The sequence below is a fragment of the Grampus griseus genome (assembly GCF_964374135.1).
Source record: "Grampus griseus genome assembly, chromosome: 12".
In the NCBI taxonomy this organism is placed as follows: domain Eukaryota; kingdom Metazoa; phylum Chordata; class Mammalia; order Artiodactyla; family Delphinidae; genus Grampus; species Grampus griseus.
In genome coordinates this window covers 18293239-18364795 of record NC_139006.1, presented here as the reverse complement: position 1 = coordinate 18364795, position 71557 = coordinate 18293239, and the positions used below count along the sequence as shown (strand labels likewise).

The 71557-nt window shown below is 50.2% G+C and overlaps 1 protein-coding gene across 1 annotated transcript; it reads right to left on the bottom strand.

The window, feature by feature from the left end:
• Positions 1-13811: 13811 nt before the first annotated feature.
• Positions 13812-52931, bottom strand: CMKLR1 (chemerin chemokine-like receptor 1). The gene is made up of 3 exons (XM_082668165.1): positions 52653-52931; positions 16987-17062; positions 13812-16304 (listed from the first exon to the last, which is right to left on the bottom strand). Exon 3 carries the CDS (start codon positions 16299-16301, stop codon positions 15204-15206), a length of 1098 nt encoding a protein of 365 aa, XP_082524291.1. The 5' UTR covers positions 16302-16304; positions 16987-17062; positions 52653-52931; the 3' UTR covers positions 13812-15203.
• Between the last annotated feature and the right edge of the window lie 18626 nt (positions 52932-71557).

The window sequence follows — 71557 nt, the reverse complement described above, 5'->3', positions numbered from 1 at the left end:
TTTCACACCTACGTTCCCTTTTGTCAAAACTATGGTTCGGAGAACAGTCACCCACCACGTGCCCTTTCTCTGTGTGTTGATGGGCTAAGTGGACTAAGGCCACTGGGTCTTGATGGGAGGCTGGCAGGAGCCCGACCTGGGGAAAATCACACCCTCTTCCTCCTCTTGGTTGCTGCCCTGGAAAGCCAGGTATCCACTCTTCTCTTGCCTCTCAGGGCTGTGGAAAGTGTTTAATTAATAAACACACCTTCAAAGCAAGCTAATGTTTAAAAGCAATGTTTCAGTGCTAATTATTGTTATCAGAGGCTGCTTTCCACCTCATTGGTGGCATGGATTCGGTCATAGTTAGCTAATCCCCAAGGAGAAACCAGCGCCCCCTCAGGTGTTAGGACTGCATCTTTCCCTAGCAAATGGCCTGATTCCCAAGCCACAGGATGGCCAGTTCTTTGGTCTTGGAGCCTGGATGAGGTGCCTTCACCTTCCCAGGGTCAAGTCCCAGCTCTGCCACTTCCCAGGTGTGTGGCCTTAGAACTGTTGTTTCATGTTCTTGAGCATCAGTTTTCTGGTCTAGAAAGTGAGACGTGTGTGTGGAGAGCCCGACCCACTGAAGGAATTTAATAATTATTGTTGTCAATATCAGTATGTCTTCCACCGTGGGCTCAATGTTTTCTTTTGCTTTTTGATCAGGTTTATTGAAATATATTTTGCATATAACAAAATTTGCCCATTTCAGCTATACAATTTGATGACTTTTAACCATCACCATATACAATCATGTCACCACCATCACCATCATGCTATGGAACATTACCATTTCCCCCCAGAAAATTCTTTGATGCCCTTTGCAGTCCATTCCTTCCCTCCGCCCCCCCACCCCATAGCCTCTAGCAACCACTCGTCTGCTTTCTATCATTATAATTTTCCAGAATTTCATGTAAATGGAGTCATACAAGTCTTGCTTCTTTTAGCTAACATAAGGCTTTTGAGATGTATACTCAATGTTGCATATGTAAATAGTTCATTCCTTTTCACTCCTGAGTAGTACTCCGAGTACTCTTTTTTTTTAACCCATTCACCAATTTATAGAATTTGACTTCTTTCCAGTTTTTGGTTGTTATCAATAAAGCTACTACAAATGTTCACATGTGGGTCTTTGTGTGAACATAATGTTTTCAGTCTCTTGAGTAGATACCTAGGAATGGAATTGCTGCCAGATCACAAGGTAAATAGATGTTTAACTTTAATAAAAGAGACTCTGCCAAACTTTTCCAAAGAGGCTGCACCATTTTGTATTCCCTCCAGGAGTGTATGAGAATTTAGTTGTCTGCATATTTAAATTTTGTGCAGGGATTCACATGACAAAACAATCCCCTGCCCCATCAGTTGGGGATGTTTTGGACAATAAGTATTAGGATATCTGACTCACAGATATGTGAGCCCCCATGAGAACAGGGACTTTGATCCCTCCCCCTGCTATTAGTGGCTGCCATTTTGCTGGGCCTATTCAGAAGCAGGCAACTTCCCAGCATGTAATTCTCACACTAACCTTACAGTTCAGAGAACACCACTAACCCCTTTCACAGCAAACTGAGGCTTAGAGGATTAAATGAATTGCTCAAGAGAAGCATGGAATAGTCAGGACAAGGGCTTGAACTTTGGTGGGTCTGAGACCAAAGGCAGAGGCTTGAACCACTTGTCAACATGGCGCATAGCAGCAGGTGGGGAAGGATGGTGGGGGAAAGATGCTGCCATCTCATGTAGGAAGTAAGACATGGACACAAATAGACCAGAACGCAGTTTATTAGAAAGAAACCAGAGCCTTGTGCGGAGTGCTTTGGAGGTCCAAGGAAGCAGAAAGTCTGAAATCTCCAAGAGCCCTTTTTTTCTCCAGCTCCTTTGTGGTTTGCAGTCCCCAAGCAAAGCTTTCCCTTAATCCAATTAAAACGCACTTGTTTATGCTTATCAGCTCTTTATTTGGTTTGTTAAAAATGTGCAAATTACCCAGAGGCCTCTTCGTCCTCTGAACCAAAAGGCATCAATAAAACTATTAAGTTAAATCCAATTAAGCGCAACTGCTGGAACTTGAGTGTGGTAGAGCAGAACAGAAGGGAAGGAGGGAGGGGAAAGGATTTTGCTGGGGAGAGGAGAGATTCTTCCTACTCCTTTCAAACATTCCGTGAGTGTGGGCAGGAAAAGGGCAGAAAGATCCACGTCTACCACATGCTGGATGGTGGATTTATATGTAGTGTATCGTTCAATTATGTCAGTAACTCCGACAGGTGGACACGATGGACCCATTTTGCAGATGAAGGAACTGAGACTCAGAGAGGTGAAGCTGGTAGTCCAGAATGTCCCACGACTGGGAAGTGGCAAAGGCAGGATTTGAGTCCTGATCTGTCTAAACCCTCTGCCTAGAATCTTGGAATGTCAGAGCTTAAAGGGTCCTTAGAGGTCGTCTGGCCAAGAGCAAGCCTCTGGAAACACACAAACGTGAGTTTCCACATCCATAAAATGTGTATAGCCATGCTAGCCTCCCCGGGTTTGGGGAGGATTCGATGAAGTGATGTGTGTCTTAAGTACCTGGTACACAGTAGGTACCTGTTATAGGCTAACTTCTGATAACTGCATTCCTGTCAAAACCCATCTCCTTCCCCTTCCCTATTTTTTCAGAAAGAAAGGCTGAGATCCAGAAAGGGAACATGACCACCTCAAAGTTACAGAGACCCCGTGACAGAGGTAGGACTCAAACACAAGTGTCTTGCCTTCTGATTTAGCACCTCATTTAAGAACCTGCACTGCTTCTCCATTTTGCAGATGAAAAAAAAAAGGAAAGAAATTGAGGCACAAAGTGTAGAAGACACTTGGTGACCAGGTCATCAAGTTCAATACTGAGCCCAAGAACTTGGCAGCCGCCATGTCCTAAACTCTAGTCTTGGCACCGCTATTCCTTAGCTGTGTTGCTTGGGCACATGTCTTGACCTCTCTGAGCACCTGGTTCCTCCTCATTAAAATTGGGGCTCATCCCCCTTGTCCCAGTAAACTTTTAGGGTGCAGTGAGGTCAGGCAGGTGAAAGCCTCTTGTAAGCCAGAATGGCTGCCAACAACACTGCACGTGGAACATTTGGGGAATGGCTTGAGCATCTGTTCTTGTAGTCTCCAAAGATCCAGGATGGGTCTCTAATTCCCGGCAACCCTCTGACCCAGGGGATGCAGAGAGCTCAGGAAGGGAGAGAGGATGCCCAGGGTTCCAGGCAACGTTAATCCTATTACAGATGCATTAGGAGACTAACACTGGCTGAGTCCCAGGTCTCGGAAATCTGGGAAGCAGCTCACCTAAGTGGGCAGAAAATCACATGCGGCTGTGCACAGGAGCCTGATTACAGCAACACCATTCCTGAGCTGCAGTGATGCACTCTTCCTAGTGCAAGGATAAACAGCTTGAAGTCAGACAAAGGTGGGTTCAACTCCCATCGCCATACTATCTCCCCAACCCAGTCACCTCGGTCAAGAGACTTCACCTCTCCAAGCCTCCATTCCTCCTCCGAATGTGAAATGTAGAATAATTGTCAATAATTGTTGAAAGTTGTTAATAATGATCTTAATAGTGATCATTATGACTTTTTCATTCCACTTTTTAAGACTCAAACCCTGTTGGGAGCAGCAGAAAGTCAAGAAGTAATGGTAACAGGTGGCTCTTCCGGAAACGATAATAAAAGGAAGCTTTTATTATTAGTGTTCCAAATGCAACATCTTTGTCCAATTGGCCCTGAGAGGCTGTGCGCGTGAGGGGAGAGTTGGACCTGTTGTATAAGAGGAAGAATGATGGGATATTCTGCTCTGACATGCGCAATGGGATTTGCAGCAAAGCTGTGGACTAAAGGCCGGCTGTTGTCTTGAGGAAGGATTTTCCAACTTCCTTTATTCTCTTCTTGTAACACACAAAAGAAAGCCTAGCTCCTGGATTCTGCCAGGGTGCAGAGCAGACCCCCTTCCTGCTACAGCTCCGAGGCTTACCACCAGATGATAGGGGAATACAACATAGGGAGAGGAAAAGAAAAGATGCTTCTTTTTCCAGAGCCAGGAGTCGTAGAAGGAGAAGGGGAGAAGGATTCAGGAGAGAGGACTGCCTAGACATTTGCTTGGCCTTCCTTCTTGCAGCTTTGCCCCAGGTACAGTGAGGACAGGGGGGCTCTCTAGATCACAGCCTCATCTCACTGGCTTTCTCAGCACCCTCAGTTCTCATGTGGTATGGATGTGGGGCAGGACCAGGTGACCTTCACACAAGCTGGGATGCCTCACCTCAGTCCAAACTGGGAGGAGGGCAGAGGAGGGGTGCTGGGGTTCATATTCAGGGGAGCCACGGGGAAGCCAACCAGGCAAGCCCGGGGCAAGATCCTCTTTCCCTGGTCTTATACTCACACACACAGGACCAGGGAGAATGGAGACATTTCTCCACACGCACTGGGTCAGGGAGCCCTCGGGAGCTCTGGACGCCTCCACAATCCCCTGGGACCATCAGACCAAGCCCCGCCCTCCACATGCCCAAAACCACCCCAGGAGAAAAGCAGGAGGACAATTAACCTCAGGAACCTGTATAACTATCACCTGGACTAAAATGTCAAAACGGGGTTAGACTCGTTTGCTAGGGCTGCTGTAACAAATTACCGCAGATTGGGCGGTTTAAACATCAGAAACACACTGTCTCACAACTGGAGGTTGGAAGTCCAGGATCAAAGTGTCAGCAGGGTTGGTTCCTGCTGAGAGCCTGGAAGGGAAGATCTTCTCCACGTCTCTCTCCATGGCTTGTACATGGCTGTTTCCCCCTCTGTCTCTTTATGTCGTCTTTTCTCTGTATGTGTCTGTGTTCAAATTTCCCCTTTTCATAAGGACACCAGTCATATTGGATTAGGACCCACCCTAATGACCGATTTCAACTTTATTACCTCTGTGAAAACTCTATCTCCAAAGCAGGTCACATCTTGAGGAACTGGGGGTTAGGAGTTCAACACATGAACCTGGGGGACACACTTCAACCCACAACATGGGTAAAGCTTAATTGTTTGTTTTTTGTTTTGTTTTTTGCCAATGCAGGGGGGTGGGAGAAGTTGGGACAGATGTCATAAGGAAGACCAGATCAGCTGCAGACAAAGAAATTACATTTTCTTCACACACCAGCATTGCAGCAAGCATTCGAGGTGCAACCCCAATACGTAATTTAAGCAGATTTGCACAGCCTCCTGAAACAATGGTCTGAATTAGGCACGGCCCCCAGAGATAACAAAGCAAGTGCAGTCTGGTAGCTCCAGTAAAAGGGAAAAAATGGAATAAAACATTACAACGGCGAGAGCTAGCAACTTTGGGGGTCATGTAATATTGTCCAGATGCTGTGATAAGCTCTTGACATGGATTATTTTATTGAATCCTCATGCAACCCTGCAGGACATTTTCCCCACACTCTGAATCGTATGGATGGGGAAACTGAGGCTCAGAGAGGAAAAGTTATTTGCCCAATCAACCTGGCCTCATTCCAGAGACTATGCGTGTGATCACTGCCTACTGCACCCGCCTCTCTTTCCTGAGCTGGCTGACCTCCTCTTAAGGCCTCCAAAGAGCGTGTCCCTCTCCTCCAAGGGAGAGGGTGGGGTCCAGACCTGAGGTGGGGCTGGTGTGCAGAAAGCTCAGATTAGTCAGACCTGCAGATTTCCCCGGGCTTGAGGGTCAGGCTTCAGAAGCTCAGCTATACCTAGCTTCTCGGGGGAGAATCCGTCAGGGAGTTACAAAAACAACAAGGGCCAACAATGACACTTCTAAAAAGGAAACAATCTACATGTCCCTCGATAGGGGGTTGCCTAGATAAGTTGCGGTTCTTTTACTAGGTTTGCTAGGAAATCAACTGAGCAATTAATGCTCTATAAAGGAATATGTGGTGGACACAGATTGATGTGTCTGAACCAAAATGTGAGAAAAAGATGGAGCTGTTGAAGGGGATGGACAACCACACTGAAGAGCAGAGAACAGTGGAGCCGGCTGTGGGGACATCTGGGTTCTTGCCCTGGCTCACCTCCGATGAACTGTGGAGTCCCATCAGGGATCCAGTGGAGCGGCTCCACTAGACTGACCATAAGGGTCTTGTCAGTTTTGACGTGTTCAGCTTGAGCAAGCCGTTTCCATAGAACTATCTGCATCCTTGAAGATGCTGTGGCCAGGGGACCAGGATGAGGTTTATAAGCAGGTGACACACTTGTGAAATCCAGGAACAAGAAAGGGGTGACATTTAAGATTCCAACAAGCTGAAAACCCATTGTCCCTATGGTGAGCTTGTTAGGGGAGCAGGGAAGCCCCTGTTCCATTCCCAATTTCTTGTTCCTTCAACCTTCTCGGTTCCTGCAATTCCACCTTTAGCATGCCATTCGCTTGGGCTAAGCAATGCCAGCTCCCTGATGCTCTTTCAAAGGAGGGAAGGAATATTGGATCAAATCACTCTTCTATTTTGAGGAGTCAGAGATGGGGGAGCAGTCGCTGACAGATGCATCCTGGCCCCCAGAATCAATCCCAGTTCAGCAACTCCCAGCCAAGATGGGAGTCTTCTCTCTCTAACTCCTGGGAGGTTCAAGGCTTTATAACAGAAAGCCTTTCTCTCCCTTCTGTACTGATTTCTTCATACCTCATTTATTAACCACAAGCAGCAGCATATCTAGTGAAAGAGTATGAGCCACCGAGCAATACAGGCGTGGGATCAACTCTCACCTCTTCTCCATACTAATATGTTGTAAGATTCAGGAAAGTGAGGATAGTGATTGCTATCATATCCCCAGAGCCCAGCACAGTGTAGGTGCTCAATAAAAATCAATGAAACTTCCCAAGTTTCATCAATATAGAAAAAAAGGTGAAAACAATTTGGAAATGGTGAATTGTAATAGCCATTGTCATAAACTCGATGATGATGATGATGATGATAAAAATAACATCAGCTTGTGCTTATTTCTTCATTCATTCCACAAAAATAGTGTGAGCACTTTTTGTGTACTAAGCACAGCTCTGAGTGCTGGGGATACAGAGGTGGGCAAGATATACACCAATCCCTGCCTTCATGGAGCTCACCGCCCAGTAGGGGAACAGCCTTAAGGCAGTTAAACACAGAAATAAATGAAATGATTCCAGATGGCAATAAGTACCCTAATGGATATCCGTGTGGTTCTAGGAAACTTGAGCTCTTGAGTTTCAGCTTCTTCATCTCCAAAGTTAAGACGCTTTTACGCTTCAGGCTCCTAATGAGGATGAAATGGGATGATGGATGTGGAATTGCCTAAAATCCCGTCATGAGTCAAACCTTCCCAGTAAAGCGCTGGACCCTGAGCATCGTAAACTGCCTGCCGTGAACCAGGGGCTCATAGGCTGTTAGCAGCCACAAGCCAAGGCTGAGAGCCCCCTTTCCCACCTCCCTGTGTGTGTCCCTGCTCTGTGGCACCAGCATCTGGGAGCCAACCAGAAACTCATTCTATTATCCAGATGTTTACTCTATAGGTGTGTCAAACATCTGTATGATGGAAGCCAGGGAGAAGATAATCCAGATCCACCTCTCCCAAAGCTAGACATCTGGGCTCCAGGGACACTTGGGCATCAGGGAGTCATTATCTGGCTGTGCTTCCTGCTGTAGTATCACCCAGTGCCCAACACAGACCTGGGGCCCAGTTGATTGCTCTATCCATGATTTCTAAGTGGAAGCTTGTGGTCATGGTTGTACCAGCCAAATCCTTAACAGAGTCCTGGTCCGGAAAAGAACTACAAAACAGTAGGAGGAGGGGAAAGAGGAGGAGGGAGGCATCTGGTTCCTTTAGTTTCAGGCTGCAATTAATCAGACAAAAGGGAAGGGAAAAAACCAAGGGAGGTAGAAGCACTCCATGGAAGCCTCCTTCATTTGTGACCGCTCCTAATGGTACAAGGGAAAGAACCGTGGCTTCTCCACTTCCAAACTAGGTGACCTGGGGCCTCAGTTTCCATGTCTGTGAAATGGGGGATAGTCCTACCCTTTCCAAGTTCCATCAATATGGGAAAAAATGTGAAAGTACTTTGGAAATGATGTAATCATGATTGTCATGAAATTAGATGATGATGATGATAAAAATAACATCAGCTTATGTTATTTTTTCATCTGTTCAACAAAATCCTGTGAGCACTTTTTCTGTGCTAAGCACCACTCTGGGCACTGGGGATACACAGGTGGGCAAGATGGGCACGGTCCTTGCCCTGATGGAGCTCACTGCCCAGTAGGGGGACAGTCTTAAGGCAGCTAAACAAATAAATCAATCCGGATGGCAGGAGGTACCATGATGAAAATGAAACAAGAGATCTGATAGACAGTGAATGGGGATTTAGGCTACTTTAAGTGGGGGAAGGGGTCAGGAAGGACCTCTCTCAGGAGGTGACACTGGAGCTGAGATCTGGAGGGGGTGGAGGAACCAGTCATGCAAACAGAGGTCCCAGGATAGCAGACACGAAGGCCAGAAGTGGGAACAGCCTCGGATGTGTTAGCATTGTTGCCGTTGTTAACCTGCCTCTTTTGTTTTGGGGACGCAGAGAGGAATGCCTGACTGGGGAGCATCACGAGATAAAGATGGAGGAGGTGATGTCAGTCCTCTAGGGCCTCGTAAGCCACAGTAAAAGGTTTGGATTATTGTACTCCGTGACGGATGGATGCTAACTCTGGCTGCTTTGCGGTGATTGGTTGTCGGGGGGCAAGGCTGGAAGTGGGGAGACCAATGATGGGGTGGATGCATGTCTAGATGAAAGAGGGCAGTGAGTGTGAGCCCAACACCTGCTAAATGCTTACATGCCACATCTCCTTTAATCCCCATAGCAACCCCGTGAGCTGCAAGTTCCTATTATACCCATTGTACAGATGAGAAAACTGAGGCTTTGGAGATGTTGAGTAGCTTGCCCAAGGTCATAGAGCCTTAACCTTAGCCCTAACCCTAGCTGATGTAAATGGTGGAGCTGAGGTTCCAACCCACTCAGTCTGACTCCTGAGCCCATGTGATCCTGGACCTTAACCATCAGAAGCCCTTTGAGTCAGGGGACAGAGCTGGGCAGGGTATGCTCAGTCTTTCCTAAGGTCCTGCCTCTTTGGATAGACCCTGCAGGGATTACCCCCCTCTGAGTTGCTCCCTTGAATCAGAGGGAAGCCCCCAAACCTGGGTCTGTCTATGCTGCCAATGCAAGTGGGAAGTCATTCCTGCAGACGCCATGAATTATTTTATTTTATTTTTAAAAATACTTTTAATTGAGGCATAACTTAATTACTGTGAAGTGCATTAGTCTTATATGTACAGATAAATGGGTTTTTACATATGAAGACAGCCATGGAACCACCATCTACATCAAGATAGAGATCATTTCTCACCCATACCCAGGACAATTTTGAAGGGTAAAGTTTATGCCCCAAACACAGCATGTCTCTGCCCTGTACCAGGTTTTTCCAAGATCTCCTGTTTCCCCTGGAAGGAAGACTCTGCTGGAAACTCCCAGTGACTCCCAGATCTTAGGCAGGGGTCCTGCAGGGCAGACCAGCACCAAAGCCCTTGTCAACAAACTAAGAAGTGAAGAGGGTAGCTTGGTGAATGTCCAGGTCTGTAGAATAATGGTATTTAAAAATGATCCACATGAGCATTTCCACACACATCTCATTTCACAGCAGTCAGTGAGGTAGGAAGGAGGTCCCAATATTATTACAAAAAAGCCTCAGTTTCACCATCTGCAAAATGGGGGGATGGGAAGGGATGAACTTGATGAAGCAGAGTTCCTTCCAAACTCAACAACCCTAAGATTCTCAGGCTCAGGAGGAAGTGACAAAGCCACCCAGACACCACTTCCTCCCTCCAAACGAAAAACCTATCTCTCAGATTCCCCCACTCTCACCGCCTCAAAATCTGACAGTGGAGAGAGAGCACATGCTTGCCATCGTTCTCCAGGGAGGAATCTCTTCAGAGGACAGTTTATGTTTGCAAGTTGCTTTAGGATCCAAAGAGACTGGGGTTTGAATTCTAGCTCTACCACTTACTAGCTGTGTGACACTGGGCAAGTCACTTCACCTCTCTGAACCTCAGTTTCCTCATCTGTACAGGCAGATGGTAATGGTCCTTACCACAAAGATCGCTGTAAGGATTCCATGAGTTAATGACAGGAAAGTGCTTGCAGGGCGTCTGGAGGATCCCCCAGGGCAGAACTCGGTGACCTCCAAGGTTAAACCCCAAGTTCAAGCACTGGGAGTGTTGTCTGCTTAAATTCCCCTCAGCCACCACCCACAATTGCTGCATTAATATGCTTCCATTCCTCTTAGGTTAATATATGTATTATTTATAGGGCTTTATTAACTGCTCAGAGGGCTCCCCTGAGAAATATAAGTGTGCATTGGGAGGTACATTTGAATAATATTTACAATTAATTTCCATCAATAAAGCAATGCACCGAGGTCTCTGTGCAGCTGAAACGAGCCCTGGGTTGGTTTCCCGCTAACCGGTCCCTGGAGAAAGCTTGGGTAGCTTTTAACTAGCTTTGGAATAGTCCATTTCTCTCAAGCTCCACCTTGGCTTCCAAAGTTCAGGCACCAGGGCATTCACCTGGATGCCGCAGCAGTCTCCCGCTTCCCCTCTCGCCCCTCTCTAGCTTGTCCCCCAGAGCAGCCCTGGGCATCGGGCATCCTTTTAATAGGCAGGTCTGAGCACATTACTCCCTTAAACGTGGCTTCCCCTTCACCCCCATCCCACCGTCTGGCCCTGTCTCCTCTCCATCCTATCTGGTCCCTATTCATTCTACTCGCTCTGCTGCAGCCTCCATCCCCTTTCAATCGCTCAGAGCCATTCTGCTCCCTCCCACATCGATGCCATTGCCCATGCTGTTTCCTCCACCTGAAACACTCTCCAGCACCTACCCACTGAATCAGTGCCTACCCACCCTTCACATCTCAGGTGTCGCTTCCCCCAGGAAATTTCCTTGGCCTTTGGACAGGGTCACATCCCTCTATAATATGTGGGTAGCATTTACTATGGTTGTTTTCCATTTGGGGTATATATTTTTTAATTGGCTGTCACCACTGGCCAATGAATGTGCGCAGGAGGACAGAGATGGTGTATGTACTGATCATGCCCCGCATTCCCAGTGCCTGCAGGGCCTCGCAAAGAGGACGTATTACATAGATGCTTGTGGACTGGATGAATGGGTGGATTTATAAACAGGTGGTTATGGAAATGGATGGGTGCGTGAAAGGATGGCTAGATGAATGTGTAAATGGCAGCATCTGTCCTTGGGTGGCCCGATGCATGGACTTAGGAGTAAGGAGTCCTGGGTTTCAGTCCCTTCTCTGCCATGGCTTGCCATTTTGTCTTGGGTAAGTCACTACCTGTCTCATATCCTTGGTTTCTAGGAAAATTACATGAGTTGGAGGGAATATTTTTCGAGATGTGGATTTCTTGAAGTTCAAAATTTGGGGAATGGGAGGTCGGGAATTTCAGGGCTTCTCCTGCTGTCTCACAACATAGCTGTGTGACTTTGGACAGGACATGTCACCTCTCTGAGCCTCAGGTGGTATTCCACGAGTTGCGCGGGGAAGGCAAGGGTCAGAACCCCCCAGCATGGAGCCCCAGGCTTGCTTCAGTTTCTTTATTTAAGAGAAATGTTGTCCTCAGAGAGGGGAAGCAAGCGAGCCCCCTACCTCAAGGTCTGACAAGCAGCTTCCTGGTTCCCCTGGTCTTGGATACCAGCCCCAGTAGCAATTTTCCAAAGCCAGAGCATCACAGCATGTCAGGAAGGAATGGGAGATGGAGGCCAGAGGCAGGAGTTGGGGAATAAATGACCACTCCATCCAAGCCAGCACCACCTAATTTTGCAGATTTCTCGAAGGGCAGCTCTTAGGACCTCAGTTCCCTCATTTGTAAAATGGGAAATACCTGGGTGGTTTGAGTTTGAATGGCCCTGTGGCTCTCATGATTGGATGCTCTCTTCTTCCACCCATCCTGGCCCCTAAGCCCTCCAAGCTTAAGGGCTTGAGGCAAACTCCTCCCTCAGACAGCGCCTGGGTGGGTCCCCCCTTCTGAGCCCCTCCCTCTTGTCTTGCTCCTACTTCTTCTCTCCCTTCCCCTCCCCCCTCCCTCTCCATCCTCCCAAGGGCTGAAGAAGCTGGGAATTCAGGCAGCAGACCCAGTTCCGTTTACTACTGTGTGACCCTGAACAAGTGAGGTCCACAATCTGACCCTCCCTTTCTGCACCCCCCAAGGCGGGTCTGATGGTGCTCTTCTCACAGGACCGTTTTTGAGGGTTTGATGAGATTTTGTGCCTGACACATGGTAGATGCTTGATAAATGCCAGATCTCTTTTCTTCATTGTCCTTCTCTGTTTCCTTTGTGCTTCCCTCCTCCCTCCCTCTCCCTCACCCTCAAACAGCATCTTCTCTGCTTGTCCCTCTGCCCACAGCCCCGTGCCCCCTCCACCCACCCACCAAACCCAGGAAGCAGCACGGAGGCTCCACTGGCAGGTCCTGGCCCTGGAGGGAGGGCTCTCGGGCACAAAGCGTGTTGGCTGCCTGTGGAGTAATTCAGATGCACGTGCTTTGTGAACTGCAGGGCCTTTGTATGTGTGACCTGTGGGGTCGTCAGAAGCTGTAGGGACAAGGTTGAAAAGGGTGTTATGGTTGCACTTAAGCATTTGATGGGGAACTACAATCAGAACAGGAAGACTTGGTGGGGCAGCCAGAAAGAGCGAACCCTGGCTCCGAGGAGGAAAACAGCTGGCTTTCATTTTGTTCCTGTTCATCAGCTTTTCCAATGACAAAATGATTTCCTGGCTTCCCCAGCCTGGCCTGACCTGCACGCAGCCCGGAAGGAACGAGAAACTGAGCCCCAGGGAACAGCACGGTCCTCCCCGAGTGGCTGGTGACTGTCTCTGGGGCCTGGAACACGTCCCACTCCATCCTGCGCCCTGGATGCTTCCCCTGTGAAGTTGGGAAAGGGGGTGACAGGGGGCGCTGGGCAATATTTAAAGCTCCCTTAGCTCAAGCTAAGTTCAGATTGCTCAAAACCATCGGAGGCCCCAGCGGGGTCAGTTCAGAGCTGCCTCACCAACACACTGACCCAACAAGGGAAGGAACAGTTTGTCTCTTAATGAGGTGTGATTCCAAACAGCCCATGGCCTCGGGAACTCGCGGCCCGTGCTGTGTTGACGTTACATCTGTTCACTGTATCTTGTTGAAGTGGCTTCGCACCAAAGAAACTTGGAAGAGAGCAGAATATGGACACTTGGAGGCCAAAGGGCCCTCCCGTCAGGCCTCTCTCCCCACTGCCCTCCCCCGGAGAGCTGGGGGGGGACACAGGAGGTGGGAGCCAGGGTGGGTGGCTGTGAACGGATGCCCAGGGAGCTGGGAGCCAAGTACATTTTCTTTGCCACGTTGGATCGTTTTTGAAAACTATTTGCAAAGCTGCCTTTAAAGCCCTTAAGATGTTTACATTCATCTGCTGAGGGATGCACATATATTTATGGTCAAAACCCCAAGCCTCTGCCGACTTATTTGAGCCAGACAGACCTAGGTTCAAACCTAGCCAGACTCTAACAGAGACCTGCTGGGTGCCCTCGGGCGAGTTACTCAAACTCTGAGCCCCAGACGCCTCATCCGTAAAAGGGAAGGGATGATTGTACTTAACTCAGGGCTGCTGTGAGGGATAAATGAGATACACATGTAAAGTGCTTAACATAGAAGTGCTAAATAAATGTAGGTTACCAGGATAGTCTAGAATATTCTCAGTAGATACATTCTCCATAAAAGAACAGAGTTTCTGGGACCAGACGGAGCTGGGTTCAGACGGGTAACTGGGCCCCTGGCTAGCTGTGTGACGTTGGGTGTGTAACTTCCCTTCTCTGAGCCTCAGCTGTGTCGTTTGTAAATGGGACGATGACACTGCAGCACAGGGAGGTGTGGGCCCCAGAAAAGACAATGTGACTGCACATACGAGGGGCCCTAGGCCTGTGGGCCCCCCTCGGCCCTGCGTGTCAGGAGCACAGTCCAGTGAGCCAGGCTCCAGATTCTGCTTCAAGCTCGGGGACTGAGCCCTCGGACTCAGCTTCAGCCCGTGAGGTGCTCCGAGGTTGCTTCCTGCAGCTGATTTTGGACTAGCCTCCAGCCAGGCTTTGAGGAAGTTGGGAAGGAGTAGATGTCCCCCACCATCCTCCCATCTGCCTCCTGCCCTGGAGTGTTTTCTTCTGAGCATCTCCAGCAAGAACCAGTGGATCAGGGAAGAGGGAGGAATCCCTGTGATGGGGTAGAGGCTGCTGGTGAAGCTGCCCACCTCGAACCAGCCCAGGGTAACAAATGCAAAGTGAGAACAGGGCTTGGGGCAAGGGGCTGGCATCACCCCCACCCCCAAAATAGCTACGGCCCAAAGCACCATCGCCCTGGGAGGTTCGAGGGTGAGTTGATACATGTCACGCACCCTTTGAAAGGTCTTTTCTTTCTTCATTCCTTCCCCCAAACCCCTGAGTCCTCATCACAGCCCTGCTTCTCTTGCCCTCACAAAGAGCCCCATGGCTCCTCAGGACCTGTTGCCTGTCTTTTCAGCCAATCTGAAAGTCAAATGCATGGTCCCGGGAGTTCCTGTGCTCACATGTCACCTTCTCTTCCCAGGGAACCTGGAGAAGGTGTGTGCATTTCCACACACCCTAACCCAGAGGAATGGCTTGAGTGGCAGGATTTCTGGCCAGCTATTGACAGAGGGATATGAGCGAGGCGTGACCTACATCACACTGGGTTTGCTCTGACCTCCTCTGCTCACACCAGGAATGGACCTTGAAAAGCGTTTCTGTCATTCCTGGGAAGCACTCAGGTAGGTAACTGATCCCTCTGTCTTATGCCCATCCCAGTTCATAGCAGTGCTTTTGAGAATGCTCCCTCTTTTGCTTTGCACCAGTCAAGGCTGGTCTCCCAGGATGCACGGGAGGCTCTTCCAAGGCTGAGCACCGTAGCATGCTCTGTCCGCCGTGCCCCTGGAAGAAAGGAGTTCTGAGCCCTGGATTCCCAGTTCAAAACACAGTTCAGCCCCATGCAAAATACAGCGGGCATCTGTGGGTGCCCAAGGTGTTCTTGCCGTGGTCTCGAGAAGGCGTAGCTTTGAGCCTCCAAGGTTGGGAGTAGCCACGGGGGGCGGGGGTGTTCCAGGCGAGGCTCAGAGCATGCTGGTCTCCCTCTCGTTCATGGATGACATCTTGGTGAAACTTCTGTGGCTGGGATAGGAGGAGTGGCCTGTGTCCTCACTCAGAGCATGGACCAGACGGGAGAAGAGGGCCACCTTGAACTTCTTGAAGTCCTGACCCACGAAGACGTAGAGAATGGGATTCATGCAGCTGTTGGCAATGGCGATGGCAGTGGCCAGGGGCACACCCAGGCTGAAGACGGAGCCAGGCATGGTGCTGTGATGGAGCTCCAGAAGGTACAGCGTGTGGTAGGGGCACCAGCAGAGGAAGAAGGTGATAATGATGGTCACGATGACCTTGAAGGGCTTCTTAGTCTTGGCCAGGCGGTTGCGCCGCAGCTTGCAGACGATGGTGACGTAGCAGGCGGTGATGACGAGCATCGGGGTCAGGAAGCCACAGAGGAAGCGGGTGATGGTCACCGCCACGTGCCGGCCAAAGCCCACAGCGTCCACTTGGGGATGAGTGGGCCACGAGGAAGAGCTGGTGGCAGACAGGCTGAAGTTGTTAAAGCAGGATATTTTCCCGTGCATGTGGGCTGTGTCCCGGAAGATGAGGGATGGGGAACTCAAGAAGAAAGCCAGGACCCAGATGACCATGCAGGCCATGTAAGCCAGCCGGACGCTGCGGTGGTTCTGGGACCAGACGGGGAGGAGCACGGAGATGCAGCGGTCGGAGCTGATGACAGTGAGCAGGAAGACGCTGGTGTACATGTTGTGGATGAGCAGGAAGTTGCTGATCTTGCACATGGCTGTGCCGAACACCCAGTGGTAGTCCATGGCGGCGTAGGTGATGTGGATGGGGAGGAAGACGTTGAACAGGAAATCCGCGACGGCCAGATTGAGGAACCAGACGGTGTTCACCGTCTTCTTCATCTTGCAGGTGGCGATGATGATCACCAAGCCGTTGCCCAGGATCCCGAGGAAACAGATGATGCTGTAGACCACCACCAGGAAGATCCTGACCACCCTGCCTTCCAGGGGAGAGAACTCCTCCAAAACCACGATGGGGTCGAAGTCATCAGAGTACACGTACTCATAGGTGAGGGAGGTGATGTTATCCTCATCCTCCATTCTCTGCAAGCGGAGGCAGGGGTCATTAGGGGTCATTAGGCAGGGGTCATTAGGGGTCATTAGGCAGGGGTCATTAGGGGAACTTGATGAGAACTGGCTTTAAGAGGTTGACCTTAAAGCCAGTGCGACTGACCGGGTCCTCCCTGGCTGTGAGCAAGGCCAGTCGGGTGGCTTTGCTATTTTATTTACTGGACTAACACCTCTCAGGCACCTCCTATATATCGGGTACTATTCTAAAGGGTTGAGGTATGTAAACTCTTTTCATCCTCATAATAACTCAATGAAGGTTGTTACAAACCCCATTTTACAGATGAGGAAACTGAGGTACAGAGAGCTTGAGTCATGTGCCCAAAGTCATACAGCTGGGAAGAGGCAGAGCCAGGAGTCGGGCCCCAGCTTCAGAGTCTATGGTCCCTCTGGACCACCATGTTTTTGCTGCCTCTCTGGGACCCTCCCCTTTCCCTTACAGTCTAGTGGGAGACAACTATTCATCAAAAAACTCCTCAAATCATGGAAAAATCACAACAATGCTAAGCGCAATAAAGGAGAGGTGCGTAGTGCTGTGAACTTGGTTCCGACCATATTTCCAAAACCCAGGGACAGCTGCACTGACAGTGCACCCACCTCATCCTCGTCCCACACTGATGCCCTTTGGAGAGATGAGTTCAGATCCCGTGTCCCTTACCGTTCACTGTTATGATGCTCAAAGCTCTCCAATGTGGGTCCTTAGCCAATCAGTTCCCAAACACAGCTGGAAACACCTGCAGGGAAGAATGAGGAACAGCAGTTGGCTCTGGATCTAAGAACCAGAGGTTTGGGTGGACCCAGAGCCAGAGGTTGAATGTATCGCTGTTACTCCCACTTTCCAGAGGAGGAAGCAGAGGCTCAGAGAAGCTAAGTGATGTGCCCGAGGTTACCCAGCTGGGAAGCGGTGGAGCCCCCTGAACCCAGGTCAACAGCTGAACCCTTCATCCCAACCCCCATCTCCACCGACCCCCCCATCCCAGCACATCCAGAGACGAGAGCCTGATTCAGGGATGGGTGCAGGGGAGAGAGTATGGATGGCTCGATACGAATCCACTGCCAGGGCAGGACCCGGAAAACACCATTTCAGGCGGTGTTGGGGACACAGGAGACAAGAAGAGGAGCTGCCCAGAGCACCTACTCTGTGCCAAGAACTATAATTTCCTCATCACATTAAATCCTCCCAGAGGTTCTTCCAGGCAGGTGATACTACTCTTGGTTTGGAGCTGTGGAAACTGAGGCTCAGAGAGAAGCATCCTTCTCACCGGGCATCTTCTGGGCCCTCTGTTACCAAGAATTGGGCCCTGGTGTCACAACGGTCCCATGAGACAGACACAAATACATTCCCTGAGCATCTACTATATGCCAGACAGCTGAACTGGTACTTCATACAATCCCCATAACAACCTTGTTGGGTATTTTCCCAATTTATGGAAGAAGGAACAAAGATTGGAGAGTTCGCAAGCTTGGGAGGTCTTGGAGGAGGCGGTCTCATGCATCGTTCACACCCAGCCTTGGCCACCTGCCAGCTCTGTGGCTTTGGACACACGACTTCTCCTCTCTGAGCCTCGGTTTCCTCATCAGTAAGATGGGAATACTCACTACTTCACAGAAAGGATGTAAGAATTACAGGCGATCAGGAATGTGGAGCACTTGGCCCAGTGCTGGCACACTCAATAAATATTAGCGATTACATTGCAACCCAAGGGTAAACAGCTGAATTCTGAGCTGGAATCCGAACCCAGGGCGCTGACAACCTAGAGCCCATGCACTTTCCACCGCCCATGTTCTCCCCATCTGACAAATGGGCTCTAAACAAGATGTTTCAGCCTGGTGGCACTGGCAATCGACACTTCATTATCAATAAGTCCAACCCTCCTCCATATAAATTCATCATTGCTGCTTGATGGGCTCGAGGTGGTATTTTATTGCATAAAAGTCATCTTTCGCTTTTTATTAAATAAAAGCCACTTGGAAATTTCCATTGAGGACTCTGGGCTCAAAGGAGTGGGCATCATCCCACTCTGCAGCCTGGGAGAAGAATCCAGAAGTGTCCAACCAGGGGTCCCCAAGGACTTCCTGTGGGACGCGGAGAGAAGACGGGGAGGTAGCAGCTACCCCCTCCCCCGACTCCCACAACTGGGGGAAACGTGACAGGTGTTCACGTTAATAATGTATGTGCTGAGCATGTGATTCAGATGGTCTCACTTTGACCCAGGAGGGGCCACAGGGAGGCTGAAGGAGATGAAGACCCTTGCCCAAGACATCTGGGGAGGGGGTGGGAGAGCCCGGATTTGAACCAGGTCTGCAGAATGTGGGATCTTGCCCGCCACTCCACGCTGCGAAATCGTGATCTCATGGCAGCCACCGAGTGTGTCCTTGAGGGAGGAAGGAATGAGCATGTCCGCGTTCCCTGTTCCGGGCTGTGCAGGATCCAGGGACGAGGCCGTGGCTTCCCAGGTTGCTTTTCCACAGGGGCTCACGGTCAGTCACAAGGGACAAGACAGAGGTGGTGCTGTGTCCTGAGCAAGGCCAGGCTGCCCCCAGGGAGCCGCACAGAGGGGCATCCCCTAACCTGGGCATCGGAGGCTTCCTGTGGCAGGTGGGCTATGGGCTGAGGTTTGGGTTTTTTTTTTTTTTTTTTGCAGTACGCGGGCCTCTCACTGTTGTGGCCTCTCCCGTTGCGGCGTACAGGCTTCAGACGCGCAGCCTCAGCGGCCATGGCTCACGCGCCCAGCCACTCCGCAGCACGTGGGATCTTCCCGGACCAGGGCACGAACCCGTGTCCCCTGCATCGGCAGGCGGACTCTCAACCACTGCGCCACCAGGGAAGCCCGTATGGGGCTGAGTTTTAAAGGACAGTTGTGAGTTAAGACGGGAAGGAGGGAGGAGGGAGGGCATGCCAGGCCGTCTCCCCTGCCCCCGCATCCCCCCTCATTAGCGGGCGGGGGGCGGCGGTGTCTGAGCCCCCAGAGGAGGGCGAAGAGTAGCAAGGTCTCAGGACCCAGCAATTGGCACTGAAGCAGCTGCAGAAATGCGACATCACGTCTGGCTCTCCCGCTGGGCTGGAAGCAGCTCGGGGTCGGAGATCACAGGTCTTTTCATCTTTGAGCAGGGTGGAGGCCAGGCTGGGCCTGCACAGCGTGGTGCTGACATCCCCCGGCATGTCTGTCCGACTACTCCTCACCCCTCATCCCCCCAGGAATGTCAGTGTCCCCCATAGGTGTGTGCCCTTCCCCTCCACTCCCCCCTGCCTGAGCCCCTGGGATCTCCCTGCACGGGGGCACCAGTCACAGGTTTGCCCTCAGCCTCGGCCTCTGCTCTATCCCGACGTACATCCCTCCTGTCCTGTACTGCCCCCAGCCTGGGCAGTAGAGCAGAGCAGTCAAGGACACAGACCCTGGGGCCCAGCCTAGCTACCAGCGTCCAAATCCTCCTCCTTCGTGAACTCCCTGTGACCTTGAGCCACTCAGGTATCTTCTCTGTGCCTCAGTTGTCTTATCTATAAAATGAGTATAATCGTAATAGTTCAAATGGTTGAGAGGATTAAATGTCACATGCAAAGTACTGAGAACAGGGTCTCTTATGGGGTAAGTGCTATGTTTTTACTGTCATTATTACTGTTGTTATTATTATCATCATTTTTCACCCTCAGTCTTCTACTCTTAACTCCCTTCTAAAATGGCCTTTGCCATTCTAAAATGGCAGGAGGGGCCAGGAAGGCTAGAGGACCTGTGCATCTTGCCCGCTTGTCTCCCCAGCTCTGGGTTCAAGGGCAGGTCAAGGGCGATACAGGCAAGAATTTGCTTCTCTAAGCTCCAGTCTCCTCACCTCTCCAGAGGGGTAAGAACCCTTCCCTCATTGCTGTTGGAAGGGTCATAAGAAATGACAGTGACTCCTTTGCCAATTGTAAAGAGCTGTAAAATTCTCATTGTTCAGATTCTTTAAACCCTCTATAACCAGGAAGCTTAGGAAAAAAGGGTATAAGTATACATACATAATCTGTGTATACTAACATTGTATACATAATAAGTGTATGGCTAACATTTATTTGAGCACTCCCTATATGCTATTGTGCTCTGCCAGAGCCTTACAAGGATACATTAGCTTGCAGTTAAGAAAACTGAGGTTCAGAGAGGTGAAGCAACTTGCCCGAAGCCACACAGCTGGGAAATCTGACTCCAGAGCCTGACTTCCAAGGATCCCAAGTGAAAAGTCTCTTGGGTCCCCCTGCTTCCCTGAGAGATTAGGAGTCCCAATCCCACCTCTCTGAGCTCTCTAAGCCTTAGCTTTGAACCCTGAGAGCCCAGACCTTCATCACATTCTTGATCCTCCCACGGAGCTGCCTTCCCCGGTTTCCCTTTGCCTTGCCTTCAAGGTCCCTACAAGCAGCTACCACAGGGAAATCACATCTGTGATGCTGTGTTAGTCCTGGACAGTGATGCTACCCACTGCCTCTCTCAAGGTGCCCTTTATGAAGTTCCCTGCCCAGTGAGAAATGCCCTGGAGAATTCAAGGTAAGGAAAAACATTATTTCCTCTGAGGAACTAGCCTGCTTCCTCAATCTTAATAAACAAAGTTCTACAAAGGATCACGTTTCCCTTTTTGATGTGGCCATAAGGAAGCTCAGAGTCACATCTGCAGGTCAGAGGCAGCAAGCCCATTCGTCCTGCTGGTCTGCAATTCCTGCGTTGGTTTGGGTTGGCTCTGATGTCTACATCTAGCTATACTTTATGTTGGTTTTCATTCCTTGTGATAGATAAATCGGGGCACACTCTAGCCCAAACATTGTACCAAGCTTTTTAGTGGCATTCGCTCATACGTCCCCAACAAACCCCAGCAGTAGTACTGCTGTTACTCCCAAGGTAAAGGTAAGGAAGTGAGGCTAAGGCACAGTCAGCTAGCAGCCAGTTCACACCCAGGTTGCTGGGACTCTGTGCCCTGCTCTTAACCATCTTGCTTTCCAGAAAGTGGAGCACATCTTTCCATGTCTGTTCACACCCTTGCTGATGCCCCAGGGTCCCCAGCTCCACCCTCCCGGGAAACCTCCTCTTTGCTCCCCTTTCTTAGCCCCTCAAGGAACCTATGTTCCCCAGTTTTCAGGACAATCTGGCTGAGGTCTGGGGCACAGATGGGAATCGTTTGCCAAAGCTGACACTGTCCATCACAGCCCAGGTGGGCAAGCGAGCCTGTAGCCAGACTGTCCTTCTTTCTGCCCTCGGCTCCCCAGGGAGCCCAGGGGACAGATGAGCTGTCCTGGCGCGGCTCCCAGATTCTTCGTGTGATCCCAAACTCACACCCATTTGGAACCAGGACCTAGAGCTGATCTGCTCTGAGGCTCCTGAGACAGACTCCCCAAGCCCGTCTTGGCAGTCCTTTCTTTGGGACAGTTCCCATAGGTCCCCAGAAGGGGATGCCAGGGAAGAGGTGGTAGGGGAGGCAGGAGACCCGCTATGACACCGGAGCAAGTTTCTTCCCCATCTCTGAGCCTCGGTTGTGCCATCTGCAAAATGGGAATGATAACCCCTGCCCTGCTTACTTCTCAGGGCCGCTGGGAGCACGCATTAAGGCCCTTCAGCTTGTCCCAGGCTTGGTGAGGATGACGGAGAAAGACCCAATGTGAGTCAAGGCCCTGGGAGGTCTGAGAGCTCCACTTTGTGGAGAGACAAAGCTTCCCGAAGCGAAGTAACACATTTGCTACGTGGCATCTGCCAACAATCAAAATCACTCATTTTTTCAGAGTGTTTAAGAGTTTCTATTCCCTTTTAAATTTCCTCTACAAGTTCAAACTCATCTCTGAAAACCAGGCTCCTCTCCAGCCGGTTTTCCCTTGGCATCCCTCCCCCCACCCCCTGCAGTGGGTTAAATGTCTTACCTCAAAAAAAAAAAAAAAAGATACGTTCACCAGAACCTGCAAATGTGACCTTATTTGGAAAAAAGGGTCTTTGCAGATGTAATTAACATAAGGATCTCAAGATGAGATCATCTTGGATTAAGGTGGACTCAAATCCAATGACAAGTGTCCCTATAAGAGGAAATGACAGAAGGAGGTTTGACGCAGAAACAGAGAAGGCCACGTGAAGAGGGAGGTGGGGCCTGGAGGGATGCAGCCACGAGCCAAGAACACCCAGAGCCCCAGAAGCTGGAAGACACAAGGAAGGGTCCTCCCCTAGAGCCTTCGGAGGGAGCACAGCCTGCGATGGCTTGTTTTCAGACTTCTGGCCTCCAGAACCACGAGAGAATATACATTTCTATCGTTTTAAGCCACCCGGTGTGCAGTAATTTGTTACAGCAGCCCTAGGACACTAATACACCCTCCGTTCTGGCTCCGCCGGCACCCTGCTCCCCACTGCGGGGCATGCGGTATTTACATGATTATTACTGGCTTCACACATCTGACTAGATTGCAAGCTACCTGAGGGGGAGGACTGGGTCTTATTCAGGCTCCATATCTCAGGTCAGAGCAGGATGCGGGCACCAAGTGGGTCCTCGGGATATTGCTGTGTCCTCACGTGGTCTTCCCTGTGTGCGTGTGCGTGTCCTAATCACCTCTTCATATAAGGACATCAGGCAGATTGGGTTAGGGCCCACCCTAATGACCTCACTTTTCCCTAATCACCCCTTAAAAACCCTGTTCCAAATACAGTCACATTCCCAAAGTACTGGGATTGAGGACGTCAGCATATGAATTTGGGGGAGGGGACACAATTCAGCCCATAACACCTACATAGTTGTCATTATTGTTAGAACTTAACATTGCTATTTGCTGTTCCTCCAGATCGCTCCCTCTGTGCTGGGATTGCCACCTGGAATGTACAGGGAACGCCTTCCTGCAAATCCGAAAACACAGCAACCCCAGCAGAAAAATGGGCTAATGATATAAACAGGTAATTTACAGGAGGGAAACCTCCAAACCGAGGTATTAGACAAACTGATCATCAAAGACATGCGAATGAGAACTGTGGAAAGGTTCTAGAAAGCTGGGATGGAGACCCCCTGGGGCTGGCACAGGCTTCATGCCTTGCTGCGGGTACCCGTGAACCCCTGCGTGCCCCCCAGCTCATGTGCGGTGTTTGGAGGGGCATGCCTTAGCATTGGTTCTCCAGAAGCAAACCTCATGTAAGCCTTCCTGCAAAGGTGATTATTAAGGAAGTGTTCCAGGAAAACCCAGTAAGGGAGTGGAGAAGTAGGATTAGGAAAGGGAGGAGGTCCGACAAGGGGGCAACGCCAGGCAAAATCCCTGGGGAAGGTGGCTTGGTTCATGCCAGGGTCAGGGAACAATGGAGGTTGAATTCCAGGAGGCTATATATATATATCCCTCCATCCTGTCCTAGGAGGGGCACAGTCCCAGGCCCTCCCAGTGCCTGAGGGCAGTCCTCCGACAAAGAGCCACAGGTGCGGGCTGTCAGTAGCGAGAGCCCACGGGAAGGCTGTGTGCCCCAAAACGGTCAAAGAGCCAGGCGTCTCGGGCAGCACAGGGGTGTCTGCTGACGGCTGGAAGCTGGAAGCTGCTTACGTCCGGTGTGGGAGAGGCAAAGAGCTACGCAGCTGTTAGAGGCAACAGATTAGCAAGTGTACACACAGCGAAAGAGCACAGCTATTTAAAACCACCTACCCAAATAGCACGTAAGTACACTGAAAACAAGCCTCCAAAAGCAGTAACACACGTTCTGCAAGAACAGGGCCAAATAACTGAGATACACGCTGAACAGATTAGAATAGCTCCTTGGGAGCGGGGGTGGGAGGGAGAGGGAGAAGGAAAAGGGGAAAAAGGAAATGAATGCAGAGAAGAATGAAAATAAGACAAGGGCGGGGGCTTCAGAGGCCACCGAGGCAGATGGGGATGGGTGGAGGGGTGTCATTATGTCAGCCTTCCCTCCCCTCCTGAGGTCCAGAAAAACCCAAAGCAAACAAACACACACCCCAAATTCCTGCCCCCGGGGTTCAGGCTTGGGCAGTGACCAGCCCGTGCCTGGGTCACTGAATCCCTCATAAGGCCACATTGATTGGGCAGGGGAAGGACCAAACAAGCAGCCTTGTCCCTGCCCGGGGCCTTGAGAGCCCCGCCCTGCCAGCCTTCTCCATCAGGCTGGGAATGAACGTGGATGAGCCCACAAAGGGAACAGCATCAACCCCGTCAGAGGTGGCTGTGCGGCGGCCAAGGCCCGATTCCTCCTGCCGGAGACCAGAGAGACCAGGCAGAAGACCCTGCACAGATGGTCCTGCCCTGCCCACCTGGCCAGGGCAGACAGACCTTTGCTGGGGAAGAGGTGGGAGAGCTCAAGGCCACATCTGGTTCCTCCCACCACAGACAGCAGAAACCTCAGACAGATGTTCTTTGCTTAGTTTTTATTAAGCAAACGTGTATAGAGCCCTCACCAAATTCCAGGCACGGTTCTAAGCACTATTACAGAAGAGGACATTGTGCCAGAGAGGTTAAGTGCCCAGGGTCACACAGATAGCTCAGGTAAGCAAGATAGGTCAAATTCATCATTCCAGACAGGAGGAAGCTCAGAGCCCGATGAATTGCCGAACCCACTCTCCTTCCTTGTCCACTGCCTCGCCTCCTCGGGACATTCCAGAATCCTCTAGTCATTGCCCCAGTGGAACCTCCCAAGAGTCCCCACGAGGTCAGGGTGTGCATTTTCCAGGTGGGGCAAGACGAGGCTCCCCTGGGTTTCCCCCAAGCCCCCGTGCCTCTAGGTAATGGCCCTAAGGGGAGCATGTCACATCCCAGGTGCTGCAGGAAAAGCCCTTTGGAGGGGGCGCATTCATTCATCCATTCTTCAAGGATGTGTGGAGCCTGCTGCCCCCTGGCCCTGGAGAGGAGGCCAGGGTGCCATGGGCACAGCTCTTCCCACCTGGACCTCCCCCTAACCCTGCAAGGTCACTGTCATCCGTCCTGATTTACCGAGGGGATGTCTGAGGCCAGGCAGCAGTGGGAGAAGGGTCATCTGCCTGCAGTCACACACCTGGTTAGTGGCAGTGCAGGGATTTGAACACAGGTCCTTAGGAATCCAGGGCCCCACCTCCTCCAGCTGCCACCTGCTAGCCTGTGTCCCCTGGGCTCAGGGGGCAGCAGGGCTGAGAGCCATCTGGGTGGCAGATGTGGCCTTCAGCTTCCTCTCCGTGTCGTTGCCACGCCCCTCTGCCAGACTCTGCGAAGGACTTGCTCCCTTTCTTTCCGAGTCTGGTCTCTCCCTGCTTGCTTCTCCGTCGTCAGTCTCTGTCTTGGTCTCTCTCCCTTTGTCTCATCTTGTATTCTCTGTCTGTCCCTGTCTCTGTGTCTCGCCCTGCCTCTCACTTCTCTGTGCAGTCTCCCTGTCTTCTCTTTGTCTCCCTGTTCCCTCCCTCTCTCCTACCCTCCCGCCTGAGAGGCCAAGCCACCCTTCACCTTCCGGCATCACTCACCTACGTGCCTAGCGGGCTACACCGCAGGCTGCCACCCTGTCTCCCAGCCCGCTGCCTTCCGGCTGCTGCGTCTCCAGCCTATGGCTAACCGTCTCCTGGCTGCAGGCCCCAGGCCGAGTGCAGGGGCTTTATCAGGGCCCGTGGGCGTGGGAGCCCATCGGGGAAACTGGAAACTCTTCCTGCCATGTTTGCCCTGGCTCCTGTCCGCGTCTCCCACCTCCCCCATGGCCCACCCTGACAGTCCGGGCCAGGCGGCCCCGGATGCCTCTCCTCCAGCTTTCAGAGCCTCCAACAGGCTCTCAGGAGCCGGGAGGCCCCTCGGAGGGCATTCTGTTTTGTAGCCGGGGAAAGGGAGGTCCAGGAGAGGGACTGACCCTCCCTAAGCCTCAGAGAAGAGGGCCTTAGCCTGTCTTGCCCGTGATGTATCCCAGAGCCTAGAAGCCAGCCTGGTGCTTGACACACCTTATGCCTCACCACTCCGCCCTCAGGCCCTCAGCTTGTGACATAGATTTGCGAATGAAGCCTCACTCAGAGGGGTGAAGTGACTCACCCCAGCTCACACAGCCTTTAAGCATCAGCCCAGGGTTTGAACCAAGGACGCTCTGACCCCCAAACCTTGGCTCTTTCTACTTGCCCAAGATCACAGCCTCAGCCAGCAGGTGAAACATAATGGGGCCTTCCAGGCACCACTCTCCCGGTCACAAATGTCCCTCCTCGGCAGTGTCCCCACCTCCCCCAGGCCCTGCCAGCCAGCTTTGGTCCTGATGCCTTGGCCTCTGCCACAGTCCTCTGTCTGGTCCCATCCACCAGTCCCTCATCCTTCAGGGCTGAGAGGGGGGGCCTCGAGCCCCACAGCCGGCTCCAAGAGAGATTCAGGGGTTACCAGCCCTGGATCCCTAGCCCCGAGAGACTCAGGAATCTCGAAACCACACAGCAGCAGCTGTTCCAGCCACAGCCCTGGCTGCCAGCGCTGGGACAGAATTAGCTCTGTGTTGGGAGAAAATTTCCTCCCTGGTCCCACGCCCACACCCGGGAGCTCTGGCTGAGTCACCGTAGTGGGGATCGAAGGTGCTGGCTGCCTAACAACCTGCCCCATTTTCTTGGGGTTGGGATGGGGCTGCGTTTGGGCTTAGGACTCTGCAGCGGTGGGAAAAAGCAAGGAGCTTATGCCCTTCGACGTGGGCAACCTGCTTGCCCAGAGGCCCCAGTAAACCTCCAGTGCCTGATGGGAGCACTGAAGCAGGAAGACTGCCCCCCCCCCGCCACCGCCAAATGTCCACTCCGCTGCCTGGATCCCCCCCCCATTAGAATGATCCATGCCTTCTCCCCAATGTGCTGTCCTCAAATTCACTGCTCCCTGCTCTGTGCCCTGCAGGCTGAGCTGTAGGAATAATATTATTAACTCCCTGCCCTCTGACCTCCAGTTGACTCCATCCATGAAGGCCCAGCAGGGGCTGCAGGACAGGAAGAAAGCAGGTCGGGTGTTTATTGTCCCAGTGCCCTCCCTGCAGGGTCTCCACGAGTCGGTCACAGCTACACAACCTGGGTCCCAGGAAGCAGTCCCTCCCTGACCCCTCGACCTAAGGGCAGGAAGGGACCTGGGGTCTAAGATACAAGGATACATCATTTAGGCTGTCCACACTTTCTAAGTCCTCCCTTGCCTAAGAACTCATCAAGTCCTCATGTGAGTGGGTCATCTGTTTCCCGCTGAGACCCTGACCCAGAATCCAGACTCTCCGTGTCTCCCCCTCCGACACCCACACGTCTGTTTCCTAAACAGCTCACAAATCTGTCCATCATTTCTGCCCGCCTGGGTGAGTGCTAGAGATCCCTAACCAGCATGTCACTTGCACTATAATTTCATTTTCCACCTAGTAGCTGGAGAGACCATGTCAAAATGCAAACCGCATCACAGCTCTCCCCGCTTAAAAGCCCCTGGCAGCTCCCCTTTGTTCTTAGAACAATGCTAACTCCTTACCGGTGTCCCGGAGGCCCAAGCAGTCTGGCCCCTGCCTACCTTAGGACTGAGCGGAGGCTGGACCCCAGCCCCAGAGAGAATCCTGACTCGGAAGCAGATTCCTGGCCCAGGTAGAGGGCGGACTCTTCCTTGCAAACCCAGCCCCACTATTTTACTGCAGACCCAGCAGCTATTCCAGCCACAAAAGACCCCCAAGATTGTTTGGATGTATGTGTCTCTTTGGACATATGTCCAAGATTGTTTGGACGTATGTTGTTTGGACGTATGTCTCTCTTTGTTTGGACATATGTCTCTCTTTCCAGGCCAAAAGGCTACTCTGGCCCCCACCGTGGGTCCAATGCACAAACACTATGAATTCTCCCGGCCACTCAGCTTACATCTAAAGCGGTCAGGGAAATAGCCTGGGTCTCTCCCCCGTAAACAGTGCCCCAGCCCCTGGAGGTGGCCTGTAAACAGATTTTCTCCCATGCTTATAACCCACTGGACTGGGAGGCCCGGCATCCCGTTCGCTTAATCCCCTGAAGTCAGCCTTGAGTCTACTCACGTCAATAGTCCCCAAGCTGTGTACACAGAGTATCTGGAAGGCAGCAGGCACAGGGGTTTTACGTGAGCCGCTCAGGATGTGGTCGGAGGAGGCTGCCAGTGGTGGTCGCCGTCTCCCCCGTGCTGGCAATGCCCTCAGTGTTCTGCTCATGGCGTGGGCTTGGAGCCCAGACTCTGAGTGGCTCCTGGGTGCCCTGCGAGTTGTCATAGTTCCAGCCCCTGTCCCCCTAAATCCAGGCCAGCGCAGCCCACCTTCAGCCCTGAGGGCCAGGCTGCATCTGATACCGCCCCAGAGCATGGCTTCTCCTCTGGGTACCTTGAGATGCGTGGAAGGGAGCAGCCAAAGGAACTGTCCCCATCTTTAGTGCCCCAACCTGCTGTGGGAGAGAAGGGCGAGGAAGCTGAAGACCGGCCTCATCTGCTTCTGCAGCCCTTCTTTGCAGCCCCTCCCTCTCTCTCTGTTACTCTGAGAACCTTACCAGGCCCCTGAAAGTCACTCCTGGACATTCTGGTAAAGAGCTTTTGACCCTAGAATGCCAGGGTTAAATATTATAATAATCACCCAAATATCAATATTTTATTGAGCACCTACTATATATGCCAGGACATTGAGAAGCACCTTATGTGTATCATCTCACACAAACCCAGGGGGATTATTATGGCCATTTTAGAATTGAGGAAGCCAAGGCCAGAGAGGTTAAGGGTCTTACCCAAAGTCACGTGGCTAGTGAGAGGCAGAGGTAGGATTTGAACCCAGATTAAGAATATAGTGCTCTTTCTTTTATACCTTACAGGATCTACTTGGCAAATGTCTTTAGATTAATCCCTGACCATTTGGGGCCTTGGTTTCCCCAACTATAAAACAAGGAGGTTGGAGTTGATGGCATCAAAGGCTCTCTTCCAGCTTTAAAATATGCCATAATTGAATGGGCCAAGTGTCTGTCTATTCCTAGCCTTGTGCCCATAAAAAGACAGCATGGCTCAGCTCCACGCTGTGTGACCCCAGACAAGTTGCTTTACCTCTCTGAGCTATAGTAGGGTTGCCTATAAAATGGCAATAATAAAACCTTCCTTTCAGAAAATCCAGGGATCTGGATGAAGCGAGCTCTTGGGACCCCTTGCAGGATTAAGATCTCTGGGATGGAAGTTAAAGGTTAATTTACAAGCGTCCCCACCACCAAGACCCCAAGTCTGGGGCCCTTACTGACTGTGACAGTGTTGTCTCAGACTCGCCCCCCTCCCCCTTCCCAGCTGCACAGTGGCTAAAAGCCCATACTTGAAAGTCAGCCAGACCAGGTTTCAAGGCCCTTCCTCATTCAGTGACTGTGGACATATTACCTCTCTTCTCCAAGCCTCAGTGTGCTCATTGGTAAAATGGGGCTGATATTATTACCTCCCTCCTAGGGTTACCGTGAGCATATCACAAAATGACGAGGTGAACGTGGTATCTGGTGCGCAGCAGGTGCTCAGCAAACGTTTGTATAGAAAAATCAGATGGTGACGTGCCTGTGAGATCCGGTAGCATCCCTGTCTCATGGAGGGAGGGGAGAAAGCCAGGCCAAATATCCAGTTTGCAGATTCTGAACCAAAGCAAAGGGCTGTGTTACCAGGAAACTCACAGAGCTCAAAGATGAGCCTGGATGGTGTCTGGAAGTAGAGGAGGGCTGGGAGCCAGCCAGCGGTTGCTCTCAGCCTCCTCCTTCCAGACCAGATGCCGCCCGGGGCCGGATGAGGAAACGGTGGCTACTGCCATTCCCTCCCCGTCTCGGCCCCTTCTCCTTTCCTGGCATCCCCACATCCTCTGCCAGAGCTTCTGCAAAGCATTTTTCAACTTGACTATAGTCCCTCGGTTAAAACAAGCATTGTCCCACTTCCGGCTGCACAGGGCATTAAAGCATAACAAGGAGGTGCCCAGGCTATGTGGCCTCGGGCCCATTCTCCACATCTCCAACCTTCCGTTTCCAACCTGGCACATAGAGATGGCCCAACATACTGTGAAGATGAAGGAAAATGATTATATGAAGCACCTAGCAAAACAGCCAGCCGCTCATAGGGCCTCAGATGATGCCAATTCCCCCTTATGCCCATTTAACAGATAAGAAAACTGAGATTCAAACAAGTTTCATGATCTTTCCCAAAGTTACCCAGAAACTGAGCAATGGGTATAACCAGGAGCTCTAGGCTGGACTTTGGGCTTCTCCTCTCCTGGTTTTCCCTGGAATCATTTTCCATATGACTTAGAACTAGATTTCAATTCCACCTCCAGCACTTAGAGGCTGTGTGACCTTGTATAGGTTGCTTCACCTCTCTGAGCCTCAGGCACCTCATCCATAGCATCTTTCTCTAGGAGTTGTGAGGATACAATAAAACAAGGCTGGTAAAGTGCTTGGCATTGTGCCTGCCATGATCACAGTTACCAATATTATTAATACCAGTGATTAGTAATATTACAGGAAAGGGGGGGATTTATCTCACAGAGGTAAAACTGGAAAATATGTTTCTACCCTCTTGGTGGGGTCCTTTATTTTAGGATCCAAGGAGAACTTGGCAGGACACAGCCTTTTCTAGAATTCCCGGAATGTCAGGGAACATTGGGTAAATTGGAGACACCAGGAGGCTGCAGCGTCAGGTCACAGACCCCTTTCCAGCCTTCTCCCATGTCCCATCTGCTCGTTGCCTGAGCAGCCCTGAGGCCCCAGCACATCTAGACGAGAGCAGCCCCGCCCAGGCCGCTCACTGTCTGCCCAACAGCCCTGTTCACTCCAGGCCACTTTGTTTCGGAGACTTCCTGCCTCTGGCCTGGAACGTTCTCCTCCATGGCCCTGTCACGGGAGGAAATGTGCGCAGCATGGGCCTGGGGTTCCAGGAGTGCGGTTTGGCACCTTTGCCTGGGAGAGGTCAGAAAACAGAAGCCTTCTTGGAGGGTGAGGAAGGGGAAGGGAGGGCGAGGTGGGGTCCCTTCCAGACAGGCTGACTCAAACCCTCCAGGAGGCTGAGAAACTTCCAACAAGATGGCCTTGCCATTGGGCTAACGGAAAGCTCAGAAGGCCAAGGATTCTTCCCTCCAATTCTCTGATCCTCCTCTCTCCCTTCCTCCATCCTTCCAAGAAATATTTATTAAACACCTATTGTGTGCCAAGCCCAGATCCAGATCCAGGGGCTACAGCAGGGAACAAAATGGACACATTGCTTCCCTGGAGGGGCTGGCATTCTCGAGGGTGAGGATTGGGTAACAAACAGATAAACACATTTGTAATAAAGAGGACAAACACCTCTAGAGCCAAACTGCCTGGGTTTGAACCCCTGCCCTGCCATTCACCAGCTGCGTTACTGTGGGCAAGTCACCACACCTCTCTGTGCCTCAGTTTCCTCATCTGAAAAACGGGGGTGATAGCTCTTTCCTCATAGGGTTGTTACGAGGATTAAATGAGTTTACGTTGGTAATGTTTAGAAGCATGCCTGGTTCATTGGAAGCAGTATGTAAGTGCTGGAAAAATGAAACGAATATAACAGATGATGATATATGCTATGAACTAAAATATAAAGAGGAGTGGGGCATAGAGATGGGGGCGGGGTGCTATTTTAGGCAGAGTGTTCCGAGAAGCCCTCTCTGATACGGAGACCTTTGAGCAGACTTGAATACAGGGAGACATATCACTGTCTGATGGAAGAGCACTTCAGGCAGGGGGAAGAGTAAGTGCAAAGGCCCTGAGGCAGGAGCAGGTTTAGCAGGTTCAAGAAACAGCATGAATCCATTCATTCAAACATCCATTCAATAAGCAGCTAGTGAATACCTTCTAAGTGTCACACTCCTTGTTGGAGACTGTGGGAGTCTATGCCCCCAAGTAGGGGAGGTGGGTGCAGGAACATGGCATAGTCAGTGCTCTGAGATGTCACCTAAAATCCAGACTTCCAGCAAACCAGCCCTATTGGGCCTGCATCACAGACAGGATGGGGTTCTTGGCAGCCTCCCTATGTTCAACCCCTTGACTCTGGGGCAATGAGTCTGCTGTGATTCACCATGGAGCCTGCCCTGGCTCTCTACTGTTGTCGAAACAAGAGCAAGATAAGAGAAAGATGAACAGTCACTCTCACTTTCAGCTTTAATGGGAGAGTGTGGATTTCTTTGTGGAAGTGGAGAATGTTCCGACGGTGTCTCCTGCCTGACCTTGTTGCTGGCTGAGTTTGTGGCCCTGGCTCTGTACAAAGCAAAGGGAAGGTAGCCAGGGAAATCAGGAGAGGCTTCTGGGAGGAAGTGACATTTGAGCTGAGGCTTGAGGGGTACGACGCCTTTGCTTAATGGAGCAGTGGAGGGAGAAGGCATCTCCGCAGAGGAAACTGTGTGCAAAGGTACAGAGGCTGGGTAACGTGAGGTTAGATTGTGTGTGGGTGTCTGTGCATGTGTGTCTGTGTGTGTGTGGCGGGAATTTTGGGGGGATGGCAGGAGACGTGGCTGAGAAAAGAAGAGGGGTTCAGATTATGAGACCTCCTGCAAGGTACCAAATTTATCCTGTGGGCAATAGGGAGCCATGGGTGGTTTTTAAGCAGAGGGGTGTCCATTTTTCTAAACAACCCCAGCTCTAGCCCAGGTGGCTCATACGGAGACTGCATTGGAAGAGGGGAGACTGGAGGCAAGAGGCTAGCAAAAGACCTGATGAACTGAGTGAGAATCCCCCACCAGCTCCAGGTCCACTCAGAAGTGGCAGTTTTTGGAGGCTTCAGAAATCAAGGGCCCCATCACAGAGCCGGGGAGTCTGGCAATCTCCCCATTTTCTTGAGGGAATTCTTCCTCAGCCGGCATGGGCACGTTTGCCTCAAGAGCCGTTTCCATGGCAACTGCCAATGCTCCAAGAAAAATCTTGGATGAGCAGAGGAGTAGGGACAGGATACACCAAAATGAGTCTTCATGGAAGAAGCCAGGTCACACTGGCCAGTCCCAGGGGCTGAGACCCAACCCCAGCCCGAGAATCCCTGATGCCACAGACGAAATCTAGTCACCATGGCAACACTGATTCCCCATCCTTGGGTGTCACTGGGGATGGGGAGAGACAGGAGGGAGGAAATGCCAAGGGGCAGCCAGACCAGTAGCTTACAAGGTATGCTAATCCTAGGATGGGTGTGAGAGGCAGGTAAGTGAAGAACACGGGTGCAGATGAAAGAGCAGCCTCTGGGGTCTGATTTTTGGGTTCAGAAAGGCATCCCCTACCCCAAAATTGATGCCTGGTAAACCCTGTTGCTAGGCCTTGAATTCCACCATTAGAGTTCTACTTTTAACTCCCCCACAATTAACTGCAGTAAAAGTAATAATGGCCTGGGGGCCAACACTCCCACCACCACCACCATTCACTGGCTCAGGCTGGTTGGGGGCAAGGCTGGAGCAGCTGTGGGTGTGGAGAGAAGCCAGGGAGAGAATAGTTTATGCTAAATGATGGGGGTGGCGGGACATCTCAAGGATGCAACCTGATCCCCCCCCCTCCCTGTCTTCCACTCCAGCAAAACTGAGGAGGGCATTGAGGGCTGAGCTTAGAGAACAAACTGACAGAACCTCCCATCGTGTCCCTGGTTTGCTGTGTGACTTTAGGCAAGCACTTTCCCTCTCTGATCAGGCCTCAGTTTCCACATCTCTAAAACGGACAGGTTGGACTGAGAGAGGAAGACTTTGGAGTGGAGGAAAGAGAGAGTAGGAAAGCAAAGAAAGGGGTGCAGTGTGGAGGAATTATGGGGGTTGCAGAGCTTTGAAAGACAAAAGGCAGAAATGTTGCTATTATGTAATCATTAGCTATTCCTTGAGATAGGATGTGGGGGAAGGTTAGACATCCAGCTCATCAAGCTCAGGCTCTCACTGAGGCCGAATGGTGGAGGGGCTGAGTGCCCAGCTGGGGAGCCAGGCTGCCTGGGGTTAATCTCAGCAGTGGAGGATCACTTACCTGCCCTCTGCCTCAGTCTTCCTATTTGCAAAGTGGGGAAAATTGTAATACCTCTTGCACTGAACTATTCTGGGATTAAATAACTTGACATACGTAGAGCGCATAGCATAGATCCTGTTTCTTGTTATCTCACTATTGATGAAACAAGGCTAAAAGCATCTACGTGGGGGCATGTGCGCGTGCGCGCCTGCCTGATCCTGACGTTACTAAGTTTCAGGGAAGGGATGTTAAGGGGAAAAGGCAGCCCAGATCAGGAGGCTGGGTGGAGATAAGCTGCAAAAAAGAGGAAGGGAGGGCCCCTGGCTGTGAGCACTGAGCTCTGTTCCCCTTCGCCAGCCCGAGGGAGGTCAGCGACATGCACGCACCCACCCAGGACAGGGCGGCAGGGTTCGTGGGAAACCGCCGGCTGGGTTCAGGGAGGGGCCACAGGGGGAACCTTGGACCCCAAGTCCTTCGAAGACGACCCACTCACTTGTGCCCCCAGGAGCCCAGTGCCCCTTGAATGCGTGGCGGTCAAGGCCTCTGGGCATTTGCTCTTACAGGTTGCTGTGCTGGGGGTCAGAGGAACCTTTTCCTGTCCTGCTCCCCCCAGCCTCGCTACGCACTGGACAAAAAGACAGGCAGAACGGAGAGCAAATGGTAAGAAGACAGAGAATGATCCTGCTGGCATGTGCCAGACGTCTGGCTGGATGCTTTGCCTTCCTTATCTCCCCGTAGCCTGACCAGCTCCCCGCCCAAGACGGGGATGGTTATTATCCCCACTTAACAGGTGTTGAAACTGAGGCTCTGAAAGGAACCTGGTCAGGATCACCAGACAGCCCTGGTGGAGCCAGGACTTGAACTTGGATCTGTGGTCTCCAGAGCCTGTGCTCCAGGGCACCCCAGCTGCAACCCACACAGCTGTTGAAAATGTTCTCCTGCCCTTATCACAGCGCTTCTAAGCGTCTTGGGTGGGCTGCTGGCCTCTTTCACGGCTAGGCCGTGACAAGCCTTCAGGCCGCATTCCTTCCTCTCCCTCCTTCTTCCCCGGGTTCCCAGGTGCAGCCCTGGTAGGGGAGGAATCTAAACCACTGAGAGGCTGGGGGTGGGAGGTGGTGATAACAGTGGCCCTTACTTGTCAGGCGCCAACTGTGTACCCAGTGCCTCTACTCAGAACAAACCTTTAAGGTGGGTATTTTCATTCCCATTTTGCAGATGTGGAAACTGAGGCACAGAAAAGCAAAGCCACTAGCCCAAGATCCCACACCTAGCAAGAGGCAGAGGTAAGATTTGAACCTGGGCTGTTCTGACACGGGGGCCCACACCTTCAGTCACCGTGACTGCCCTTGATGTCCTGCGACTTGCTGGCTGGGGACTCCACTGTGTGCAAGGCCCTCTGTTCTTGCACCCGCTGACTCCCCCATGCACAGGGCAGGCAGGGGAGCCGTGTCTCACATACCCACAACCCCACCTCAGAGAGCCTTCAGTGACCCGACTTACCCACCTCTGGCCAGTGCAGTCGCCACACACCAGGCTCCAGAGCAGGCAGGGGGCTGCAGAGGCACGTCCAGCCGGGAGGACCCCTGGGAGATCCTGCAGGCCTGAGCCGCCCCAGCCGCGCCCCGCCCAGGCTGCCAACACCAGGCACAGGGCCCCCGGGGCACTCAGGCAGGCTCTGGCCCCCTGGAATTGCCTGGCTCCAGCCCAGGCAGCTGACGGAAGGGCTGGCATTGGTGGAGTATGTAGGAGATCCCACCCTGTTCCCAGGCTTGGGGGGAGGAGGGACAGGCTGCCCTCCCCCTTGACCCTATAACCGTGCTGTCACCTTTTCCCAGGGAGAAACTCAGCCTTGCCCGAGAAAGGGTCTCACTGGGAAAACTGCCCCCCACCCTCAGTGGAAAAAACAGACAGTTGAAGCCCAGAGGAAATGTCAGAATCCTTAAAAGCCACTGCTGGAGAGGCTATAGGCTCGAGGGGTCTGCCACCCCCATGCTACAGAAAAAGGAAACTGGCTCAGGGCAGCGGAGGCCTTAAGCCTCACACAGCTGCAGCAAAGCCAGGTGCCGAGGCCAGCCTGACCCCTGAGATCTCAGGCCATGACTCAGTCTCTTCATCTGCAAAGCGGGCCAGTGTAAAGCTTACATGAGATCACAAATGCAGGGTATATAGGTTAACCAGTCATCCCAGTTTGGGGGTGTCCTGAGAAATAGGACTTTTGGTGCTAAAACCAGAACGTTCCAGGCAAATCAGGACAGGCAGGTGGCCCTGCCTATATGAAAATCCCAGCCCCAACAAACACACCCCGTGGCTGTGATGTTTAAAGGAAGCTACTTCTGGAGTCAGATAACATCGACTTTGTTATTCTAGCTCTGTCATCATTTAAAAAAAAAAAAACTTTTATTTTTTTCATTCAGTTAAATTTGACAGATCTCTGCCAGGCACTGTGCTAGGCGTGGGTATGCTATAGAGAGCAGAGTGGGCAAAAACCGGTGCCTGGTAGAGCTTAGAAAGACACAAGACATCATCACACAGGCAGCAGGAAGGGGAGCCCTCCTGGTAAGTTGCTTGGTTTCTGAGGCTTGGTTTCACCTCAAAATGGGGGACCATCCACTTAGAACCTCCTCTTGGGCATCCCCTAGGCCCTCGAGTCATCACTCAGAAATAAAATCATCAGAAAAAAAACTCTCCCTGGGTTCTGCCATTTTCCAGAGAAGGTTGCCCTTCTCTCTCTTCCCCCATCCCCACAGCAGAACTTCTAGAAAAACCCATCAAGTCATTAGAAAGCTCTTCCTTTTTTTTACTAAACTGAACTCCAGCAACTTGCCACATTCCCCTCAGCCTGGGTCAGCCCCCTGGAGTCACACAGGATAAGCCGGCCACCTCCTTCCCCTGGCAGCGGCCACTTCCTCACTTTAACCTTGGCCAGCACTTCCTCTGCATCATTCTTAACCCCTTACCTGCTGGTCCCTACAGCTGGGACTGCTCTTTCCCTGGGCAGGGGGAGGGGTGTTCACAGGCTGCTTTTGCTTGCAGGTTTGTCAAATTTTTTGTTTGCTTAGGTACCGGCTTGGTCCCAAGGGTGGGATAAAGCTCCGAAGAGGCTCAGGTATCCGAGGGAACGTAAATTAAAAGTGAGAGTGAAAGGAGGAAAGGAAACGGGTGGAGACAGAAAACGGAGCCAGGGCTGAGGGGAAAAATGCAGACAATAAGTAATGTCCTAAATACTTAGCCTGGGTGGGCCACACAGTGGACTCACAGACTGCTAGTCTGGAAAAGAAAAACCAGTTACAGGAGTCACGTGCCCCTTGGCTCAAAACAAACCTACTTCGGGGAAGGCAAAACCTTCGGGGACCAGGAACAGAAGGACCTTGTCCAGAGTTCCGTGTAGAGAGGACACAGCATGACGTGCAGGCCAGCATCCTCAGAGATGTGCTGACGGTAGATGCAGGCTTGAGGTTCCAGATGTTTCAGGAGAGGCTTCCAAACACTGGCTGCCTGAATACAATACCCTCTCCTGTAAGCTGGCAGCTCTGCCCCAAAAGGCCATTCAGTAGGAGCTGCTTTCCCCAGACGTGCCAGGGAAGGAGTGACTATTTGCTTTGGTCTAGACATCCAGGGTTATGCATTGCTGGCTTAATGGGAAGAAATTTCTAGAATGTCTGGGAAAGGGCCTGAAGTGTGTGGCCCTCAAGGCATTCTCGCTGATGCCGTTTCTCTGAACTGATGTCTTGATACTATAGGCAGCGGAGAGCAGGACATTATTCTCTGTGACAAATGCTAGAACCCAGCCACGCTCTCCACCAGCTGGAGACGGGCCTGGGGTGTCGTGACGCTCACTGCCCTGGGCTTGCTTGTCTGTTACCCTGTTCCATGGTAAAAGGATGCTGACAAGGACACTCACGACTCCTACAAGCATGAGTTTTCAGTCATTACCTTCTCCAGAGGATCTCTGTGTCCACTGAATATTAGCCCATGAGGACAGATTTCTTTCCTACAGACACTTCATCGAGGGGTCAAGGATTCTCTTGGAATGAGATGGCAAATCCACAGTGAGACATCGGCTGGACCGGCCGTGGCCACAGGGGGCCACTGGGAGCACATGTCAGCCACCAGGATGACACGGATGCCGAAGAAAGAGTGGGTCCTACATAAACCTCAAACAGGACCCTCTCAAGCCAGGTTCAAGGAGACCAGGAGGAACTTTCTCCTTGTGACATTGAGGAAGCTGGAGTCAGGTAGAGTAGACTTAAAATCCCAAATATGTTCCTGTGGTGGCCAAAGAGGTAACGGTGATGAAAGCCACGGACATTAGCGTTTATAATATCTCTTCACAGTGACACTTGCTTTAGCCTAATGGGCATCCATTCACAATTCTAAGTTGGCTTTTTTAATTTAAATTTTTGACTAGGCTACACAACTCCATCGAATTGGTGATGTTCAAAACTATCTAAAATTATAAAAAGGTTAGAATGCAAATCCTCATTCTATCCTGCCACCATACACCCAGTCCCCACTGCACCCAAATCCTTTTGTTTCTTATGTCTCCTTCCAGAGTGTCTTTAAACAAATACAAATATATATTCCAAGTTCTTCCCTGTTTTACATGAAAGTTGGTCTGTTACACACACTATTTTGCAACTTATCTTTCTTACCTAACAATGTACCTTGGAGATGATTTCATATCAGTGTGTAAAAAGCACCCATCCTTTTGATGGCTGCATAGTATTCCATTATTGGATTTGCCTTCATTTACTTATCCAGTCTCCTGGGCATGGGCACTTGGCTTGTTTCCAGTCTCTTACTGTTAGAGTTCATCATCATGTATGTGTTACAGTATTACATGAAATCAGTGTGTGTGTGTGTGTGTGTGTGTGTGTGTGTGTGTGTGTGTGTGTGTGTGATTCCCCACTTACTCTTAATAGTGTCTGGGCCTCTCAAACCCTTTCTTTTATGATGAGAAAACAAGTCTTAAGCCCTTCCTTTTCACTGGCTGTGCTGTGATTTAATCCATCAAAAAAAAAAAAAAAAAGCTTCAGAGCCATGTAGACTGGGATCAGAAATGAATGCTGCAGTGTATGAAACTATCTGCAGAGTGTGGGAGACAGATTTAGGCCCGAGGCGCCCTCAACAACCCCAAAGGGTAGATCTGGAGCTTGTAGGTTCCCAGAGAAGAAGGCACTCAGGCTGGAGGAGGCACAGAACAGGGTAGTGATGGACCAGTCAGCAGATTTCTGGGGTCGACCCCGAGCTCAGAGCCTGGAGCCTGAGCCCATAGGAAGCCATTTTCTGGAGCTGGCTTGGCTGCCTTGAGCAGCCCACAGCAGATGCCGGCTTGAAGCTGTTTTCTGCTTTCATCCTGTTTTAAGATATGGCCGTGATCGCATTCCCGGGGTGTGGAGAAACCTCTCCCCTCCATGCATGGGCCCTGGCCATCCCCGCCCCTCAGGAAAGGATCCAAAATAATTTTCCACCCATTTCTCATGAAGAGCAAATCTTGGCGGGCAACAGAGTGCCCACCCCACGCCCAGGCACTCCTCATCTCTCCCTTATAGGACTCACATCTTCCCAACTTGGGACGGGCCCCAAGTGGCTGACAGAAGAGCCTTTGTCTCCCTCATCCCTCTTCCTCACCCTCCTGCCAAGAATCCTGGCAACGTCTCACTGGTGTAGGTTTCCAAGGGCCCCCGCAGTTTGTAGCCACAGTGGGGACCCTTGAAACCACCGTGTTGCTGAGCCGTGGGAACCATCACCGTGAGCCCTCAGGATCCTTCCAATCCCTCACGTTGCTCTAGCCTCCCAAGAGCCCTGACACTACCCTCCCTTCACAACTGAGGAAACTAAAGCTCAGAGGGGGTCAAGCAACTTGCCCAAGGTCACACAGTTAAAAAACGGAGGAACCAGGACTTGAACCCAAAGCCGTGCTCAGCGTGATAGCGAAGAGGGCAGGCTCTGGAGCTGGGCCATCCAAGTTCAAATCCCAGTTCTGCCACTGACGACTTGTGAGACTTCTTTGTCGCTTAAATTCTCTGTGCCTCAGTTTCCCGATCTGCAAGATTGAACAGTGATAGTACATACCTCACAGAGTTGGTATTAGAATTAAATAAGAGAAGGAATACAGAGCATCCAGAACAATGCCTGGTCCACGTTAAGTTCTCAGTAAAGAATCTATCACTGTTTCTATTATTAGTGTCGTCAGGTATGACTACGATTCGTACGATTGCCTGGCATTGCCCCAGACCTGAATGTGGTACAGCCATAAGGGAGTGTGAGTATAAAAAACCTCCTCTCAGAGCTTCTTTCACACTGAGGTGTAAATACCTGCTCACAGATGACATATTTCTCATTCATACATTCAGGAAACCTCACGGAGCCCATATTATCTGCCAGGTAGCAGGCAAGCAGCTCGGAATACAAAGATGTAATTCCAAGTCCTAAGAAACCCAAAGCCAGGTTCCTCCTCCCTCTGCTCCTCTTTCCATGGCCAGAATCATAGATACTTACTCCACTCTGGCCTTCCTCTCCCCAGCTCCCACCTTCTAAGGAAATGAACGAGCAACTTGAAATGAGTCCACCCCTCAGGTGAGGGCCACAGCCACACTAGCTCCGCCCACCATCCTGCTCCCCTCTCCCCAAGCCCGGACACCCTCCCTGCTGCAAGCATTCATTCATTCATCCATTCTATAACAGGAATAGAAGCTGTGCCCTGGGAGCTCTAGCACAGTCACATTCAAAGAAACAGTCCAGCAGCCATAAGCACTTATAAATAATTCAAATTGTACTGCCATCTCTCAAAGAACCACAAAGAATATTGTAGTAGGTGTTGGTGGCCCAGATCCCCTTTACCAGAGGGGGGCACCCATCCCACAGCTGTAGAGAATGCTCGATAGCACAGCTCACTGCTGCCCCCTTCTCCTGAGAACTGCCCTCAGCCCAGCAGGAGCTGCTTCTCCCCGACTGCCATGGGGTACAATTCAGGCTCCAGAGTCCACCCACCCCCCGGGATAAGGCTGAGGCTAGTCTCCACCTGAGACCATATTCTTGCTGACATCCTCCCTGTGCCCGACCCTTGAATGCACATTTAAGGGTGTGCCCCCCAAAACCCACTAATCAGGATAAATAAGACTTTCATGCAGCATTGAAAAATCGAAGCGAATGCACAAAAGGCACGATGAGCAAAATATCAAAATGTTCAATAAAGATGAGATCCAACCCTGAAATGGCATGACCCTGCCTCCCTTCCCTCACCAAATCCCAGCCCTGCCTGAGACACACCCTCACCACCTCCCATTCACCAAATCCTCACCTCAGGCTCTGCTTCTGGGGAGCCCCTGCCTAAGACAGATATCCAGCTCAGAAGCCACAACAAGCCTCTTGGGACTGTCTTTTACTCATTCCTCTCCTGTGTATCCACCACCTCGACAGAGGCCCTACGACCCCCTCTCAACTCCTCCCCACTCAACCCCCTTCCCACCAAAATCTCGCCCTCTGTCCCAGCCAGAGCAGGCTCCTTGCGCCCCTTCCCAGCCCCCTCCTGTGTCCTTCTGACCCATGATCAGCATCTCCCCCTTTCATTCTCTCTCCCCCAGTCCTCTCCCTCCCCGCCCACTGCCTGGACTCTGAGTCGTGACGGAGGCCTCACATGCAACCATTGCATCCTGTTGCCCCTGTGGGGAAACCATGGTGTGCCAGGTACGTCCTCCTCTCTGGAAGTCCAGCCCTGGCACTGGCAGCCAGAGCCTTCATCTCCACGCCCAATTTCTCAGTTCTTTCTGGGCGCCCCACCTCAGCTGCACCCGTGCCCTCCCTCACCTCAAAGGAGCCCAAGAGACCCTCTGAGCTCAAGCGAACTCCTGAACCAGTTACATTTCCCAAACGCTTCTGAGACTGTCCTAGACTTACCACTTTTCTAGGTTTGCCAAGTAAGGGCACGGCAGAATTAAAACTGTCTTTGACCATCTTCACCATTTCAGAAAACAAACAGTATGTTAATACTGACAAAAATCGATGAGACATGGACTCATCCTTCTCAGCTGAAAATACTTCACTTTATGAATAAAACAATCACTCGATTGTCTGTGTTCTCTCTTTTCATTTCTCTGCAGGCTGGTAAAAACTTGGCCACAGACAGGTTCCAGTGGGCCGGGGTTCTCAACCCCCCTTTTGACATCAGGGGAAACTGAGACCCACAGAGCAGCTCTGTCTTCCCGTCCAAACCCACATCCTTGAATCTTCCCCGGAGGGAAACCACGCTGAGGGAGGAAGCCTGAGTTCCAGGCCCAACTCTGCTCCTAATTTTCAAAGAATCTGCACAAATCTCTTCCCCTCTCTGAGCCTCGAACCTGTAGATATTTCAGATGACCCTGAAGATGCCCTCTGGTCCAGCATTGAGGACATGGGGCTCAGACCCTGCCTGAGCTCAGGAGCCAGCACGGCTGAAGAAATGGCCTGGACACCCAGGCTTCTTTCTCTGACATCACGTTTGGGCCTCAGTTTCCTCTTCTGGGAATGCAAGTGTTGTGGTTAATGCTATCTGGGTTCAAACTCTGGCTCTGCCTTTACCAGCTGTGTGACCTTGGGCAAGTCACTTAACCTCTCTGTGCCTCTGTTTCCTCACCTACACAGTGGAGAAGCAAGGGAAGAGGACTCAATTGTCTGTGAGTGTCCCCCGTCAGACCTGACGATCCATGCATTCTCTACCCCAAGTTTCTCCAAATGAACTGCAGAGATAGGAATCAGGTGAGGGGCTCTCCCTGGAGCTGAGCCAAAGATTTCCAAGGGACACAATTTTGGTCTTTAAATGAACGGGAATATTACGGTGTTGAACACAAAAGTCCCATGCTTTCTTTTTTACAAAGCGTATGCCCTCAAAGGAATTATGTGTGTTTTAAAAATAAGGCACACGACCTCAAAATAACTTTAGTGAGGGTTGGTTTTGCGTAAGGGAAAGAGGGGACTTCAAGTGATGCCCCAGATGCTGTCCCCCAAAATATCAGGGGTTGGCCCTCTGCTGTTGCGGCTCATGTGTTCATTCCCTCACTAAGGGTTAACGAGGGCCCATGATTCAGGGTGCAGGTAAGTGCTTGGTTTTGACCAAAGATGCTCCATCCACTCCAGCTCTGGAAGATGTCGGTTGGCTCAGAGCACTGGCTGCTGAAAAAAGGAGGGGGAAGGGGAGAGGAGTGGAGGGAGAGCCAGAAGGGGTGGAGGGGTCCCGGGAGCAGGAGGTGCATTGAGAAGGCAGGGGCCAGGCAGCTGGCCTTCTACTCAGCTCCCCACGGTGGCCCTGCTCCGCACCCCATGAGCTTCAGAGCCCCCTAAGGAACTTGAGTGTCTGGGGTGCCCCCAGCATTTCCATATGACATCCTAGGGGAGAAACCAGCCGGACACCACTGCCGCCCCCACCCCGGGGGAGCCAGATGACACCCGAAGAGGCCTTTCAGGCGCTTCCAGAACTGATGGCTGCCCCAGGGCCAGGGCCGCCTTTGATGTCAGCCCTGCATCCTTACAACCACCAGAGATGGAGCTGACGCAGCCCCAGTTTTCAAGAACACGGCTCTCAGCGAGGCACAGCAACTTGCCAAAGCGCCACGGCGAGAAAGCAGAAAGGGGCAGAGCTTCTCACTAAATCTGCCCCATCGCCGGGGACACGGACACCTAGAGACAGAGTCGTGAACGCCACACGCTTACCGAGTTCTGGGACCCCAGCTAAGTGCGTCCCCCACATGAACGCCCAATTCCAAGTTCCCCAACCCCAGGTTCTTTCCTTTAAACAAATGGCACGGCAAATACCAAAATAACAAAGATAAAAAATAAAATAGGGCTTCCCTGGTGGCTCAGTGGTTGAGAGTCCGCCTGCCGATGCAGGGGACACGGGTTCGTGCCCCAGTCCGGGAAGATCCCACATGCCACGGAGCGGCTGGGCCCGTGAGCCATGGCCGCTGAGCCTGCGCGTCCGGAGCCTGTGCTCCGCAGCGGGAGAGGCCACAACAGTGAGAGGCCCGTGTACCACAAAAAATAAATAAATAAATAAATAAAATAAAATGTGCCCTCCCCTAGATCCATGTCCCCCCCACCAAAGGCCCTGTGAGGCAGTGTTGTTCTCATTTCACAGATGAGGAAACCAAGGCTGCAGAACTAGGAAGGCGAGGAATTTGAAGCCAAGCAGTCGGATTCCAGAAGCTCTGACCATCGTGCCATCCTGCCTCTCCAAACACACTTTGACGAGCCATGCTTCTCCCCCTGGTCTCCCGGCACCGGCTCCAATGCCCACACAGGGAAGGAAGGATGCCCGAGTGAGGGAACAGTTTTACCAGTTCAGCAGAAGGTGAGAGGGACCCCAGCCTCTTCATCCAGGTCACAGGACACAGCCTTAACCACCCTCAGTCACCGCGGCCTGTGGGCTCTGGCAGAAGACCGCAGGCAGGCAGGCAGGCAGTGTAGACGTGGGTGTGCCAAGATTGCAACACTCACCCTCACGGCCGCCCAGGCCTGTTCGGTTTCTCTGAGCTCCGCTGATATGCAGCTTTGTCCCATTATAAAAAAAAAAAAAAAAAGTCAACGCAATTCTACAAGAAAAGGGAGGAACAGAGAGGTCCCAGTGGAGGTATGAGGAAGTGGTAACACAGACGTCTATGGAACTGACTCAGTCACTGCCTGTCCTCAGGTTCCTGAAGCAGGGGAGGCTGCCGCTTACTGACCTCCAGGAAGATCCCAGGCCAAAGGCTCCCCTCCCCCGTGTCCAAAAGCCTGAGGGTCCACCACTGTGGACACGCTGTGCTGGCTTAAGGCACCAGCCTCACAAACCCCTCTCCTGCGAGCTGTCACCGGCTGCAAACGCCTCAGCGTGAAGGAGTTGATCCCTTTGGTTTTCAGTGGAACGTCTGGAGGAGAAGAGTCTTCTGAGGGATGGGGCATGAGACTCATGTGTTGATCGAGCTATCAAAGATGAATGAGATAACCCTGACTGGTGGAGGGAGAGTCTGTGGCATCAGCGGAAAGGCCTGGAAATCACAGAGGAGGCGGGTAGGTGAGCTCTGGAGAAGGGACCAGGAGAATAGGAACAGCCCTTGTGGTGTCCAGGTAAACGAAGGGCAAGGCTCAGGAGCCTGACTCCTTTCGCTGTGAGCTGTGTGGCCTTAGGGAGACAATTAACCTCTCTGAGCCTCAATCTCTGAGCCTCATCCTTCACAGGAAAAAAATGACTGCCAATAGTCTGGGGGTTGGAGCAGAAGGGGGTGATTAAAGAATTCAATCTCATTTCAGGAAGTATTTACCAAGGACCTGCCACGTACCCCATTTTCAGGGCCCAGAAGTCTTTGCAGGGACCCACTAAGTGCGGGACCCAGTGCTAAGCCCTTTACATGGATTATCTCCTTTAATTCTCACCACACAACTCAGAGCAGAACCTGCCAACACTCTCCTTTACAAGTGGGGAAACTGAGGCTGAGAGAGAGGAACCGACCCGAGATCACCCAGCTGGTCATCAAGCGACTCAGGATTCGAACCCAGGTCTGCCTTACTCCAAACTGAACCATTACTTTGAGGGCCCCATCAAAGCACAAAAAGCCAGGGCCACTGGAGGTGGGACGTGTTCCCAAGGCAGAGAGGGAGGCTGTGAATTAGGGAATGGAGGAGGGGTGAGCACACATGTTTTCTCCAGGCCTCAGTTTCCTCGGCTGTAAAATGGGACAGTTTGCCCCATCTCCCACATTTCTGATGGGTCTGTGTGACACCAGCAGAGGAATGACTGGCCCCCGAAGAGGATCTTGGCGGTGGGAAGCAGGGTTGGGCAGAAGTCCAGCGTGGTCTCGGCGAATGAAAGCTACCTGTCCCTTCAGACAGTGGAAACAATACAAAAAGCTCTTGGAAGGAGGAATTTGGGGGCGCTGCTGGCTTCCCAGCCCCTTGGAAAGTGTGAGCTGCCAGAGCTGGGAGAGGGCCGAGATTATGGAGCAGACAGGATGCGTGGAGCCAGGGCCAGCCCAGTGGGACGGGGCAGATGAGCAGCATCGCCCAGCCAGGCTCAGGGAAGCTGCCCTACCCTTCCCCAGGGCCCGGGTTCTGATTTCCCTCATGTCAGAGGTTTTTCACAGGAGGACAGGGAAACACAGAAAAAGAAAGGCCCATTTAAGCCAGTCAGGCCCCACTGGTCCCAGGAAAAGAAAGACCTGTGATCTGGGGTCTCTACCCGGACCCCGCCGTGTTTTCAGGCCAAGCCGGGAAGCGGAGGGGAAGCTTGGGGTGAAGCTCCGACCCTGGCACCGTCCACACCTGGCATTTCTAGCCTCTCACAGCTCAGGACCCCCGCTGCTCCGCCCACCACCTGAGGCAGCCCTTCATGCTCAGGCCACAGTTGGTCTTCAGCCCCAACTCTGTGCCACTCTGCATCTCACGTAAGCCAGCCAACACCCTCCACCCCGTGAGGAAAAACCTTTAATCACCCCCAATTTACAGTGGAGCAGACTGAGGCTCAGAGAAGTTAAGTGTCCTCTCCGAGGTCTCACAGCCAGCGAGGGCAGAGGTGGGTTTCAAAACAGGTCCGTGAGCTGGCAGAGTCCCGCTTCTACCCCGGGTGGCCGTTTCTTTCTTACTCAAGGGATGTCGTTTTTCTTCCTGACCCAGATCCCTGACCATTGAAGAAGGCCCCCTGTGAGTCGCATCTGTCATAAAAGAGACTGAAAATTGCCCGAACTCCCCGAAGACCTGCTCTTGACATCAGTCAGCTCTACCCCCAGGCGATGGCAGGGGCCAGCAGGCCCTTCAATGCCCAGCCCGGTTCATCTGGCTCCAGCGGGCAGCGGCCAAGTCCTTCTCCCCGCAGTAAACATATCCCGGGCTGGCCACAGGTGCCACCCTAAGTCAACTCTCTTTAACCCTGAAGGAAACACCTCGTTTCTCCCAAGTTCCGTGCCTACAGCTGTCAGCAGGTCCTGGCTGTGCTAGGAGAAGAGACCCAACATTGGGTGGCCGAGAAAGCCACCAATGCAAAGAAATATTCTCTCCTCCGACCTGGTTTCTGGACCAGACAACCCAGGAGATGAAGCCACTAACCAACATGCCCTTCTGCCAAGTTGGAATTTCAAACTCAATTCACTTGAGATTGTCTGGAATCTTCACTCGTCCAAATGTCCAAGTTTAAGCACCAAGTTTGGAGAGGGCAAGGTCTGGGGACAACAAGATGCTGTTCCGGTGAGATGGGGCGTACTGGACCACGCAGCAAGTTGCATGGGACCTTCAAGGCCCTGCAGACCATCCAGGCTCCCTCCGGCCGTTCCCTGCTTCCATTCGCCGCATCAGATATTCCTCGCTCGACAAGCTACTCACGTTGCTCTCCCGGCCAGAAATATCTTTTATTTCTGGCCAAGTTTTCCTCCAGGCGCTCGAGGCCAGTCATCCTTGGAACCAGCCCAGGTGCATGCTCCCTTCTCCAGACACTATTTCCTGACTGCCCCGATCAAAGCTACCCCCTCTTTGCTCCCGTGGTAGTTCGGGCGCTGAATGCACCAGGCAGGCACTGATGGGAGTATCTTCAACAATCGAAAAGGCCTTGGTCAGAAAGGCCCAGGTGAAACTCATTTGAGACTTCTGACCTCCAGAAAGGTATGATCATAAGTGTGTATGGTTTTAAGCCACAAAGTTTGCAGTGGTTGTTATAGCAGCAACAGGCTCATACACTGACCATCTGAGCAATTCGTTCATCCCACGCCCCGGAATTCATACATTCTGGAAACTGTTCAAACAAATTCTGATAACAAGGGATGGGCATATTTTTAATGTCCCCTGGCCCTAATCACCACCCCCAGATCACTGACTGAACACTGAAGAACTCAACAACTCTGAAACAAGAGGAAACTGAGGCTCAGAGACCAGAACCCAGGTCTGCCTGGCTACACCCCACCAGGCCTCCTGTGTCTCTGACCCCTGAGCTCCAGGAGAAAATACTGAGCACGCTAGCCACTGTTTCTTGCACCAGATGCCCCACCCCCCACCCACCCAACCCACCTCCTTGCACAAGAGCTGCTCTCAGTGGGATCCCAGGGCCAAGATCAGAGGACCCAAGTCACATACCCCAAGAAAGCAGAACCGATTCTGACATTCTGCGTGGATAGCAGCTGACCCTTCTGCTGAGTCAGCTGCTGATACTTCCAAGGTTGCCAGAGTGTGTCTATGGTGGGTGGGACACCCTCCCACTGCCCACGGAGCCCAGGACTCCCCCATGGGGCAAGGCATGAAGCCAGGAGACTGACTGAAATGACCTTTCCTGTCTTGGGAACCCGAGGTCACAGGGCACAAGATGCCCACATCACCCCCTGTGTACAAACATGAATATCAGTGCCCACTTCCCCGGGAATTAAAATAGAAGCGCCTTCAGCGAGCTGGCCATGTGCTGTGCTCGTGTATATTTTTACGTATATTAACTCATTCAACCTCCAACAGCCCTATGAAGTGGTAGACCCTGAGAGTATCCCCCCCTTAGAGATGAGGACTCAGAGGGGGAGGGAGGTTAGAGGGCAGAGACGGGGTCTGAACCCTAGAGCAGGTGGCTGTGGAGTTCATGCCATGTCATGCTGTCAGCCGATGGCAGCCTGACATTAATGTTTCTTTCTTTGACAGCACCGTGTAGAATTAACATGGCCTCTGGCTTCCACCCAGCAGGGCAAGAAATTCTACTCTTCCTCTATCATGCTTGTGCCCAACGCTGCAAAAATATAGAGGTTCCAAAAGAGAAGTATTGTAAATTAACTGGTGTCCTAATTTTGCCTGAAAACAGCACGTCCTGGGAGCCAGAAACCAACCCTGCATCCCAGGCCCGAAGCTAGGGCCTCGCCCTCAGCCAGGGGCACATAAGGAGTCCTGACCTGGGAACCAGAGCCCCGGGTCTTAATCCTACCAAGTGACCTTGGGAATGTCGCTCAACCAATCAGGGCCTCACTTCCGTCAGATCTAATACGGGGGCCAATGTAACTACCCTCACAGCCCCTCCACAGTCCCATGAGGGCAGGAATCCTGTCTTTTTCATCACCCTGCTTTGTGGAGTGCCAGACACAGAGCAGGTGGTACTAAATGTTTGTTGAGTGACTGAATAAAAGTCTATGTGACAAGTTTGCCTCCCCTCCCCCAAAGGCCTTAAAAACAGGGACTGGGCTGCCCCATCTTAGGTTCTCGCACAGGTACAGCTTTCACTCCTCGGTGGGTTTATGCAGGAAATCAGCCACAAGCACCTACTATGCACCTGGCCCAGTTAAGGCCTCGGCGGCATCCAGGACCCACACACAGCCTCAGCTGTGTCCTCACACGCCACCCCCTTCTCTTTTTTCTGGCCAGTGACTATAATACTTAGTCACAGTGGGCTTCCTCGGCCCAAGACAACGCCCCGGCTGCCTTCTAAACAGCAAGCTTGGCCCGTTCTGGGCACTTGGACAATGATTCCTTCACTTCCACTTCCTTATACCCAGCCCTGGGGAAATACAGCCCGAGGAAAACCCCTACCCTAACCCCACACATGCACTGGCACACACACACGCAGCCTTGCACACATGCACTCCAATGTGCAGCAGGACCCTAAGACAGAAGTTGGATTTTCTGAGTTCAAATCCCAGTTCTTTTGCTTATGAGCTGTGTGACTTTGGGCAAGTCCCTTTACCTCTCTGAGACTCATGTTCTTCCTTTATAAAAGGGGAATGCTAATCATGAAGCCTTTCCATGTAGTGTTATAGGGAGATTCAATGAGATAGTGGATACAAAAACCTTTGGTTCATCAATGTGATTTGCCCAACAACATTGTTATTTTTGTTTCCTTTCTCTAGGAGGGAAAGAGAATGGCAGTTGCCTAGGTTTCAAGGAAATCCATGTTTAGGGGGCCTGGAATGTGGGAATTTACTCAGTCTATTTGATGGGGATTATTTTGAGGATAGGAAAGTATTTGTGGGTCCAACATCACCATGTTAACTTTAAGATTAACGAATGAAAATTTAGAATCGGAGACTGGAAGAGACCCAAGAGGTCACCGTATTTGTGGCAGAGACAGCTAGCTGTCCACAAAAATTCGTTCTCCCTTCCACAGTACACAGCCATAGATGGGAAAGAGCCACCCTTGCCAAGAGCTGCATTTCACAGCCTCCTTTGCAACTAGATTGGTCACATGACTAGTTCTCGTGTGTGGCAGAAAACAGTTAAGAAGCAAACATGCCCCCTCCATGCTTTCCTTCCTTGGCGATGATGTCCAAGGGCTAGTCGGAATGTGAGATGGCTCACTGAATCACCGTGTGGAAGAGGACAACCCTCCACTCACAAATACCTGCCTTACAACAAACCTCTGTTTTGTTTGAGCCATTATACGTGCTTGGGTCTGTTTGTTCCTGCACCTACTGCCCTAATACAACATTCAACCTCCTTCTTTACAAATGAGACGATTAGGGCCAGAGAATGAGAGTACCTTGCCTGAGGTCACACAGCAAATTCAGCAATGGTTAAGAACTTTGGTGTCTGAACAATTTGGAGTAGATTTTGCAGTTTTCAACCTGCCCCCGAGAGCCATGAGGATTCCGAGAGGCCCTTCGGCAGTGAGGGTGAGGTTCAGTGAGCTGCCGTCTGGAGTCCTCCACTTCTGTTTCTACTAGAAAAACATCACTTTTATCTGTCTTCAAATTGCACTTCTCCATATATTTTCATCAGAAGAAAGGGCTCTGTGGCTTAAACTAACATCAAAGCCCGAATGCTGGATGATGTGGTCTGACTTTCTGTGGTACAAGACCAAGTTTTGCTTCTTCTCCACCATTGTCTCCTGGCCTCAGCTGCTGACACAGGGCATGCAGACTCGCAGAAGAGCATAGATATTTGCTTAGAAAGGAAAAAGAGAAGCCTCAGTGTGCAACAAAGAACCCAGAAACTTGGACAGAGGACAAAAAGAAAAGACACTTAGCTCAGTTGTTCTCAGATTTTAGGGTGTGTCAAAATCACTGGGGGTGCTGATTCAAAATGCAGACTCCTATACCCCATCCTCAGAGATTCTGACTCAAAAAACTGATGCTCGTGGTCCCAGGATTGCCCTTTGAGAAGTCCTGAGTCTAATTCGACTCAGTGTAATTCGACAGCAAGAACTACAGGTCTTGAAAAGGAGGTCAGGGATGACAAAAAGGAAGCTGGGGGCTGGGCCCTTGCATAGAGAGAGAAGGTAGGCCCACGGCTCAGCCACTTGCTTGCTGGCCTCTCTGAACCACATAGGTCTGAATGATCAGACTGACATCAAGTAACAGTTACTTGAGTATAATGATGTGCTGTTTGCTCATAACTTTGCCAAACGCTGGTCCAAATGGCTCACCCATTTAAAATGTGCTAATTTGAAAGCAGAGAGGGGAGTGGAATATTTTCAACAGATACCACTGGCAAAGGGTTCATATCCTTCATATACAAAGAACTCTTAAATATCAATAAGAAAGGAGACAAACATGCCAGCAAGGAACAAATGGGAATAGACTTGAGCAGGATAGTCATAAAATGAACAATAAGATTATAAAGGTTATTCAGCATGAATGAAGGAGTGCAAAGTCAAGCAGCCAGATGTTATTCTCACCTTTCCCATCAGGGAAGTTTTAGGAGATGGGTAGCAACCAGTGTGGGTGAGGCTGTGAGAACATCACACCCCAATACTGTGCCGGGGGAGTGCAAGCCGGCACAACCTTCCAGGGCGATAGCCTCAAAAGACTTAAAAACACGCAAACATGTGAGCCAGCGAATTCACCTTAGGAAACGTATCCATAGGCCCAAACACGCAGAGATGATGTACTAGGAGCAGCCTTTGCAGTGCTGTTTATAATAATGAAAAAAAAAAAAAAGAGGAAGAAGAAGCAACCACATGGAGGAATGATTAATAAATCCCAACTCGCCCTCTCTGTGCAGCCATTAAAATGTATATTGGAGGAACATAGAAAATACAGATGCAGGTTCATGATCTGTGGTTAAGGACAAGGTAAGGTACGAAACGAGATGTTGGAAAAGCATGGGTGTGTCCACATCTAGATACCCCTATGTGTCTGGTACATTGTAAGCACTCAACAAACATCGTAGGTCAAGTAGTGAGAGGGTGAGTGAGAGTTCTACAGAGGGGCACCCGAAGGTTCACCTCTGGGTTAGGAACCCCTTCTTTCCTCTCCATAGCTGAGCGATAGGACAGTCCAGCAGCTAAGAAGGTGGGCTATGCAGACTCTCATGTCACTTGGATCTCAGCGCCCAGCCCCGCACCCCCCCAACCTGACTCTCAGTTTCTTCACCTATAAGATGTGGACAATGAAAGCATCTCCCTTGTAGGGTGGTTGTGAGCATCAACCGAAGGGAAACACTGAGCTCGCTGCTCTTATAACTATGGTGACCTCGCTGGTTTTTTACAATTAGCATGCATTACTTTGGAAATCTGAAAATCATAATAAAGCTATTTCCATTTTGACAAAAATTACATTTTACCAAGAACCAAAGAACTTCTCTCTCTATTACCATTTCCCCTTTCCTGGCGCCTCTGGGTGATGTCAGAGCGGAGCGTGATACCTTGTGGCCGGTCTCCTCTGCCCAGGTGTTCCCAAGCGTTCGGTGACTTCAGACCACTCGAGGTTGTGCAGGAGACCCGTGTTCCCCAACTTCTTTCTTGAAATCACACTGTCCTTTGGCTGTGGCCGTTTGCCCAGAAAGCAGTGCATCCATTCATTCAAGGGCCCCTCAAATAGCCCAGCGTTCAGCCCCCCTAGAACATTCTCATCCCCCGGAGGCTCCTGCGCTCTTTGCTCACCAGGGCTGCTGTCCTGAATGGGACAGGCCTCTGCCAGAGAAACAGCTGGAGGGAGGAGAGAGGGAGGGGCAGGAAACCGGGCTGACCGGAGGGCGGGGGCGGCCAGCTGCGTGGAGCGGGGCTGTCAGGGGAGCCTGCCTGTCGTGGGTGGTGGCTGATGGCGAGGCCTGCTGGGGACGACCCGCCCCTCTGGGAGCTGGGAGCTGTGCTCACCGTCTGAGCACAAACCAGGAGCACATGTGGGCCCCGGGCAGCTGTGGGAAGCACGTCTGCTCCCAGCAAGGGCCTCCGGAGCTCCAGACAGACTACGTACAAGCAAGACTAGCTGCCGGATATCCCACCACCTTGGGTCACCTCCTCACCCCAGGCGTTTGTACATCATTCCACCTGGATGCCCTTCCTGCTTCCTGCCCCTATTCGTGGCCTGATGACCTCCTGCTTCCTTTTATTTTGGGGGGGGGGGTTTAAATTAAAATAGCAATGTGGTTTTTTTTTTAAGTATCAAATGAACAAAGATTAAAATGTTCTGTAATATTTGATTTTAGTAAATGTTACAGGGAAGCAAAATTCTTATCCATCATTGGAATACACATACATTCATGTACCACTTCTAGAAAACTAACAAACTACGTCAAACCTTTAACGATGTTCAGACCTTGTGTTGTTTAAATATAAATTCTGCTTTCATGCTAAACCCAGCTCCCCAGAGATAAATATCATTAACATGTTGGTTTGAGCACATGCACATATATATTTTATATATAAATGTAAAATGGCTCAGTCATGCTCTGTGTACCATATTGTAACCTGCTTTTGCAGTCAATGATTACATATATAAAATATATGCGTATATGTATATGTACCTTACCCTATTTTAAAAGTTGCTAATTATTTCATTTACTCAACGTACCGTAGTTTATTTAATCAATACAACACTCTGAGGGTGGATGATTAGGTTACTTTCAACTTTTCGACTATAGTGAGCACGCCATTGCACACTTGTCCAATTACTTTATTATACAAATTTCCTATGAACATGTTTATTACTCAAAGAGTCGCCCACTCTCTCTTCATGTCTCAGCTTGGGGCCACCTCCCAGGTAAGACTTCCCTGCCCCTCGGGGGACGGCTCTGGGCTCCCCCCATCACAGCACTGATGCAATGTTGTCCCAGCTTGTTAGGGTGTCTCTTTCCCTTGCACTAGGAACTCCTTGAGGAAGGGTCTGTGTTTTGTCCCCTGCTCTATCCCCAGCGCTAAGCACGGTGCCTGGCGACATCACCATCATCAGTGAATTATCTAAATAGCTGACAGCCAGGCAGTGTGCTAGAAACTTGGTACTTAATCCTTCTGAAGGAAGGAAGCAGGCACTGTTTCTGCCCCCATTTTGCGATGAGAAAATTGGGACACAGAAAGGTTAAGTCGCTTGCCCAAGGCCACACAGCTAGTAGGTGGCACAGCTGGGATTCCAACCAGGCCACCTGGCTCCAGAGCCCTGCCTTTAGCCTCCAAACTAAAGAACGAACAGAAGGGCCCACTGTGTGCATTGCCCTGTGCCAGGTGCTTTCCGTGGAGTAAGTAGTGAACCAACAACGCTGCAGGAGGTGACACTTGCCCACCTTACGGATGAGGATTCTGGGGCCACGGACAGAAAGTCGTTTTGCCAAGGGCGCCCAGATCATGCCAACAGAGGCATGACTGAACCCAGGTCTGTCTGATTCCAAAGCTGGGGCTGCTGAAAATAACCTGTGAAAAAAGGAAAAGAGAAGGGGAGGGGGAGGGGAGGGGATGAGAAAAGGTAACAGAGAAAAAGGGAAGGAGGGGGCATAGGAAAGAAGGAAAGGAAAAAAGGAAGGAAGGGAGGGAGAGAGGGAAAAAAGAAAGAAGGAAGGGGGAGGGAGGAAAGGAGGGAGGGAGGGGGAAGAAGGGGCATCTGCTCTTCTTGGGCCTCCAGAACTGTGGCAAGTGGGGAAACATGTCCTTCACCATATGACCAGCCCGAGAACCTCATCTTCTCTCCCCACCATCCTCAACCCTTAATTCAGTGAAATTTACACTTAGAAACTATCTGGTTTAATGCTTTCATTTCAGAGATAATAACTGGAAGCACAGAGAGGTTAAGTCACTTGCCCAAAGTCACACAGCTTCCTAGGGTCAGAAGTCAGACCCAGCCTGACTCCAAACTCCTCTCCTCCCCACTCTGCCAGGCTTGCCCACGCAAATCCTTACTGTACAGATGGGAACATTGGATCCAGAGAACGCAAGGGACCCACCCAAGGTCACCCAACAGTTAGCAGTAGAGCAGCAGCCCCAACCAAGTCTCCTGGTCCAAAGGAGAGGACATTTCCACCATGCAAGGGGGATCCTATACATCACCATCTAAAGGTTTGTTAACAGACCAGTGGTACTCAAAGCATGGATTCTGGACCAGCAGCAGCAGCCTTGCCTGGCAACTTGTTAGAAATGCAGGCTCTTAACAAGCCACCAAGGGATTCTGACACTGGCTCAAGTTTAAAAACCACTGATACAGAAAACATCTGTATTCTTTTTTGGGCCTCTCACTGTTGTGGTCTCTCCCGTTGCGGAGCACAGGCTCCGGACGCGCAGAGCTCAGCGGCCATGGCTCACGGGCCCAGCCGCTCCGCGGCATGTGGCATCTTCCCGGACCGGGGCACGAACCCGTGTCCCCTGCATCGGCAGGCGGACTCTCAACCACTGCGCCACCAGGGAAGCCCTGTCTGTATTCTTAATGGAAAAGCCACTAAGAATACATTCTGGATCTCAGGACAGGTCACCTTGTCAATCCACAGAATCGTAGTTACGAACAGAGACCTTGGGATCAGACAGACCCGATTTGATTGAATCCCTGTCTCCACCCCTGGAAGCTGTGTGGGCAAGTCCTTTCACCTCGCTGAGCCTCAGCATCCTCATCTGTTCTGGATGAGGGAGCAGGGGACGGGGGTGGGGGGGCGGGGGTCAGAGAAGGAAGGGGGAGGAAGTAGAGGATGGAGGGGGGAAGGAGAGGGAGGAAGCAGCCTTCCAGGAAGATGGAGCACACTGGGGGTGGGGGAGGGGAGATCCTGAAAGGGGAGCTGGGAGAATCCGGCCTCTGGATGGATTTATGGATATTGCCTTTTCCTCCTTCCTTGGGTGCCGCTACTGCAGGCCCCCCCGGAGGCCTCACGCCTCCAGAGCCAACCCAAGGCTGTAATGATGAGGCTCAGGTGTTATCAGCTGGGAGCCACACCAGGCTGAGGGAGGACGCTGGGCTCCCAGCCAGCCAGGCCTCGGAGGCCGGAGGCCGGAGGCCGGAGACCCAGAGGTGGAAGTCGGAGCTCACAGCCCCACCCGGCCCGGCGAGGAACAGGCGGAGTCGCGCTGCTCCGACCAATCAGAAGCCACAGTCTTGGGCCACCATTCTGAACATGGCGGCGAAGTTTGGCGTTTTCTTCCTTGGAGTGAAAAGCCTTTCGGTGAGTTTTTTGACTTTTTGGTGTTTTTTTTAAAAAGGATTCTGAAATCTAAGGCCTGATATAGGAATACTGGGGCCTGAGAGAGACGTGGTGCTCTTCAGGGCCTGCAAAGATGCCTCTGTTTATTCCCATAGAAACTGTGTCGTTCCAAGGTGGCAGATCAGGCTTCATTTTTTTTTTTTTTATTGAAGTCTAGTTGATTTACAATATTGTGTTAATTTATGCTGTACAGCCAAGTGATTCAGTTATACATACATATATACTCTTTTTCATATTCTTTTCCATTACGGTTTATCACAGGATATTGAATATAGTTCCCTGTGCAGTGGGACCTTGTTGTTTATCCATTCTATATATAATAGTTTGCATCTGCTAATCCCAAACTCCCAATACTTCCCTCCCCCAACCCCCTCCCCACTGGCAACCACAAGTCTGTTCTCTATGTCTGTGAGTCTGTTTCTGTTTCATAGATAAGTTCATTTGTGTCATATTTTAGATTCGACATATAAGTGATATATGGTATTTGTCTTTCTCTTTCTGACTTACTTCACTTACTCTAATCTCTAGGTCCATCCATGTTGCTGCAAATGGCATTATTTCATTCTTTTCTATGGCTGAGTACTATTCCCTTGTATATATACACCACATCTTCTTTATCCAGTCATCTGTCAAGGGACATTTAGGTTGTTTCTATGCCTTGGCTATTGTGACTAGTGCTGCTATGAACATAGGGGTGCATGCAGATCAGGCTTCATCTTTTTTTTTTTTTTTTTTTTTTTTTTGCGGTACGCGGGCCTCTCACTGTTGTGGCCCCTCCCGTTGCGGAGCACAGGCTCAGCGGCCATGGCTCACGGGCCCAGCCGCTCCGCGGCATGTGGGATCCTCCCGAACCAGGGCACGAACCCGTGTGCCCTGCATCGGCAGGCGGACTCTCAACCACTGCGCCACCAGGGAAGCCCGATCAGGCTTCATCTTGATGCCCAACTCCAGTTGGTTGGTTCTGGAGTCCTGGAGCTCTCTGTTTAAGGGAATCTGAGGCCACATCCAGGCCTGGCTGGGAAGAGCACAGTGATTGATTAGCAATGCCTGCCCTGGACGGGAGTGGGGTGGGGTCGTATTGGCTTTCTCATCCCACTCTGTCCTCCAACAAAAGTCCATCCCATTGGACTAGAAGGCACAGGGGCTGCTTCCAGCTCTGCCCTATTTGTTCCAGCAATTGGCAGATCCTAGTGTATATCTAATCTGTATCTCAATTCCCACACTCCTTTGTATTTATTTCTGATTGATCTTTACTGTTCATGGATCCCTAATATCCTAGTTAAAGCTAAATGATTCCTCTATCTTCCTGATCATCAGCAGCTAAAGCAGATTCGCCAGAGAGGCTCTCAAACCAAAGGGAGCCTTCAAAGATGCTTTCTGTGACATGCAGGATTCTCTATAAAACCAAACTGTGCCAATTTTGGACTTTCTTTAAGGCATGAACAAGCCACACCGAATGAGAACTCCATTTCAGCCTTGGGCTGTGTGGCCTTGGGCTGTGTGGCCTTGGGCAAGTCATTTATCCTCTCTGGTTCCTTCAGTGCTCGTGAGATTAAATTACGGATGTGATTAAATTGTGAATCTGGAGATGGGAAGATTATTCTGGATTATCTGGGTGGGCCCAGTATAATCCAAGGGGCCTCCGAAGAGGAAGGCAGGAGATAAAAGGGAGGAGAAGGCAGTAGGGTGATGAAGGAAGCAGAGATCTGAGATCACGAGCCAAGGAATGCAGGCAGCCTGTGTGCTGGAAGAGACAAGGAATGGATTCTACCCTAGAGCCTCCAGGAGGAGCCAGCCCTGCCAACATCCGGATTCTAACCCCTTAATACTCATTTTGAACTTCTGACCTCCAGAACTGTGGGAGAATGTGTACTGTTTTAAACCCCTAAATTTGTGGTAATTTGTAAAGCGGCAATAGGAAATGAATACAAGGGCTGTTCCAGAGAAGACCAGAACACTGCCCTTGGTGGCAGGCAGATCTGGGCTTGAGTCCCTGCTCCACTTGCTAGCTGTGTGGCCTTGTGCAATTCCTAACCTCTCTGAATCTCAGCTTTCTACTCTGCACATGAGAGTAATAAAGAACCAACCTCAGACTGCAGGGAAAATGAAATCAGTTGATACACACCACATGCTTAGAACAGAGTCTGGCGCACAGCACTCAATAAATGTTGGATTTTCCTCCTTCTGTTGGGCCTTACGAGGCCTACATTCCCAAATACAGGCCCTCTAATCTCCCCTGGGTGCTAGAGCCACCTTCCTGATGCTCCATTTCATTCAGAGTCCCTCCACTGCTCAACAACATTCCATGGCTCCCCAGTACAATGTCTGTAATCTGGTTGATCAAAATCCCCCATAACTGGGCTCCTGCCAGCCTCATCTCCCAGGAAGGAGAAAACAAAGGGATGGCAAAGCTGAAAAGAGTTTGAGGAGACAAACCTTCAGATGTCAATTGAAACGTCACTTTCTCCAGACCCCCTGAGACAGGTCAGCACCCCTGTTGTCCATTCTTGTAGCATCCTGACCTCCACAGCAGTACCAACCTCAGTCGTAATGTGATGATCATTTGTGCTGGGAATATACCACCCATCTCCCCCTCTACAGGTAAACTCCATGGGGGCAGAAACTGGTGCTAGGCATGTAGTCCCTTCTCGATAAGGATTTGTTAAATGAATGAAGAGATGGATGACCAGTCAACAACCGCCCAGGCCAGCTGGGCTGAGGACCCAGAGTTTTTCCTGACAGGCAAGTCCTGGTTCTTAACCACTGAGAGGGCTGCAGAGTTATCGAGACAGGAGAGTTGAGCCCTGGGCCAAGTATCACTGGACACTTGTCAAACCCTCAGCCAAAAATTGTATTGCAAACTTGATTTGGGTTCAAGTAACAGCAAGAGTTAATACTTCTCGGGTGAAGGCGGGTCCCTCGAGCTGTCGGAGATTGTCTGAGGTGAGATGTTGAATTGGAGGGGGGTTGAAAAGGAGGAAGAGATGGGAGGATGCTAGCAGCCCAGGTTTCTGTCCACTCAGCAAGCATCCAGGCCCTGGGCTTTCATCCAAGCTGGGAAGGGTTAACAGCGCTAAGTGGAGCCTGGGTAGGATAAGGAATGAGGAAGCCTCAACTCTGAGACCAGGGGAGGGGACTGTCCTGGTGAGGGGTCGATAAGGCCCACCGCTCCCCCGTGAGCCATGGAGACCCCACCCGCCCAGCTCCTCCTGCTGGAAGAGACAGTTTGCCTCTGGCAGTGGAGGGGGGGTGGGGGGGGACCACCCCGGATGCCTGGGGGGGCTGGGAGAGCCGGCAAGGTTGTTCCGGCCCATTTCTCCAGGATGGGGCTGGGAGAAGCTTGGAGCCCCCTTGCCTGCAGTTCCCCAGCTCTCAGGTGGTGCCTGACAGCATGTCGCTTGATTCTGGGAAAGCTTCCATTTTCCAGGGGGTAGAACAGAGGCCCAGAGAGGGTTAGCAGCTGCTCAGAGCCACAGAGCAAGTCCTGAGCAGGCAAGCTTCCCAGTTCCCAGAGAACCCTCTCACCTCTGCTACACATGGCGTGCGCACGCACACACATACACACACACAGGTTTTCTATTACCTTGCCCTTGCCCATCTCCCCAGCCACATGGCCCACGTCTTCCCCTCCTTCAACTCTGACCCCATCGTGCAGTTTCAAATCCTGGCACCTTTGCCTGATCTGCCCCTTCTGCCAGTAATGCTCTCTCTCACCGCCCTGTGCCCAGCCACCTGGTAACCTGGTCATCTTTCAAAACCTAGCTCAATTGTCCCTTGCTTCAGTCAACCTTCCAGGATTGTCCCTTCTCTTCCCACCTACCTGGGAAAGTTGATTACTCCTTCTGCCAGGTGGGTCTGTACTTGTTCAACACATCCATCCTTTCTCAAATCACACTGCTTTTTCATTCTGCCATGTGCACACCTGTCTCAGCCTCTGGACTTCTGTTGCTCCAGTTCCTGACACTAGACCTGACCCTTACTGGAAATGTTTGATGGATTGAGGTAGCCCCCATGCCTACCCATCCCTCCCCAAGGCCAGCTGTTACGTGAGCTACTAGAAACGGATCAGATACACCAAAGCCACGGCATATTAGGGCAGTTCAGGAACGCAGCCTTTTATTTATTTATTTTTAATTGAAGTATAGTTTATGTACAGTGCTGTAGGAACACAGCCTTTTGAGGTCAGAAAGATCTGGGTTTGAATCCCATCTCTGCTACTTCCTTGCTGTGTGACCTTGGGTAAGGCACTTGCCCTCTCTGGGCTTCCCGTGTCCTTTCTGTAAAATGGAGAACATAATCTCCACCTCATAGGGCTGGTTGGGAGAATTCTCCGAGATGATACATGTCGTATATATGGCATGGGGCTCAGAGCAAGTGCTTAATACATAGTGTTGCCATAACTCTGTGAGTTATTTCTGGAAGCCCATTTCCCCCCATCCTCCCTCCTTGCTCTGGCCTTGCATCATTCACCAAAGACCCTGTTCTTTCTTTTTTTTTTTTTTTAAAGGAACATTTATTTATTTTTTCTGCTGCGTTGGGTCTTCGTTGCTGCCCGGGCTTTCTCTAGTTGCGGCGAGCAGGGGCTACTCTTCATTGCAGTGTGTGGGCTTCTCATTGTGGTGGCTTCTCGTTGCGGAGAACGGGCTCTACGTGTGTGGGCTTCAGTAGTTGTGGCACGTGGGCTCAGTAGTTGTGGCTCACGGGCTCTAGAGCGCAGGCTCAGTGGCCGTGGCTCACGGGCTTAGTTGCTTCGCGGCATGTGGGATCTTCCCAGACCAGGGCTCGAACCCGTGTCCCCTGCATTGGCAGGCGGATTCTTAACCACTGCGCCACCAGGGAAGTCCCTCTTGCTGTGTTCTTAACAGGGAAGAAATAAAGCCACACTGGGTCTGCCACTGCCTGGCTGTGTGATCTTGAGGAAGTGACTTCACCTCTCTGAGCCTCAGGTTCCTCCTCTGTTACATAGGGATGGTAACAGTGCCTGCCTGGCAGGGTATCCTGAGATTCAAAGGAGTTAGTGCTTGTAAAGGACCTAGATTAGCACCTGGCACCTACTGAGCACCGGCTGGTAAAGACTCAAGCTCACCATCGTCTTCCGCCACTTCCACGTGTTTCTCCTCCCATTGCCCACCTCCTCCTCCTGCCTCACCCACAATCTACAGCCAATGACTTGGCCTCTTTTCCCTTCACTATTAGGAAAACCCAAGGCCTCCGAGATGGCTGGACAAGATCCTTCATGTCCTTAGACCTGCCTCCGTCCTCAAGCACTTCCACGGCCACTGATATCTGGCTTTTTCTTTAGAGAACCCTCTTCTTCCAGAAGAATCTGGATCCCCAAAATATAAGGCACATGAAAATGGACGTGCTTGGCTAGAGGGGTCAGGGGACAGGGAGCCACACCCCTCAGTTCCCTGGTTGTCCCCAGGCTCCATCTGAGCACAGCCCCAAACTTCCATTTCGTCCATTGACCCTGCCCCCTCCCACCTTGGGTGGGGGGACTTCTTCATTTTTCATCTTGATATAATGTTTCATTTTTCAAATTGAAGTATAGTTGATTTAGAATGTGTTAGTTTCAGGTATAGCAAAGTGATTCAGTTATACATATATATATATTCTTTTTCAGATTCTTTTCCATTATAGGTTATTACAAGATATTGAATATAGTTCCCTGTGCTATACAGTAGGTCCTTGTTATTTATCTATTTTATATATAGTTGTTTGTTCCTGTTAATCCCAAACTCCTAATTTATCCCTACCTGCCCTTTCCCCTTTGGTAACCATACATTTGTTTTCTATGTCTATGAATCTATTTCTGTTTTATAAATAAGTTCATTTGTATCATTTTTTTAGATGCCATGTATAAGTGATATGGTATGATATTTATCTTTCTCTGTTGACTTACTTAGTATGATAATCTCTAGGTCCATCCATGTTGCTGCAAATGGCATTATTTCATTCTTTTTTATGGCTGAGTAATATTCGATTGTGTATACGACATCTTCTTTATGCATTCATCTATCAGTGGACATTTAGGTTGCTTCCATGTCTTGGCTACTGTAAATAGTGCTGCAGTGAACAATTGGGGCGCATGTGTCTTTTCAGACTAGGGTTTGTGTCTTTTCCAGATATGTGCCATCATTCTGATATCCTTTTAAACTTGCAGAAAAGTAGCAACAGTAGTGCAAGGAACTCCCTTATACCTCCACCCAGATTCTCCAATTATTTATATTTTTCCCCATTTGCTTTACCTTTCTCTCCCTCCCTCTCCCTCTCTCTCTCTCTCTCTCTCTCTCTCTCTCTGTGCACATCTTTTCGTGAACCACTCCCATTTTGCTTATGGGAAAACTGAGACCCAAGGAGTTGCTTCTGGCCCCTACCTCCATGGTCCCACATTAGAGGCCCAGAACCTTGAGATCTACAAACCTGTCAAGGGCCTACAGAGATATTTGAAACCTGAACTCACTAGCACATCGACCCCAGAACACCAAAAGGCAACTGCAGACTCAAAATTAATACATGTCTGATTAAATGTCTACAACATGTTAGTGAGTCACCTGCTATCCAACGGCACTTGTGTTTAGAAATAGAAAAGCACAAATCACAAGGACACGAAAAATAATTTATTCTTCATAAACCCCGTATATGTGAATTACTTTAACACCTTTTCAGATACTTTTAGCAAAAATGCATATGTGTAATGGGATCCGTAGCGACATTTTGAGGTTTGCCCTGGTATGGGGTGCGGTCCCCGTAACGTCAGAGGTCCCGGAACCTTCAGAGGCCTTGAAACAAGCTCTCTTGGTCCACAGTCCCTGAGTCTCACTCAAATTGGGCATAAGATGAAGATTTTTCCATGTATTTTTACAAAGAGGCTGTGTGTACCTTTTTATGTGGGTCATAAAAAAAATTTTTGTTAATTTAAAAACATGGAGCAACACGAGAAATTCGTCATAGCAACGGGGCTGCCTCTCCTATTTTTAAAAAGTGAGCTGTTCCCTCCTCTTCTTAGTACAGAAAGTTTATTTTCCTCCTGGGGCCTCTGACTCAGAGGCAAGCCCAGAACTCAGTCTGCTGCCTCTGAGGGAGGGCTGGGGGTCCTGCTGACCCTCAGGAGCCCCAGCCTCAGGTTCCCTTCAACTGGCATGTCCTCCAGGTGCCCAGATGCCCCTGACATTCCTGGCCAGCACCCGGGCTTCCCTCCCTGTGTTCATCCACAAACTCCCACCTAGGAATGCGTCTTCAGAACAGCCCACCTTGTAGGAGCACAGCTGGATGACTTGAGCTGGTTCTGTAAATATCAAAATACTTCCTGGCCAGTTGGGAAACCCCAGCTACACAGGACCCTCTCCTAGGACCACCCTCTGATCCAAGAACTAAAGGGGTAACAGCAGGCAAGCGGCGGGCCCAGAATCTTGACTCAGGGCTGCCTTCTAATTGGTCAGAGCCCATGTCCTCTCAGATGAGAGAGCAGATAACCCCGTAGCCTAAGGACTTTGAGACAGCAACTGAAGGAGGTTGAGAGCACAGTGTGAGTTTGAATCCTGCCCTACCACTGATGAGCTGTGTGACCTAAGGCAAGTGGCTTAACCTCTCTGTGCCTCAGTTCCCTCTCACGGGTAATGATAGTGACAGTGAGTTGCGGTGGGGATGACTCATGTTAACCCAAATAAGGTACTTAGCATAGCACCTGGCACAGAGCAGACTCTGAATAAATGTTTACTATTATTATCATCAACATCATCATCATCTCCTACCTCCTATCCTTCATATCCTTTTGTGACCATCTCTTAGGAACAAAGCAATAAAATCAGAATCTAGCTCCATCAATTACCAGCCTAGTGACCTTGGGCAACTTGCAACACTAATTTCTCATCTGTAAAATAGGGATAATAATAGCCCGTAATATATTATATTATTATAATATAATAAGACATACTCATATGTTGGCTTACGATGAGTGTTCCTAAACACTGGCTGTTGTTATTATCAGGGGTCAGAAAACTATTACCCATAAGTCAACTATGTAAATAAACATTTTTTGTTTATTTACAAAAACACTGCCTGTTTGTGTAAATAAGCATTTAATGGAACACAGCCACACCCATTCACTTATGGATCATCTCTGGCTGCTTTGATGCTATAACCACAGGGCTGAGCAGTTGCAGCGAGAGACCGAATGGCTCACGAAGCTGCAGTATTTACTGTCTTGCCCTTTGAGAGAAAGTTTGCCTGATTTGTATCATTCATACCTTCTTTCACAGCAATAATTACAGTACATATACATTGTGTCTCCCTCAGTGGACGATACGTGTTAAGATTTGCTTTCCAGGGATCCCATAGCAACCCACGGTTGGGTTCCAGTGGTCCAAAAACCCCATCAAGTTATTCGCAGTAGTCACGTATGGAGAGAGGGTCCCCTAGCTTTCATTGGCTACTCAAAGCCTGTGACCCATGAGGACACAATCACAGGATCGTGAGCACTGGAGGAGCTGGCCCGGGTCTAAATCAACACCCTCCTTTATTTTCCCGGGGTTGCCTGTTCTCGGTCCTGCTCCAGGGCACCAAGACATCGAGGCTTCGTTACTAAGGTTTCTCTCTGGGCTGCTTTATTGCCTGTTCTGAAGCAACTGGCTGCCCCCTGGTTCAGAACCCTTCGTGTTCCTTTTGTGTGATGTTGGGTGAAAGAAAGGGCGGCCCAGGAGCTCATTTGGAATTTGACAGAGAAAGCCTGTGAATTATTCCCCCGAGAAAGATGTCTTCCTATGTCTGACCGGATTCGCTCCTTTGGAGGCAGACGGGAGAACCTGCCATTCCTCATTGGTTTCATGGGATTTTGGTGACGTGGTGTGGAAAACCGCACACAAAGTAATTTGTGGACCTCCCAGATCTGGAGGATCTTGGCTCCTTGGCTTTGTTTCATGCCCACAGATGTAACGCATTGGATTTGGTTTCCACTATTTGAGGCGTGTTGGTTTCCAAAACCCTAACTGGGCTCTGATGTCCATCTAAAACACCAGGCTGGACTCAGCAACCCAAAGCCCCTGCCTTGACTGGAGGTCATCATACCTGGTGCACCCTGACACCACCGCCACCTGCATGTCCCCTCTTCAGCTCTGTCACCCTTGTTTCTTCCTGACACGCTGTCAGTGAGAGCCAGAGGACAAACAGCCTGCTGGCAAATGTCCCCAGGGTAGCCCAGGTCAAGTAAGGACAGAAGTTCCTCCCACAGATTGCAGGCTGCATGAGGGCTGGGACCGTGTCTGTCCAACTTTCTGCTAAAGCTGGAGCATCTCAAACGACCCCAGCAGAGAACATAGGAACCGATGTTCAGATGGCAAAGTCTACAAATCCTGCAGTATGAGGAAGGAAATCCTTGATCCGGAGTCAAGCTTCAGGGTGTTACATAATTATAATAACACAAATATGACACGGCATCTTTTTTTTCTCACTTACTGGAATATAACAATGACTCTGAACTTGGGATCCATGGCCCCCCTAGGAAATCCACTGGTGGTCTCTCAGGTGGACATAAACACATAAAATCACGTGTGTGGGGGCACAGATTTTTCTGGGGGGGTGTGCTTGTCCAGCATTTTCATCAGATTTTCAAAAGAGTTCCAAATATGTAAATAAGCATATTTTGAACCTGAAATGGTTGTCAATATGAGATCGTAAATCTGATGCGTAGCTCCGTCCCTACTGTCTCGTACTGTAGCCAGTGCATGACAGGTGCTCGAGACGTGTTTGCTGAATGAATCATTCACTGAATGACCGTTTCAAACCACGGGTTGCCAAACTGTCTGATAATCTGATTTTTCCAATTTTCCAATCTGGAATTTGGGAATCACTGGAATGGATTCTTTTTCTGTCCCAGGAAGGGAGAGGTACATTAATGATGCAAAGAAGAATGAGCATCGAGTGACATTGAAGGGTGCCCACTGCCGGCCAGCAAAGTGTTCTCAGAGCTGCCATTTCCTGCTCCAAGCACTGAAGCAGTTCCCCAAGGCACTTTGCAAAGAAGATGCTTTCTCATCCCAGACGGTTGTCTGCATGCAAAAGTAATGAAACTTCATCTCTTAGAAGACAGTCCAGGATCTAATTAGCCATCTCTTCTACCTAGACTTGCCTCTGATCAACCCCAAAATTTTTCCCCCACGCCAGCTAGAAAATACACATCTTAAAATTCAGTGAATTCGGTAAAGAAGTCTTCCTTTGTAAACAATAGTACCAGAGGCTGCATTGACGAGGCACTCGTATGCATTATAGGGATGGGTGGTGGGCAGAGGAAGGTACACGGGACCATTACTTTTTTGGAAAGCAATCTTGTAAGAGGCGTCAAAGCATTCACAATCTTAGGCAGAGTAGTTGCCCTTCCAGGACTTTGTCCTAAGAAGAGCATCAGAATTGTGACAAAGATTTCTTCACAGAGACATACAGCTTAACATGATTAGAAACAGCAAAGAAACTGAAAACAACGCAAGTCTTCAGCAGCAGGTGTTAAACAAATTGTAGCATATTAATAGGAAACATTAAATCAAGTAAAGTCATGTCTTGAAAATACTCTTGAAACTTCATAAAAATTTAAAAAGTTTTGTTCTTCAAAGGATATCATCAAGAAAGTGAAGACAACCCACAGAATGGAAGAAAATATTTGCAAGTCATACCTGATAAGGGACTTGTATCTAGAATATTAAAAGAGATTTTATAACTCAATATAAAAAGACAAATAACCCAATAACCCAAATTAAAGATGGGCAAGTGATTTAAATAGACACGTCTCCAAAGAAGATATACAAATGGCTAAGAAGCACATGAAAAGATGCTCAATATCATTAGTCATTAGGGAAACGCAAATCAAAACCACAGTGAGATACCATTTCACACCCACTAGGATGACTGTAATAACAAGTGTTGCAGAGGATGTGGAGAAAAAGGAACCTTCACACACTGCTGATGGGAACATAAAATGATGCAACTACTTTGGGAAAATAGTCTAGCAGTTCCTAAAAAGGAGAAACAGAGTTAACCATAGAACCCAGCAATTCCACTCCTAGCGATACACCCAAGAGAAATGAAAATGTATGTCCACACAAAAACTTAGACACAGATGTTCATAGCAGCACTATTCATAATAGCCGAAAAGTAGAACAAACAAAATATGGTCTCTCCATACAATGGGCTATTGTTTAACCATAAAAAGGAAATGAAGTACTGATAACTGCTACAATGAGGATGAACGTTGAAGGTATTAGGCTGAGTGAAAGAAGCCAGACACAAAGAGCCGCATAGTGTAGGATTCCATCGATATGAAATATCAAGATAAGGCAAATCTAGAGACAGAAAGTGGATGAGTGGTTGTCAGGGGTTGGAGGAGAACCGAGAATGACAGCAAATGCATACAATGTTTCTTTTTGAGGTAATGAACATGTTCTAGAATTGCCTCTGGTGATAGTTGCACCAAAATAGTATGTTTTGTGAACATACTAAAAACCAGTGAAATAAACACTTTGGGCGAACTGTATGTGAATTATATCTCAACAAAGCTATTTTATTTGTATTATTACACAATGAATATCACTTATTAAGTGTATGACATATAAATGTATATTGATAATATAAATATATGTAAGTATAGGTTAAGTATATATATGTAATGTGTAAATATATATTAAGTAAATGATGCTTGGTGAATATCATATAAAAACACTGTCTTGGAATAGCAGACTGATAACTTCTCAGACCAGCCCATCAAATGGTAAAGAAGAATGCATGCCCAGCTCTGAGGGTCTGGGGTAGAGCTTAAGCCCCTGGAACAGTTTTCTCGGAAGCTTCATATTTTAGTCACAGAATTCCAGCGCGTTTTGCCTTCCACTTCAAAATATGGCCATGTTAATTTTAATATAAAAAATTATTTTCTCCAAATCCATGATAAAAGCAGATACAAAGCTCTGTGTACAGGATGGGAGTACACGAGGGGGTGGGGGAAACGGAAATGCATAGGTCTGGAGAGAAAAAAGACTAGAAGGAAATGTGCCAACGTATTAGCAGTGGTTATCTCCAGGTTGTGGAATTGCAATCTTTTAAAGCTTCCTGACACCTTTTTTCCTTTTCCATATTCACAATGGATGTTGCATAATATTAAAGAATAGACATTTTTTTTTTATTCCAACAGATGACACCCGGGAGGGAAGACATCAGGCAATGTTTTTCTGGGGATGCTTGGCCTGGCCCTCCCTCTGGTGGGAGCACACTCACACCCCTGGGATCAGAGCTGGGCCGAGTGGAATAACACGTGCCCTCGTGGAGGCTCCCAGCATCCCTTGCTTTCTGCAGTTGCTGGCGGAGAATGTGGACTTCTTTCCAGAGGAGAGATGAGACCAGAAGCTTTGCAGAGTTCTGGGAATAAAGACAAGCAAGATCATCGTTATGTGACAACAGCTGGAGGAGGTAAATAAGGACTGGACCAGATGTCAGGGACAGAGCTCTGAACTGGGTGGACACCAGGAGACAGATGTGAGTTCGAGCTCTTGCTTTGCTTCCAACAGGCTGGATGACCTTAGTCAAGCAAGTCACCATCTCTCTCCAGGCCTCAGTTTCCCCCTCTTTAAAATGAGGCCACTGGGTCCTACTTCTGATGGTTTGTGATTCTATGGTCTCACATCTGCCATCTTTCTTTCTACCATCCATGTAACAAACAACTGGAAGCTCTTCTTACTGACAGCCCAGTACAGCCCCTGCCCCAGGAATCTCAAGGGCCATTCTGCCCCCAAAGGCAGTCTCTAAATTGAGTGACACTTTTCAATCCACCTAATTGAAGAAGACTTTCCAAAGAAGGCAGTGTGAGCAGATGGCATCCCCACCCTCTGCACCCCTGAACCTGGTTAAGCGTGAGGATATTTCTTGAGCATCAACCAGCACTGGTTCTGTGCCAGTGAGTAAGACACACACTGTGCTGTTTGCTTGGAGCATATAGGATCAACCCTAACTACCAATTACAGACCCTGTCTCCTGCTCCAGAGGGAGATTCATGTCCAATACTTTTTCTATAAGCTTGCACATCAACACTTGGAGGAATAATCCCATTATTCACATTGTACAGGTAGGAAAATTGAGGCCAGAGAAGTGAAGTGCTCTGCCCAAGGTCACAGGTCAAACAAATGGTAAAATCAAGGTTCCAGCCCTGGTCAGTTATACTTCCAAGGTACCTGTGATTTATCAGTGGTTTTTCTTTTTTTTCTTCTAATTGAAGTATAGTTGATTTACAGTGTGTTAATTTCTGCTGTACAGCAAGTGATTCAGTTATATATATTCTTTTTCATATTCTTTTCCATTACGGTTTGTCATAGGATATTGAAAGTAGTTCCCTGTGCTATACAGTAGGACTTTGTTGTTTATCCATCCTATATATAATAGTTTGCATCTGCTAATCCCAAACTTTCAATCCATCCCTCCTCCAACGCCTCTCCAAATTTAGCAACCACAAGTCTGTTTCCTATATCTGTCGGTGGTTCTTAACTTGACTGTTTAGGCAGAACAAAAGACCCTAAGACCCGCCTGATCTCGACCTTGGTAATGTCGTAAGAAAGACCTGGAGAAAAACAAAATCAGTTACAATAAACTTGACGCTGAAGCATCGGACTTGCTATTGACTTTAGAAGAGCGAGCTACGAGCTCATACAAATGAATTTACGTGATAAAAAAGTACCCGATAATACGAAAAAGGCACAAAATACATATGGAATCACAACATGAGGAAGTTATTCTTTCCAATTCTCTTTCAACCCTTCTAATGACACCTAGGAAAAAGTCTCCATTTGGTGCTAACAGGTCTTCATCTTCTCCAACCCTTGCCAATTTCCCTCTATAACAAAGAAAGAGCAGGCTTCAGGCTCAGAGCCCACAGGCAGCAGTATCCAGAGCTAACATTTAACGATACTGTTTTATTGTTTATGGGGGGCGGCGATATTTTATGGTTACCTCCTATTCGAGGAAAGTGATAACTGGTTTTCTATTTGCTGTGGTCATATAAATTTTCCTTTTGAGCTACATTTACTGATTTTTTAATGAATAACTTTACTCACATTTTTTAATGAGTAGATTTAAAGAAAAATATTAAATTCATGACACCATAGAGGTGGTATACAAGCAGGGCAAAAATAAAAAAGGTGGCACTGGAACAATTGAGGCTTAAGAAACTCTGCCCCATGAAATTAAAAATAACCCAGCCATGTAATTTTATTGTCCTGAAAGTACATTGCAAGTTACCTAAATAGCACAAATTCACAGTAGCCCATCACGATTAAAGCAGATTTTTGAGGGCTTACGTATGCAGTTTCTGTAGCAACAGAGATATAACTGAATTATATTCAAACCACTAGACCTATGTGCCTGAAAGTCTAATTATTGGAAAATTATAGACCTAAGAAACACAGCTATGCCTCACCGCACACCACAGGTTTGACCGAATACCTCATGGTAATTGGATAAACCCCATCTACATAGAAGCCATGTGGAAAGGAAGAACCCTCCCCCCCAGCTGTGGCGCCCTCAACCACCTGTGTATGTGGAATTACATTTATTCATTCACTCACTCATTCAGTCATTCAACCATTCTTTGCAGTGTTTACCTAGCCCCTGTGATATGCACTGGAAATACAAGGAAGGACTGCAGTGAGCCTCCAGTCCAGAAGAGGGCGCCAGACATGAAGCCCAGCTTCACATACCTAAGCGCCTGACTGCCAAGTGGGCTCTGAAAAGAGCATCATTGTTTGAAAACAAGTAACAAAGGAACTTGCCTACCCTGTGGGTAGTCAGGGAAGGCTTCCTGGAGGTAGTGACCATCAAGTTGCAACCTAAAGAAGGAATAGGCGTTGACTACGGGAGGTGGGAGAAGAGAGGGATAAAAGGGCAGGTGTGTCCATGTACGTGGATGACCTTTCAGGTCCCACGTGCCCCTCCCAAAGTGAGCATCTCACCCTGGTGCCATCACCCAAGCGTGATCCTTGGATTCAAAGATACGTATTTCATGTCTTGAGCCTAAATGCAAGCCAGCAAGTGTATCTGTTCTTCAGTGGGGAAACGGCTATCGAATCCCAACACTGGGGAAA

Coding starts and splice junctions, on each gene's coding strand:
- CMKLR1 (XM_082668165.1), bottom strand. CDS start 16,301: ATGGAGGATGAGGATAACATCACCTCCCTCACCTATGAGTACGTGTAC.